The sequence below is a fragment of the Ascaphus truei genome, chromosome 9 (assembly GCF_040206685.1).
Source record: "Ascaphus truei isolate aAscTru1 chromosome 9, aAscTru1.hap1, whole genome shotgun sequence".
In the NCBI taxonomy this organism is placed as follows: Eukaryota; Metazoa; Chordata; class Amphibia; order Anura; family Ascaphidae; genus Ascaphus; species Ascaphus truei.
In genome coordinates, this window is record NC_134491.1 from 34,983,518 (window position 1) to 35,055,606 (window position 72,089).

At 42.2% G+C, this 72,089-nt stretch overlaps 1 long non-coding RNA gene across 3 annotated transcripts; it reads right to left on the bottom strand.

Annotated features, from left to right (window-relative positions):
- Window positions 1–2,783: 2,783 nt before the first annotated feature.
- LOC142502260 (uncharacterized) lies at window positions 2,784–18,953 on the bottom strand. Of its 3 annotated transcripts, none has more exons than XR_012803699.1 (4): window positions 18,833–18,953; window positions 7,748–7,950; window positions 6,925–7,032; window positions 2,784–5,811 (listed from the first exon to the last, which is right to left on the bottom strand). It is a non-coding gene; the product is annotated as an uncharacterized LOC142502260 (long non-coding RNA). The 3 variants fall into 3 exon arrangements; XR_012803700.1 differs by lacking the exon at window positions 18,833–18,953 and adding an exon at window positions 18,542–18,691; XR_012803698.1 differs by lacking the exon at window positions 18,833–18,953 and adding an exon at window positions 18,444–18,690.
- Between the last annotated feature and the right edge of the window lie 53,136 nt (window positions 18,954–72,089).

Below are 72,089 nucleotides of genomic sequence, written 5' to 3' on the forward strand. Positions count from 1 at the left end.
CCCACACTCAGCCCAAAGGAAAATAAATGAGTCCTTACTCAAAATACCTGAGATTAAAAAAATACTGGATGAAGAACTAGAGTTCTTTTTCAAAACCAATACAGGCTCTGTATCATCCCCCTTTGTTCTCTGGGAGGCCCATAAGGTCACCCTTAGAGGAAAGCTAATCAGTATTGCAGGAAATAGAAAGAAAGAAAGGGAAGCCAATATAAAGAGGGCCCAAACAAAAGTGGAAGAATTAACAAAATTACACCAAAGAGGGAATCAACATGTAGATCTAGAAAAAGTAAAGGAGGCCAAAACTGAACTGAATCTCCTTCTCATGGCTAAGGCAGAACAATCCCTCACCTTTAATAAGGCTAAATTTTTTGAGAAATCAAATAAACCTGATAAAATGCTGGCCGCTAGACTTAGATCAGTTCCAACAAACCGTAATATCCACGCAATCAGACAAAAATCAGGTATTCTCTCAACAAATCCGACACTTATAATTAAGGAATTCCAGGCCTTCTATTCCAAATTATATGATGGTAATAAGACTAAACAAAGCAAACAATTAACAACCAAAATGGAAAACTTCCTAGATTCAGCTAATCTCCCCATAATTACTCCAGACGAGAAAGACAAATTAGCCCAAATTTTCACACTCGAAGAAGTTCTCAGGGTTATTAAAGATCTCAAATCAGGTAAGGCTCCGGGGCCTGATGGCTTCTCGAACTTATACTATAAAAAATTCTCTAATATCCTCGCCCCAGTACTATTAAATATGTTCAACTCTATACTAATAGACTCCCAATTTCCCAACAGTATGCTCCAGGCAACCATAACACTAATCCATAAAGATGGAAAAGACCCTACAGACTGTAAGAACTACAGACCAATTTCTTTAATAAACTGAGACTTAAAAATATTCTCCAAAATATTAGCTAATAGATTAAATAAAGTTCTCCCATCTCTGATTCATCCAGACCAGGTGGGATTTAACCCTGGAAGACAAGCTGCGGACAACACCAGACGCATTATTGAGTTGGTGTCATTAGCTACCAAAAATAAAATACCATCGATGGTCCTGAGCCTTGACGCCGAAAAGGCGTTTGACCGAATCGATTGGAAATACATGTCAAAAACATTGCAGGCATTTGGAGTGGAAGGCCCTTTCCTTAGAGCCATCGAGTCTTTATACACTACACCATCGGCAAAAATATACTCCCAAGGTTTCTCCTCTGAGACCTTTCCTATAAAAAATGGAACCAGACAGGGATGTCCCTTATCTCCACTGCTATTCGCCCTCTGTATGGAGCCACTAGCTGCAAACATAAGAAGCAACCCAAATATAACAGGAGTTCAGGTGAAGAGTCAGATATACAAAATCGCACTTTATGCAGATGATGTGATCCTTACAATAACCAAACCTCAAACTTCACTTCCAAATTTATACTCCACTCTGTCGTCTTTTAAGGATATCTCAGGTTTCAAAATCAATAGTAACAAATCTGAGGCACTAAATATAAATCTGCCTAAAGATCAAATTAAATTGATTGCTTTAATGTTTATTTTTTAATGTAGCCACAGGTGTGGCGAATGAGAATTGAAATTTGCCATACCATGTAAAAATTCCGCCCCCTCAGCCCCATCGCTTCCATCGACTGCTGCCGCACTCGCGCTTGCTGCCACCGCCGTGTTTCCCGCCTCGACAAATTTTAATCGGGACACACTGGCAAACTCAAATTTGCCACACTTTCATGGCTAATTCGCCACTTGTGGCGATTGGCGACAGAGTTACTCACCTTGGCTCTATACCACATATGGCATCCGGATAAAGGATTCCAAGGATCCTATCCTTCCATTGCCTTCATCTTGATTATTTTGGGTGGCCAACCTTTAGTTCCAGCTACATGTCTCCTTGAATCAGCAGCTTTGTCCTTCACTCGCCTTTTCAGATCAGACAATCATATTTTACAGTTTTTCGCTGTTCCCAACCATCACACTCAGACTGCTTAAACTCCTACATATCTTCTCCCATATAGCCTTTTATTCAGACATCTTGGCCCTTGCAGACAGGTTGCCAAACCATTTGCTATCATTTTTAGCACCTTACCAATAAGGACCTAATTTTCTTGAGGTGTAAAGTGTACAACACCCGCACTACTCCTATATTGGTCTATCAGCTTTATAGTAGGTGGTGGCTCTAGATCTGAGGCTTCGGCATCAGGCTCTCTCTTGCCCCTCTCTTCCCTTACATTCTCCTCAAACTCCTCACAATCTAACCTTTCCTCTCCAGAGTCCCTCCTGGACTCCTCTACCTCGGGACTCCTTTCACCGGAGGAGACCCTCCTCCCCACCTTTTCTCCAAACCTACTTACCTCCAGAACTCCCACCATTCTACACAGCTTCAGCACTTGCACTCTTCACATGCTCACAAAAAGAAATAGTATGCGCAGTCCCAAGATTCCCTCTGTATCCGTATAAAGATGTCTTTATCACTCTGCTGCTCCCACTCTCCCGTGATCAGCGGGGTCAAACTGGAACATATACACAAAAAGGAAGCGCAAAAGAGAAAGGAACCATCTGTCAATATTCCAAAGCTTTATAAATTTACTCAAAATAACTATTTCACATAAAATACATGAATTAATCAAAAAAAGATCACATAGGATCTGTAGACCCACACAGTCTATGCACAATGATGAATTCTCAATTCAAAAACCAACAGAACTACAACTAAGTAAGTACAGGGTGCAAAGGATTGTATTACTGCTTACATATGAAGTAGAACACCCCTAGTGCTAGACCGCTGGGTATCCACAGCAGGCTGGGATCCGTCGTCTCGTTCGCTCCCCGCTGCGTGAGGACGTCACCTCTACACGTTTTGCATCACATGACGCTTCTTCAGGAGGTATCCTCGGGACTCCTTTCACCAAATGAGACCCTCCTCCCCACCTCTTCTCCAAACCTCCTCACCTCCAGAACTCCCACATTCTACACAGCGCCAGCACTTGCACTCTTCACATGCTCACTCACACTCCTTTCAAGCCCACTCTCAGTACTCCCCTCACTCACACTCCCATCCTAAATCAAACAAAAACAGTTTTTTACAGTAACAAACACATACAAATCTAAACACTACCAATCAAACTAACAGGCAGACAATAATGAACAAAGTATAAGAACAAAAGACAACTCACTCAGAAACCACAATAAAAATTTCACGAAAAGCTAAACTACATCCAAACTCCAAAGCCTAGTCTGCCTCTCCCTCTCATCCCAACAGTACTGACACGTTTACTTGAACTGCTGCTTAATATACTGCGGCTGATGTGTTATCTTGCGGGATTATGATATTCCACTTCTAATGAAAACATAATCAAACTCTCCTGGATTGGCTCTCTAAGCACCCATAAGGTCCCACTTTAATAGACACCATGTACTGTAATAGATGCGATATGTGTTATAGAATAAGAAACATTTCCCATTTTCATTCTGCTATTTATTGCCTTGTGAATTTGCGGCTACTAAAATAGACCCCATAGTGTTTTGTTAGAAATACATAATGTGGTCTGAGAACATTGAATGTCTTATAAATATTAGTGTTTTTAATCAATATGCATCATTTTCGACATGTATTTATCTTAAAAATAGAACACCCATGTAGTAATAAGTGTATCACAGTATTAGAAAACATGTGTATTAACCCTTTGAGGGTCCCATGATGCAGGTCCCTTCCATTCCATCATCAGTAGGACAGCGATCATATGAAGATTACAGGTGAAGAAAGAAGACAGCTTGGAAGAAGGAAAGAAAAGAAAAAAAAGAAGAAGAAGAAATACTTACAGATAACAATGTTTTAATAAACTGAGAAATCAGAGTTTCGGGTCAAGATCCCCTATTGCAGGTCAAGAATGGTTTGGGATTACAAATAGGCCATCGGGCCTTGGATTATTTGGTGTGACTTTATGCTTTGGCATTGGACCCTACTGCACCGACACACTTTATTCGAGCAAATACCTGGTATGTACCTGGCAGATACCTGGAATGCGCCGCTCCTCACCTCTGACAAGCCCCGTTGCATTTGCCTTCCCAGCCTGGGTTCATGCCTGGCTGATGGGCGGCTGATTTGTTAAATGATAATGATTAGGATTTAATAGGCTGCAATGCTTCGCGTGTCTACCAGATGGCATAAATTCATGAATTGTAATGCAGTATATATATATACTGTGCAGTATTGCAGCCAGGGGGAATAAAATGCTTCAATCCCTGCCTAGAAAATAACCCAATATACTCGGGCAGAAAACAGTCACAAACCTCAATACACCCGGGTATACCCGAATTCGTGGGACTAGCCGAGCTCGAATAAAGTGTGTCGCCAGTGTATTTGGATTATTTTCCAGGGGCTATAGACATGAAGATCAGAAGAACCTTCCACCCAGATGGGGTGAGTAACTAAATGTACTTAAATGTTTACATTGATTGCCAATTGGGCTATCTAATCTCCCATTGCGGGTTTAGGATGCCACAGTGACAATCAATAGCTTTACATTTAAAATTATTTTTTAAATAATATTTTCAAATTGTATTTTGCTTTAAGATGTTTATATTTTTAGCTACATTTAGCTAATAGCACTAGAGGTTTTGGCAATTACTCAAGAGAGGGGGTACTGTAGGTTTGTTGAGGAAGGTGGGGTAGGAGAGTGGGTGTCTGGGTGTAGCTGGCAATGGAAGGGTGGTTAGGCCCCCCAGGTGGGATGGTGTCAGCGGATAACCCCTTGTTTGCTTCAGTGGTTACTAAAACACTTAGGTAGCAAAGGCAGGTATGTCATGTAGTAATATCAACCCCTTTGATGTCTGTGGTGTACCCACCTTGGAAACCATAGGCATGAAATTGGTAATGTAATTTCCACTATACTGTTCTGTAATAACTGATATTACAGAACCCTATCGTATAAATATTAGCCATGTGACCACAATGCGATAATTAATTGGTAGAATATTGCACCCAGAATCTTTCCCCCGGGTACAATATTAACGCTCTTTTAACGGAGTTTGACTCTAAAACAGTAAAAATACACTTCATAAATATATTGCGTTTAAGACGGAAAAAATGCACATTTGTTTTTATGCAACACAAAAAAAGAGCGCATAGAAAAATTGAGTCAGTGCACACGTACCGCTGAATATTTGTAATTTGCTGATAAAGAATAGTTTATTTGTTGCATGACGGAGCAAATGCTCAAAGTCACAAAGTGAACAGCATACTTCCCACACGCCAACTCCATTTACTTGATTTCATTGCATGGTCACATTTGTCTCCAATCTCCATATCAAAATAGTAATATTCTACAGCTCCAGATTACATGGACAGATTTACGGTAGCAGCCATTATTTCTCCTGCTGGCGCCATGTAACGGGACACATGCAATGCACCAGCAGGAGCAGAAACTATTCTAAATGGATTAGACGTGTAAAAAGGAGCAGGGCTAACACCCTATTGGACATGCTGGCACGTGCCAGCCGGGGCCAGATTTCCCAATAAGCCCGGGACCTAGAGCGGTAACATTTGGGAGTGGCAAATTGCTGGTGTTGCGAGGGAGCCAGTGTTGCGGGGGGCTGGTGTTGCTGTTACCGAGATTCCACTGTTTTCCCCAAAACAATTAAACTGATTGCGGGGGGAGAGCGTGGGGCCTCTGTAAAAGGTCTGTTACTTTGTTCTGCAGCGTCGCCCTCCTCTTCACATGGCGTCATGTTGCCATGACAATGTAACATCACATGGCATCTCGTTGTCATGGAAATGTGTCACCACGTGACTTCGGGATGCTGCAAGAGAAGGAGGCCAGGGAGGCAAAAAGGTAAATGCCTATGGGCAGCAAAATTGTAAATCCGGCAATGGTGCCAGAAGGTTCAATAACTACTGCTACATCCATTACATTAAAGAAAAAATATATATCAAATGCACATTTTCCTTGTAATCCAAAAATTCAAACTTTTGAATTTTGGCAAAACAAACACGGAAAAGATTTTAGAACCAAAAACACACTGAAGGGAACATCTCTAGTATAATTAAATATATTATATCAAGTTATTTTTGCCGTTTATATACATCAAAAAATAACTGGTTTCCCCCAAATAGTTGTTTTGTTTTTGTTGAAAATGTTACATATATTTTGTGTTATAAAGTCTATGTTTATATATCGTATCAATTCACTGATTTACCACTGACATTTTATCAGAAACAAAGGATATACATTTTTATGGACAAACATGTGGCCAATTCATGCAAATTCGGGTGTTAAGCCGACTCAAGGGGACTCAAGTGTTCCCAAAACGTAGTATTTAGTAAAGCATACCGTAGATGAAAGCTATGAGATGATATCCAACAAAACTTCTAATTGCACTAAAGCAACATTAGTACTTATATATGTGTATTTGGCCATTATTCCAATAACTAAATAAAATGGAACAGATGTTTAATTATTTCTTAACAAATTAGCCAAAAATGTATACTTCCTATGTAAGCATTGTATTGGTCAATTGTTCTAGTGTTATTTCTTGACAGAGGCCAACATCTAAATTGTATCTGAGTTAATGATGCCTCACACTTTCCTCAGAGTACCCTCCAAATAAATAGAAATAAACATTCTACCACTGGCAGTGTAGAAGAGATAATACTCTTTAGTACCATTATAGTGCAAATCTCATTGATGGCTTAATTGTGTGGAAATGCTTGCAGTGAGAAATATGTAAACATGAACAATGTGATATTGGTTAACAGTCCTGAGTGGTAAGTGATATATAATGAAGGCACATTTAGAAAGTATTTTGCTATGGTAACAGTGGTTACATTGTTATGATAATGGTAATACATGAATATGTTCCAAACAATTTGGCTACGAATGCTATGAAGCAATATGCAAATATATTTCCACTTACTGAGTTTGAAGTTAAATATTTTAACGGCAACCTTGCCAACGTCAGCCATGGTTCCCTTCTGCTGCACTGTGGCTTCATCTGGGGGGGGGGGAGGGGGAAAGCGAGCTTCTGCAATGAGAAATGAACAGATTTGTATCCACCAATTAATAGCTCCAACTATATTGAGCAGAATTTGGAATTATGTACTTATAAAAAGGTGGGGGATTGCTGCAAACTATCTAAGGTAACAGTAGATGGCTGTTACAATCAATGATAAAATCGCCTTGCAATGACTAGCGTAGAGTGCAGATCCTTTTGGTTAAAAGATTAATTCAGTTAGATGTATTTGGTCAAGAAAGGAGCATTGAATTAAAACATTCTCAAATGGGAATTTAAACACTTACTGTAGCATTGGGTTTGGTAATGATGGGGTTTTTTTGTAGTTTGGAAGTGATCTTAATGTAATCCTCCATGGTAGTGGAAACATGATTTGCAATATTACCTGGAGGTCCTGGGTGAAATTTCACAAGTACCAAAAAGTAAAAAGAACCAGCGCAAGATCAAGAAAAACAAGGACAAAATAGAGGGAGAAAAAGAAATGTATATAGTGAAGTATGTGCACAAAACAGGATTGCAGGCCAAAAAATGGTAAGATACTGTATACACTCACATGGAGTGTCGCAACCCCAGGCACTGAATATATCAAATAGATGTCTTTGGTAGTACGTCTCTCCCGCTCACTCTCCATGAACGTTTTCACATGCAATGAAAACAAGGCACCCTCATAGCAAATTATACGTAAATATTTATAGAAGTTTTCAAGGAAAATTCCCTAACAACTCACAAAGTGATGATTCTTTAACGCTTTTGCACAAAACTTGATAGTGTGGAGCCAGCCAGTGCAGGAAAGATCTCTCTTTTTCGTGTGTCTCAATGCCGGCATGTGACGTCAGTTCTGGGTTTTTCTGTCAGTCTTCGAATCCAGTCCTCCATCACCCTACGCGTTTTACAGGCAGACTCGGAACAATCTTTTTCCAGCAGCGATGTCTTCCAAGTGAGAGGAGCGCAGATTCACAATAGTGATATGAAAATGGATAAAGGAGTATAAGTGTAACCAGTTTATAATCAGATGGCCTAATTGTAAGAGAACATGGTACTAGGAAGACAACAGATTCGGACAATAGAGAGAAATGCTGCACATCTCAAAATAGAACAAATTGATACAGTTACCGGTGCTCCAGTGTTAGAATGAAAGCCTGCAATCAGTCTTGGATATATAAACAAAGGAACATAGGGAACAATGGATTTAGCATATCCAAATTAATTTATTGAGCCAACACAACGTTTCGACCATGATGGTCTTTATCAAGTAACAATGGCATAAACACAATCCCTTCTAACAACATATAAATAGTGCCCCAAACCCCCACAATGCAACCTGTTCAATTAGTGGTGATGGTATCCATGTGCTGAATCAGTCCCTTTAACCAATGTCCAGTCTGTATCCTTGAGTAGGTGATCCCCAACAGATGTTAGTCCTCCTCTGAGCATCGTGGTGTTCAAATCCTCCCCACTTCCGTGTTGTTCGGCATCCATCTTGTTGACGTCATCAATCCGGGTCCTCAGCAGTTGGACCGCATCCGGGTCCTCGTGCGTTTCAAGTTCGCGCATGCGCGGTGAATATCCGTTCGATCTTCTTCATCCCTTCTCAATTTTGAACGCATAAAGCGCTGACTGCATGTCAGTCATTGCGCATGCGTTAGTCATTCAACCTGCGGTCCAGCAAGTGTAGGGGGGATTAGCTGATTTCCGGTTTGGACCTCTACAGATGTTGTTAGAAGGGATTGTGTTTATGCCATTGTCACTTGATAAAGACCATCATGGTCGAAACGTTGTGTTGGCTCAATAAATGAGTTTGGATATGCTAAATCCGTTGTGCCCTGTGTTCCTTTGTTCAGATTCCCCATGCCAAGGGGATTACTGTACAGTGATGATCAAACAGTTTGTTGGCTACCAAATACTTATTCAATTCCCTATTCAAACACACTAACAAACATTAGGAATATTAACAAAAAAAGCTATTAAATACCAAGTCTCCCTTTTTGGCAGGCACATTTAAAAAAGAAGCCCTTGGAGCATTCATTTTTTAACCCTAAAATGTCCGCGGCCTGCAAATCATTTGCCGGCCCCTCTGGCATAGAAGAAAACAGTACATTTAAAGGCTTTGCTGATGTGTTAATACATGTGTATGAGACTGGGAGCCATTTGGAGATTCCCAGGGCTAGCTGCCTAGTAATAGGAAGCAGTTAAGATGCAGAATTTAAGCAGTAGCAAAAGCATTTAGGAGGAGCCCTGCTGGGAAGCAAAAGAAATCTCGGTAATGTAATATTAAAGTGAAGCATGACATAAAATAGATGAAATGGTCTACTGCAGGGGTGGCCGACTCAGTCCTCAAGGGCTAGCAAAAGGTCAGGTTTTAGGGATTTCCCTGCTTCAGCAGAGGTGCTCAGTCGTTGACCGAGCCACTTATGCTGAAGCAGGGATAACCTTAAAACTTGACCTGTTGGTGGCTTGAGAATTGGAGTTAGCCACTCTTGGTCTACTGTGAGTTAACAGTATCAAATATGTTTAGTTCAGAGGAGAGTGAAATATGTGACAGTAAACTAAATTAAATTATTTTAACCTATCGACCAAAGGAGACGTCCTATGTGTGATGCTTTCTGAATGTGTTATATTGAATTTAAATCACTTCATAAATGTATTTACATTTTTGACCCAGGAAAACAAATGTCAAGGTGATAGTGCCCTGATTGTGTTGTGCCACAAGGAAAAAAATACATTAATTATTCAAGGTGTTATGAAAGGAATCTCAATCCTATTTGAATTCATTTAAGGCACACTTTATTACCTGAAATGTTATTTAGAAGCAAAAAGAAAAATACTAACCTCCTGTCTAACCTAGCGATAAAAAATGGTGAAGTCCAGCAAAAACATGCAGGAAAAGTTGTCACCTTTCTGTTCAAACTGTCAGAAATGCGGGAAAAGTGAACAAATGCCTTTTTTTTCACGTAAAAAAAAAAGATGAAAGTAATGAGGCTTTGAACGTTCTATAACACTTTTACATATATAAGCAACTCTGTTTTTGGTCCATTAAAAAATCTTATTCTTGAACAAGTTCCATCTCTCCCCATATTCAAGATCCACCAGAAAAAAAACCTTTTCAATGAAACATTGGAATAGCAATGTAACATGGCCATATTATCCCATGCACACGGTACATACTGTAATTACCCTTTTGATCTTGCTCTATAAAGGTTGCACTTCGATGTCCTCCTATATTTCCTACTTTCATGCACTTACTGTAGTGCCGACGAGTATTCTAAAACCAATCCGGGGCAATCACCAACAAGACCCAAGTACATACTGGGTACAGTACATGCTGAAAACATGCTGGGTACATGCTGCAACATTTCTGCAGACATACTAATGGCCCATCGGATTAACAGTGGGGGTCCCTGGCAGTCCCATTCAAACTGAATGGGACTGCCAGGGACGCCTGCTGTGTTAATCCGATGGGCCATTAGTCTCTGCAGAAATGTCACTGAAATGTTTGCAGCATGTATGCAGCATATACCTGGATCTTGTTGGTTATAGCCCCAAATTTTCCAAGGCAAGTTTAAGGCAAGTGTTAGAATACTCGTCGGCGCACCTGTATTTGTACAGTATTATTCCTTCCTGTATTACAGGTGCGCCGACGAGTATTCTAAAACTTGCCTTAAACTTGCCTTGGAAAATCTGGGGCTATCACCAACAAGATCCAGGTACATGGAGCGCATGCGCGAGGTTGGAGAGCATGGTTGCATAATCCTATGGCTCTGTGCCCCTCTCCAACAGAAATAAACAGATAGAACGCAATAGTGCACCAAAGTCGGAAAAAAATACCTCACAAGCTGCAAGGGGACCCCAGGATGTCGAAGAAGTCGACGAAAACCCCCGGAAAACGGGGGCTGCCAGAATATTTTAACGCAGGGAGAGCCCGCAGGGCAGCGACACCAATGGCCCCCGCATCAAGAACAGGCTCCGAGTCGGAGGGTGAGGGAAACCCGGACGACCAAGGGCTCCTGCCGGTCAGGCGATGCGACATTGAAAGGCTATATCAGGACTTAAAAGATGTATTACAAGCTGAAATAAGAGCCTTAGCTAAAGAAGTGGGAGGCCTGGGGACCCGCACACAAGAACTAGAAGTGCGGGTCGACAAGAACTCTAAGGCCATTCAAAAAAGCTCCAAAGTAACGGCAGATCTGCAGTCCCAGATAAATGAACTCCGCGACCGGCAAGAGGACGCGGAGAATAGGGATCGCCGTAACAATGTGCGTCTCCGCGGGATCCCAGAAGATATAGTGGACTGCGAGGAGTTCGTGGAGCGGTGGTTGGCGCACGTTTGCCCGGAGGCCCCTAAGGATAAATTACTAATGGACCGGTGTCATCGGGCGCTGCGTTCTAAACCCCAACCCAATGAGTTACCAAGGGACATCATAGTGCGTTTACACTATTACCGCACCCGAGAAGAGATCCTGCAGAAATCTAGAAATACGCCTGTCATGGAGTTTGAAGGGGCTAAAATCGCGGTGTTTCAAGACATTTCGCCCATCGCGCTGGCTCGCCGAAGAGACCTGTGGCCCATCACCAGGGTACTGCGGGACAAGGCGGTCAGATACCGCTGGACTTTTCCCTTCGGTCTCATGGTGATTCGCAATGGCCGCCCTATTCATCTAAAAGCCCCTGAGGAGGGAAATAAATTCCTTCAGAAGCTGGGGCTGGGGCCTGCTCCCGGTGCCACAACTGCAGAACCAGACCCCCCAGTGATGGGTCCCGCGTGGACCACAGTGGGAAGCCCACCCAGAGGAGAGACCGAGTGAGGCGGACACTACTACCCCACCAGGTTACATCAAAACCCTGAAGTTGCAAAGTTATAATAATAAAAAAAAAAAAAGGTTTTTTTCTTCTGTTACCCCGTTTAAGCTGCATCAGCCCCGGTGTTGGCACTGAAAAACTCTGTATGCCAGGACCCCCCCGCGCTAGAGAAACTCGTAAAGACCGTCACCGGGGTAAAAGCAAAGTTGCAAAGTACCCTGAAAAAGGAAAAATCAATAAGACTTATTGCTCACCTCGTGGTCCAGTCATGGCGCCTAAACCAGCGATGGAAGGTCCCCCAGCGTGAAACGCAGAAGGCGGTTGAGGAGAAGGCGGGAATCTCTCACCAGGCGGGAAATCGGATCGAGCTGGAGGAGCGGCTTCGGATGCGTCCGCCTCGAAGGTCAGCCCAATCCAAGATGGCGGAGGAGGAACACCGTCACCGGAAGAGGCGGGATTAGAGGCGGCCATCTTACGAGAGGCGGAATTTGCGCGGCCAATACAGAGGGACGGTGCATGGATGCCATCACAGCCCCTGAGGAGACAGCCACGCGAGAGCAGGAATCACAGGCGCACGGGCGCAATAGATGTCAGGAGAATGTAACACAGATGCTGAGAGACAGCCCGCTTACAGCCCCATGAATAGGGAGCGAGACTGGCATAGAGATACAGAGATAGCAAGGAGGGAAGGAGCAGCTGTAGGCTGCGCCGTCCAATATAGTGAATTGGGAGAGGGCTACGAGGGCCAGGCGTAAGTAGCAGAGGAAGGGCTGATAGAGGGGTAGGAGACAGGATAAGATGGGGCGGAGGGGGAAAAGAGTAGGAGCAGGATCGGTGGAAGTAAGACGTTGGAAGGGGGATGTGATCAGCAGCGGAGAATAAGGACAAGAAGGGAGAAAGCATGTAGCGTGAAAAGTAGGGGGACGTGTATACAGAGCAAGACAAGAGCGAGGTAGAAGGTGAGAGGAATGCAGAGGGAGTGAAGGAGCGGAGGTAGTAGTCGAGAAGGGCTAGCAAGAAAAGAGAGAAAGGACATTGCAGAAAGTGTAGTATGTAGAAAGAAGTGGTAAGTTAAGGAAGGAAGGGGGTCGCAAGGGAGCACAGAGGGGAGGAGCCCACAGAAGAAAAAGGATAAAAGTAAACGAAGCAACAAGAAGGGAGGTAGGTAGCGAAAGGGAGCAGATATGGGGGACCTTCCCCAGGCAAGGATGATGTCAAAAGGAGGGCGGTAGCGCAAACCTATAGCGAAGATCATGAAAGAAAGAGAGGAGGGAGCTGCGATGGCTGAGTAGTGGTTAGAACCCCTAAAAGATAGGGAAACAGGGGAGAAAAGCAGGGGCCAGTGCCCGAGACTAGGGGCAAGATGCAGCTAAGGGGTACTGTTAAAGTTAAAGTTCTAGTTGATGTTATACGTTCTGTCTATAGCTTCTGTCAGCTAACCGGAGAGGGGCAGGGGGTTATAAACCTGCCTTGACCTCCGCATGTACTCCAAGTCGGGACTAGCCAGGATTAGGCTAGTGGTTACCGACGAAGCCCCTTGGGAGGGGGAGGCGGCATGGGAAGGGGAGGGATGCCAAGAGGGAGGGCGGAAGAGCTCCCCCGCCGCTTACCCAAGGGCTAGGATCACAGGACTACGGTACTGGTACCTAAGTCATGTGACCATTGTTCTAATATCTGTCTTTTTGTGTGTGTATACGTTCCCCTCCCCATCCCCCTTGCGTGTCAGTCCCCCTCTCCCCTCAGCCACCGATACAGCTCCGTTGACACTGGAAGGGAAGATGCGAGCAGATGGCCGGAGACAGAACCAGCAGGCGCAAAGAACCCACCAGGGACATCGACCGTTACACAGCGCACCAACAACACACAGCTCAGATGAGTAATGATATCACAATGATTTCCCATAACGTGAAGGGGTTTAATAGTCCTACTAAACGGAAAATTGCTTTCAGAGACTATAATCGGCGGAAAGCCGACATTATCTTCCTACAAGAAACGCATTTTTCCCGTCTAAACCACCCAAAGTTCCTTGATAAAAGTTATAGAACATATTATCTTGCATCCGCAGATGTCAAAAAAAGAGGGGTGGCAATTATTATACATAATAGGCTCGCCTTCACCATAGAGAAACAACATGCTGACGTACAGGGTAGATTCCTGATCTTGACGGGCACTATACAAGGCCAGCAAATCACATTAACGTCCGTCTACGCCCCCTGTGAACAAGACCCTGCTTTCTTTGAGCAATTTTTTGCTAAACTACATAAATTGGCCAAAGGCAGTATCTTCCTCGCGGGAGATCAAATCGGACACTGGACCCTGACTTGGACAGATGCACCCAATCTAACGCGGCCCACAGACAGGACTTACTAACAATACGCGACGGCCTCCAGGTTTGCCAGTTGACAGATATGTGGAGGGAACAACACCCAACTGCCAGGGAATACACTTTTTACTCGCACCCCCACGACAGATATAGCCGCATAGACTACTTCCTAGTATCAAACAGAGTGGTTCCAGTGGTAGGCCATACAGAGATCCACGAGATCTCGTGGTCCGACCACGCACCTATTGAGCTGAGGTGCACACTGATAGGGCTCGACAGACCCGGAGCAAACTGGAAGCTCAATGAGCTTCTTCTCAAGGCCCCCGCTACCGAAAGGGCGATACGGGACCGGATAAAGGATTTCTTTAGAGAAAACATAGGAAGCGTACAATCGCAAGCCACACTCTGGGAAGCCCATAAGGCTACTCTCAGAGGATTTCTTATGAATATAGCTGGCAAGCGGAAGCGGGAGAAAACAATTAAAATAAAAGAGCTGCAGGCGAAACTAACACTCCTCACTGCACAGCATTCCGCGGATAAAAACCAGCACACGTGGCAGGAATTGATAGATACTAAGGCGGCCCTTAATCTAGTGTTATCATCCCAGGCCGAGAGGGAGTTGACCTGGTCCAAGCGCAGATTTTATGAAAAAGCCAACAAGCCAGATACCTTACTAGCCAATAAGCTCCGAAACAAGCTTCCAAATTTTAGGATAGCGGCAATTAAAACTCAGCAGGGTGACCTTACCTCCGATCCAAGACAAATAGTGGAAGCGTTTCGACAATACTATGCTACACTATACGATGGAGATAAGGTCACCCACAACCAAAAAACATCAGCTACGTTACAGAGGTTTCTCGCTGAGGCACAGCTTCCGACCCTGGGCAGGGTTGAAAGGGCGGCCCTACAGGGTGATTTCACCCTGGAAGAGATAACAGAGGTAATTAAGTCCCTCAAACCAGCTAAGGCTCCAGGCCCTGATGGCTACTCCAATTTGTACTATAAAAATTTTTGTAAAACGCTAGCCCCACACCTATTCAAATTATTTAATGGGATCCTGGAGGGAGAGCCCTTCCCGACCCAGATGCTCCAGGCGTCTATCTCAGTGATCCACAAACCCGGTAAGGACCCGGCAGACTGCAAGAGCTACCGGCCAATCTCCCTGATCAATTCGGACCTAAAAATCTTCTCCAAACTGCTAGCAAACAGGGTGGGTAGTGTCCTTCCGGGCTTGATCCACCCAGATCAAGTGGGCTTTATCGCAGGCAGACAGGCAGCAGATAACACCAGGCGGGTAATTGATCTGATAGATTTGGCAAAAAAGAAAAGCATACCGTCAATGGTGTTGAGCCTGGATGCCAAAAAGGCATTCGATCGTATTGATTGGTCCTACTTACGAGAGACGCTTGGAGTGTTTGGGTTCGGGGGCCGCCTACTAGAGGCAATAATGGCACTCTACGCAGGACCCACAGCTAGGGTAAGACATCAGGGTTTCCCTTCAGAAATATTCAATATTCGCAGTGGGACCCGTCAGGGTTGCCCGCTGTCCCCATTACTTTTTACTCTCTGTATTGAACCCCTCGCAGCCCATATCAGACTAAGCCCCAATATAACAGGAATCCAACTGGGAGAGCAACATCACAAGGCTGCGTTATATGCAGACGACCTGATCCTAACTATCTCTAAACCGTTGACGTCCCTGCCCAATGTCTTTGAGATCCTGAGCACCTTTGGCATGGTCTCAGGCTAAGTCAGAGGCGCTCAATATCAACTTGCCAAAACCAACTGAAAAACTATTGGAACTTAACTTTAATTTTCAATGACAAACCTCCGCAATCAAATACTTAGGGGTATATATCACCAGGGATTACAATACCTTGTATAAGGCAAATTTCCCCAAGATGATGAAGAAGTTAAAGGAGGATCTCAGGGTTTGGGCGGGTTACGGGATATCTTGGTTCGGCAGGATTAACAGCGTAAAGATGAATCTGTTGCCCAAGCTATTATATCTGTTTCAAACCCTACCAATCCCGGTAATTAAATCAGAGATCCAAGCCCTTCAAACTCACATCATACAATTTATTTGGAATAAAAAACGCCCACGAATTGCAAGAAGTCTACTGACAAAACCAGTGACAAAGGGAGGACTATCGGTACCTTGCTTGATGGCGTAATATAAAGCGGCACAATTGACCCAAATCATTCTGTGGCATGCGGACCCCACAAATAGAAGATGGACAGAATTGGAGGGAGAATGCTGTGCGCCAGTTGCACTCCATAACTTGATCTGGCTACCAAAACGATGCAAAAAAGGCATTGGAACGCCGCTCTGCGCAGTGGCGAACTCCTTAGCGGTCTGGGAGACATCTAAATTTAAAGCTAACTTAACCACCCCCCACACATTAATGACCCCCCTATGGGGCAACCCGGACTTTGCTCCGGGGCTGTTGAGCGATAAATTTGTAAAGTGGACGCAGGCAGGGTACAACCGATTAAAGGACCTGGGGGGTAAGGGATCTATCAAGACGTTCGATTGGTTCAAAGAGGCATCAAATTTCCCAAATTCAGAATTATTTAGATTACTCCAGGTCAGGGCATTTTATAACAAATTTCCTGTTCGTCCTGCACGAACTAATTTTGAACAGCTGTGTTCCAGACCAACGGACACACGGGGACTGACATCTCGGATGTACAGGGAGGTAGTCTGTCCGGCTCATATAGACCGCCCCCGACTGCGATACATGCGAAAATGGGAGACAGATCTAGGGGATAGTTTAGAGGACGAAGACTGGGACCACATATTGCAAGCTGCCGCAAAGAGCTCAATATGTGTCACGTTGAAGGAGAACGCATATAAGGTCCTAATGCGGTGGTACCATACCCCAGTGAAATTAGCTAAATTTGTCAGAGGTTATTCGCCGCTCTGCCCAAAACAGTGCGGGGAATTGGCTGACCTTAAACACATGCTGTGGTCTTGCCCAAGGGTGGCCCCGATTTGGGAAGCAATTCGAGACTGGCTGCAAGGGATTCTCGAATTAGAGATCCCCCTGGACCCGTGGCTGTTCCTAGTGGGCAGACGGCCTCAGGAAATGTCTAGAACGACACACAAACTGGTCACGCACTTCGCGACCGCCACCCGGTGTGAGATCGCAGCACTGTGGAAGCAGAATGAGATTCCATCTATCCCCAATATCAGGAACTGAATGTGGCAAGTTTGCCAGATGGAACAGTTGACGAGTTGGGTCAACGACTCTGGCACCAAATTTCTAAAAGTCTGGAGCCCGTGGCTAGACCAATCCAACATCCCAGGGGTGGACGCCGCTACAATTCTGCATTAATATTCACAAATGCGTTCTCCTTGGATGGGACAGACAGGACATTGACGTAGGGATACACTAGGTAGTGCCATCCAGCAGTTACAATAGGCAGTAAGGTCAGCAGTGCCATGAAGATGTCACATCGGATTGCAGGAACCCTTCTCCAGAATCCGGCAAGAGCACCCCCCCCCCTCCCCCTCCTACCCTCTGTGCCACCCCACCAGTCCAGTGAGTCCAGTATGTCTTGTCCTGCTTCCCTTTATGTCGTTCGTCTGATGCTGTCATTGTTGACGGTTGTTAAAAGTGGAATATCTGTAATGTACGCCTATGGGAGGTGTGTTTCTGTATACCTGATATCCACAAATAAAAAATGAAAGTTGGAAAAAAAAAAAAAAAAAAGATCCAGGTACATGCTGGGTACATGCTGCAACATTTGTCACTGTCACTGAAATGTTGCAGCATGTACCCAGCATGTACCCAGCATGTACCCAGGTCTTGTTGGTGATTGCCCCAGATTTGTTTTAGAATACTCGTCAGCACTACAGTAACATGCCCATATTATCCCATGCACACGGTACCTACTGTAATTACCATTTTGATCTTGCCCTATAAAAGGTTGCACTTCGATGTTCTCCTATTTCTCCTACTTTCATGCACTTATTTGTACAGTATTATTCCTTCCTGTATTATGTCTTGTATAATATCTACAGTATGTAAAGTGCTGCATACACAGTTGGTGTTATAGAAACAGAATTACAAAAAAAAATGCTATCACTGTCTACAACTAATCTACTTCTCTCCTAGATCAAGACATCTGCTAGAACTTTGCATTATTGCATCCCAGCAAAATATGGCAAATACTGTATAAATATTAAAATTAACAATAGATAATATTTTCTAGAGCTGTTTAGCTTCACCTTCAATTAAATATAGAAACACATTAAAAAATAACAGGTAATGCTTTTATAAATTTGCTTCTTACCTACCTTTATCTACTAAAGTGTGCCATTATACATTGTTAACGGGCATTCAAGTTAATAACCAATAACAATTGCTAATAGCTATCATACTAAGGTGAACAAACCTCTTGAGGTTTGCTGTGCCACGAAGGAAATAGAAATGACAAAGGAAAATCTCAGAAAACCCTTAACGTCTATAGCAGAGACAGTCTGGAAGAAGAGCTTCATGCAGTATTTTTAGAGCTAGTCTGACCTTCTGCTGTTCACATTTGCATCAGACGCATGAACAGCCAGAGGAGATCTGTTTGCTGAGAATGTTCAGCTAGTGCTGCTTTGTATCTTTATTTCAGCTGGGAAAGTCATTACATGAACTAATCGCAGCTTTCACATCTTAAAGTAGGTGTATTTTACTTTACCTTTTGAATGGACGCCAGCTTTTCTTCATTAAGGTGTATCACATCATTACACTGTGCGGAAAACAACATATGGCATTATCCGCTTAAATAGCAAAAAAAACAGACTCCCTGCTAAAATGCAAAAAAAAAAAAGCTGTTACGGCATCATTTAAATAGTAGCTCTCTCTAATACTCCGTTACATATCTGACTTTTCTAAACTTGGAGCTAATTAAAAAGTAAAAAGGGAAGGTGAAGAAAATGCCTACTGCAAATGTCATTGATTAACTCTGTTCTAAAGTCTATCTGCATTCTTCTCTGTAAATAATTTAAAGGGAACAATAACCCTACCGACAATAGTAGTTTAAAAAAAAAAAGAGGGATAAAACCCTTCACTCTACAGCAGAGGTGGGCAACTCCAGTCCTCAGGGGCCACCCACAGGCCAGGTGTTCATGATATCCCTGCTTCAGCACAGGTGGCTCAACAGACTGAGCCACCTGTACTGAAGCAGGGATATCCTGAAAACCTAGCCTGTTGGTGGCCCTTGAGGACTGGAGTTGCCCACCTCTGCGCTACAGGCTATAGTAAAAATAAACAATTTGCAACAGTAATATATATATATATATATATATATATATATATATATATATATATATATAATTACTGTATATATATATATATAAATATATATATATATATATATATCATTACTGTATATATATATATATATATATATATATATATATATATATATATATATATATACACACAAATATAACTGTATGCTCATCTGCATGTCTTAGGCAGGTCTGCAACCCCGCCTTAAGGCAGATGAGCATACAGTTATATTTGCTTTCCTGTGGAGGGTTTTTGTCACTTTTTTTACTCACCATAACTTAACTCAGTATTATGTTTATATATATATATATATATATATATATGTGTGTGTGTGTGTGTGTGTGTGTGTGTGTGTGTGTGTGTGTGTGTGTGTGTGTGTGTGTGTGTGTGTGTGTGTGTGTGTGTGTGTGTGTGTGTGTGTGTGTGTGTGTGTGTGTGTGTGTGTATATATATATATGTGTGTGTGTATTGTGTGAGAGAGAAGGGGGCCCCGCATCCACAAGATAAATGGATGTAACTAAATACCAACTTCTATGTCAATATACAATGATAAGTCAGCGGTGCTGTATGGGCCAATTAATACAGTAGGAGGAAGTGAAGTCCCAGACAAAAGCACTCTAGTATACCTTGAAAGTACAAAATAACAAAATCTTTATTAAATAACTGTCACAGAACAAAAAATAAAAGAAAGCACAGAAAGTTTAAAACAAGGCATGGATCCCCTGTACGTAAAAAAACCTGACATACATCCTCCAGCAGTTAATACCAAATGGGAACAGAACCCATATCAGGAGTGACAGAAATTACACTCTAATATACCTGACAAGGTTGACAAAATAATCCAGACAGAGAGCCAAAATGGAGGTGGCTAAGGCCAAATGGTCAAATCATAAAGTATTAACACATGCTTGTTCCCACATAATCTCAGGGAATGTCTAAAGTGACACAATACAGCAATATGTGATGAGAACACACAATATACAGCCTAAAGAAGCACACCTCAGAAAACTAGTATGCTAATGTAACGGGTTTCCCCCCCCCCAAACTCACATTGGCCCGGGTACTCTAGCAACCAACCCCCATTACGTGTTCGTGTTTGGTGGTGCACCTGTAGGCAACAGGACTCCTGAGTCTCCCGCTTGATGGTATTAGGGGATGTCATCAGGACAGGTAGCTGAGGTAGTGGGTGCGAGTTCAACTTACATCATGTGCAGCGCCTCCACCTCATCAGGATCTGTGCTTCCGCAGGGAGATGGTCCTGGTGAGGAACTCCTTCTCGGTGGTGACTGCCACTGCTGAGTAATCTCACACTCACACAGTGGGGGTTTCGTTAACAAGGTCATCTTTATTGTAGATTGGGATTTAGCAGACTGCCCCAGGCAGCTGCCGGCTCTAGCCGCACATCTCTCCGTGCTGTCCCTTTGCCAGGTACGCCCTCCCAAATTGGAGTGGGATTCCCTCTTCTCCTAGGGAGATCCTCTCTGTGCCAGGTTCCTGGACACAGAGTGGCTTAGACAGGCCGATTGGTCAACCTGGACCGCTAGTTACTGCACTAGGGTCACAAAGTGTTCCTACAATCCCTTATGCAGGAAAATACAACTTCCCAACAACTTCCCACAGCTGCTGGAACCACACACTAACTAACTGTGTTGTGCCTTATATACTTCAGGAGGCAGGCGCATCCCTGATGTCACTATCCAGGGACTCAGAGCATACAGCCACTCCCCTCCATACATAGGGCACCTCACCATGGTGTGAGGGAAAACCTCCATAACTACTGCTGGCATACCTGTACTTACCAGGACTTACTGCCAACAGAGAGGAAAGTAATATACCATTATTATGCATGGCTATACTAATGTCATACATCACCACATGTCAGGCAGACTGCAAAATCTTGGAGGAGACAAAAGTCATACGTTCAAAACATGATTACGTGTCCCTAGGGGGGGACAAACCATGGGGTCCTGCCTACTGCACCTGCTCCTATGCGTTTCGGCCAAGAACCTTCTACTGGGAGTGGTGGGGTAGGCAGAGTAACATGCAGCCTTAAAAAGGATCTATAATTTGGCCCTTGAGTGTTATCACCTGTGAAAATTAATTCAAACACATGATTTACAGATTGCAAACATAAGTGTGTGTTTAAAAGTATACTGACTGCGTGGGACTATTGATGCGTCATTGTTGATGGTCCTATTGCATTGCTGCATTCATAAGACGCCCTCTCCCCCGTGTAGAGGGCAGTGCTGAAAAATTGTCTCCATTCTAGAGTCTGCGCATGCGCATTACGTCATAGGTAGGCTCCCTGTAGCTGGCTCCATCGCATAATGCTGTGCACACCAAAATGAATTGAGTTAAGTGTACCTGACACGCCTCCCTAGTCTGACAGGGCACTGCTGGCAAAATGCGCCCTTATCGGGCCACCACGCATGCGCATGACGTCATCAGGTGTTGCCCCGTTTGACTCTGAGGCTCGCTGCACTGACTCAATGGCAGTCAGATAAAATAGTTTCCACATACAAATCGCTATACATGTGTGTCCTAATAAGACTGAACTCTGCATTCCTAGACGGCCTCCTCATAAGGGGTTACATCCTGCGCATGCGCAGTTGCCAATTATAGGTTCTGTCCTCTAGATTTAAAGAGGAACATACAAAGAATCACATACATAGTGGTAGAGTATCCGTGGTAGCTGCTAATAGCACAGCTAATGACTTATACCTATAATGGGAACCATAAAATTACCAACAGGAGCATGAACATCATTGTTATGAGCTTTGAAAAATACTGGTAATCATGGGATATATATAGAAACCGGATTAGGCCATAAGGTGTGCAATACTGACATCTAAATAGTAGGTACAGAATTGTATATACAGTGGCACTTGTATACAAGGTGACATCGCCCAACAATGCATTAGGGGTGTCAAAAACATTTACATAGTGCATAAATGGTTAGGTACTACATCTCTAGTAGCAAAAAGTTTATGCGTCATGAAAAAATTTCTGGGTTATCTAAATTTCCCGTCTCCAAATTCCAAACAGTATGAAAAGCAGATGTCACAGACATGTAGAAAACATGATATTCAATCCATAATTGTGTCCCGACTATATCGCTAAATATCTTGTTCAATTACGAAGAAATTTCATGTATGTCTTTGTTATATCAAATGAAAAATAGAGGTACTGTTCCGGTGATGTATAAACCCAGAATCAAAAATGGATATATTCCAGTCATTCTGACGATCTGATGGTATGCAAACTCAGGACCCTAAGTCCTAAGGAGTCAGATAGAGTAACCCCAACTGTTGATAGAATTCATAATGTGAGTCCGTAGTTGTTCTTAATAGAATAAAACAAATTGTTGTCCTTGAATTTATTTGTGTCCAAACGGAGGTGTATGACGGTAAGTCTCTCTTAAGTGACACCGCACATAAGCGGAAAGTCAATCCTATGGTGTGGGATCCCAGGATGGAGTGTAGATATGTCTCAATCTTCTGGCCGGCAGATACTGTACAAACCCAGGACCCTGTAAGTGAACAAAGAGCGAGAGGGGGGGAGGAGAGAGAAGGAGGTGTATGAGATTCTCATCGTGATGCGTAGAGGGTCTACACACCCCAGAATAGCCACAAAAATAAAGGCAGCTAGGCAGATGTAGTTAATAATGGTGGAACTACAAAAACATAGAGAAGCCCAGGTAATTATTTAGACCTCTTGGGATCATTGAGTCCATCTGGACAATCCACCTGGACTCCCTACGCAAAAGTGCCCTCTCTAGATCGCCACCCCTCATTCCTAAACTTACCCTCTTTATTGCAAACGCCTGGAGGAGATTAAAATCAGATGCATGTACCAGAAGGAAATGCCGGGCCACCGAAGTGATTTTCTTAAAGTTTTGGAGATCTCTTGAGGCATTTTTGATGTTCCTCACATGTTCGAGGACTCTGAACCTGAGTTCACGTGTGGTCATCCCTATGTAGGGAAGGCCACAGGGACAGTTAATGCAATAAATTACACCCTTTGATTTGCACCCAAGGTTGTCTTTAATTTGAAAAGTGTTTTTCTTCAAGAAATCGGTGAACACATCTGTCTGGTACATGTATCTGCAGGCAGAGCAATTCCTGCATTTAAAGAACCCCTTCTTTCAAGCAATTGAGAGGAAAGTTTCATTAATAGTAGGGACAAAGTGACTACTCACTAGCTTGTCCCTAAGATTGGGGGAGTTGCGACTAGTTATGTTGATCTTATCTCCCAGTACTCTTTTGAGATCTGTATCTGTCATGAGAATGTTCCAGTGGCTTTGAAGTGTTTGACGTAGTAAAGGCCACTGTTTATTGTATGTTCCTATGAATCTGATTTTTTGGGCTGATGTAGTTTTAGTTTTGGGACATAAAAGAGTCTCTCTAGGGGTGTTTAATGCTTTTTTATAACCCCTCTCCACACATCGGTGGCTATATCTCCGCCGATTAAATCTCTCTCTCATCTCTTCTGCCCTTTCAATAAAGCCTCTCTCTGTGGACTCATTGCGCTTGAGGCGCAAGAATTCGCTCTTAGGAATGCCCTTAATTTGGTGTTCCGGGTGAAAACTTGATGCATGAAGTATAGCATTTGTGGCTGTTTTTTTACGGAAAATATCAGTATGGAGCAGTCTGTCCGGCCCCACATTGATATAAAGGTCTAAGAATTCCATTTGTGTGTTGCTGCAATTGAATGTCAGTTTGATATTCATGTCGTTGTGATTGAGGACATCGACGAAGCCCTTAAACCCTGCGGCAGTACCCTGCCAGAGGATCAGCACATCGTCGATGTATCTCAACCACAACGACACATGTTGGGTAAAACCCACATTAGCCTCAGAAAACACAACCTCCCTTACCCACCAACCCAGGAAGAGGTTGGCATAGGAGGGTGCGCAGGTGGCACCCATCGCAGTACCTCTCTTCTGCAGGTAATACCTATTCCTGAAGATGAAATAGTTATGTCTGAGGATAAACCTCAAAACGCCAGGATCAATTGCATTAGTCCAGCGGAGACGTTCTGCATCGACAGATAGAATTGTGTGGCGCGCAAGCCATCGTTATGATTGATGCATGTGTAAAGAGATTCCACATCACAGGTCGCGAGAAGAGTATTCTCATCGACCGTGATGTGGTCTAGGCGCGCCAACACATCCATCGTGTCTCTGATGTAAGAAGGTAACGTCTCCACTGAAAACTGCAGAAAGGAGTCTATAAACCGGCATATGGGCTCGCACAACCCCCCTATGCCAGAAACAATGGGTCTCCCTGGGGGGTGGGTGGGATTTTTATGCACCTTGGGCAGCAAGTAGAATTTAGGAACTCTAGGGAATTTTAAGGTGAGTGCCTGGCACTTACGCTATGTAATAATCTCATCCAGCACTGCTGACCTCAAAATTAGATCAATTTCAGCTATAAAGCGGATAGTGGGGTCTGAGGCGATCACCGTATAGCATTCACTATTTTTAAGCTGTTTAAATGCTTCTCTTTTATACATCATCTCATGCCAGATTACTATGTTGCCACCTTTGTCACTGGGTTTGATGATCACATCCCGCAGGGCCTTGAGTTCCTTGATCGCCATCATCTCTGTTCTAGTAAGGTTAGTGTCACCCATCTTGGTTTTAATCTTCTTGAAATCCTCCATAACCATTTTCAGATAGACTTCCACTGGTGGGCAGGTCTGCCAAGGTGGACAGAACGTTGACTGAGGTTTCAGTTGTGAGAGAACATCCTTTTCCTCTATCTGTATGATGCCTTGGTCCTCCAGTAGGGAATCAAGGTCTTGTAGATGCATATCTTCCTGTGTAGTTAGTTGTATATATTCCGCATTTTCTTCACTGTTGCTACAGTCTTTGGAAAAATGTTTAAATAAGAGGAGTTTTCTGCAAAATAAATTCAGGTCTTTTGTCCACTCAAAGTGGTCCATACAGGAGGTCGGGGAAAAGGAGAGGCCTCGTCGCAGGACATTGCTTTGCTCTTCTGTAAGAATAATATTAGACAGGTTAATTATCGTCATTTCACTGTCTGTGCCCTTCATCTTTGAACTCACTTGGCTTTCTGTGTGACAATTGTCCTCCCCCTTAGTTCTCTTTGATCCCCTCCTTGTCCTCCTTCTGGTATTTAGTCTTTGTTCCTATGTCTAAAAAATGCAGTTTGTTAATTTGCTGTGATGAGGATGGTATACTCTCAGCGTCTGAGAGCTCTAAGTCAGACGCGGATACCCCAGACGAGATGGACACTGAATTGGTATATTTTTGGGATTTTTTGTTAACTCTTTTAGTGGATCGCCTTCCTTATGCCACTTGTATACAGTATTGGTTTTGTAATCTTCTTGATCTCGGTCAAATTTACTTATGTGTGTATATATGTGTATGTGTATATATGTGTATGTGTATATGTGTATATATATATATATGTATATATATATACATATATATATATATATATACATATACATATATATATACACATATATATATATATATATATACACACACATATATATATATATTCACACATACATATATATATATATATCAGTACAGCGGCCATTCGGAGTGGAGAGCTGAATTTAAACAGCATATAGACGGTACAACGGCGTCCTTATCCGGTTGGCGGTGATCTGGACCAGCTATCGTGAAGTGACCTTGCCCAGCAGTACCGGATGGTGGTGAATTTATTCACAAACTGCATTTTAATACTTTTTTTATCCTGTGAGTGCGATTCCCCCCCCCCCCCCCTTCCATCCCTTCCCTATTTTTATAATAAATTACGCAGTATTATGCTATGGGGCGTGCGCTCTCTCTCTTTTTCTGTTCATAGATTTCCGTGGAGGTGGTTTACCCCTTGTGAGAGCAGCAGAAGATCCTGTGCACATATTCTATACCTCCCATTATGGACTGATTATTGAAGGACTGGTTGGATTTTTTATATTTCATATTATAACTTTATACAAAAATTTTCATCACATTTTTTTTTTCTTTCATTTTTTCACTTTTTTAGCACTTTTTGCACATTTTTTATCTTTTATTTTTTTATTTTTTCACATTGATGTATTATTCCATGGTGTTGTTTTAAGTATATCTGTGTATTTAGTTTAGTATTTAACAGTTGTATCACACATGTACATTTTGATTTTGAAACACATTTAGGAATCTTATACACTTTTTTGTTCATACGATATTAGCACTACAGTTCATTACACATAGCAATAGAATATCATTTTGGCGCCACAATTTTTGTTTTTCTATACCTGTGTTTTGAACACAAACCGCTTAGTGGCAGCCTCAATAGTATTCTTTATTATATAATAGAGAGTTATATTAGTCCTATTCCAGGAAGTATATTTGTAACTGTAGTTAGAACCATGATGCAAAATGCAAAAGAGAGGAATATGAGACCCAGTGGCTTAGTCTCATTACCAGAGGTAATTGATGATAAAATTGTAGATAGAGACATTGATATAAAGGAGAATTTTTATAAATTAGAGAAACTCATGAAGGATGAGATGCGCCACTGGTGGGACGCATACTCCCTTCAGGATTACATAGATAGGAAAATCATTCCTAGAGGACTTAGAATAACTAAAGCTCCCACTTTTGAGACCAATGTAGAATTCACTAAAGAATGGAATGATACCATGGATAAATGCTCCTTCTCTTTAATGAGACTCTTAATACAATATAGAGATACTAAAGTAAAAGAACTTGAAATAGAAATAGAGAGCATACAGGAGGTTTTGAAACCATTTTCTGAGACAAGAGATTTCAAAGAGTTTAATGAAGTTACTGAAAAAAGAGTTCTCACTTTTGAGAAGGAGGTCACTGAGAGGAAGGATCTTAAACTCAGCAGGGATAAAGAAGATTATGCGACAGATAAAATTAGAATTTGGAAACGCACATATAGTCAAAATAGGAGAGGAGGGCGGTTTCACTCTGGGTCTAGACGAGGTGGTGGAGGGAGCCATCACCCCTACACCCCTAGAGGGAGGGAGGGGCAACATCATACACCCCACAACCATAGGAGGAACTCTCCCTACGCCTCAGAAGGATCCAGAATGGCCTCAGCTCCCGGCAGTCGTTTCTCGGCCCTTGAGGTTGAGCCACTGCCGGTAGAGGAGGGCATTAGTGAACAGTCCCGTATCCTTCCAAATACTGATATAGTCAAAGCCACCAGACCCAAAGAAGTTATAGTGACTAATACATCTCCTCATTCTTCTTTTTTAGACAAAACCCAGAAACAGGAAAAGAAGTCCAGGGAGAAGGAGAGAGAAAGAGACAAGGAGAAACAATATCCCCTATGGGACCGAGAGGTTCCCAACAAATCACAGAGTCTGGGAAAAAGAGGAGGAGAGGAGTTAGAGCGGGGAGAGTCCAGCAGGCCAAGAAGGAGAACAGAAGAAGACTGATATCCCCCAATGAGGGTAATGGTTCCATATTTAATCTATCATCCAAACTATTAACTATCTATGATATATCTCTTTTGGAGAGGGGACTGTCATTCGCTCCCAACACAGGCCCTAATGCCTTTCAGTTGTTTGTGGATCTCAATAGTTTCATTAGGAAAATAACGTTAAAAAGACATTTTAATATTCAAGAAACTAATATTAAAAATAATAAAGAGGCGGATCTATTTAATACACAGGATCATGTTTATCTAGAAGCCCTCTCTTCACTGCTGGGGGAATCAGAAGGCATTTTAAATGCTTCGCAGGAAGGCATCGACGCTTTGAATTTGTCCATGCATCCTGCTGAGAGCAATTTTGATTTGGAGAATGATTTAAAAATCATACATTCACCTTTCAGACCCAAATCGATTTTTTTCCCCTACCAGTCGAAGGGAGGATTCATTGAAGCCTTCTATAGTTTAGTACTGCAGGACTTTGAGGCATTATGCAGTAAGAAACCTAAGATAAATAAAAATCTGAGTCAAGGTGAACAGGATGCATTGAAACAATTTAAAGAAGATCCCCTTATTGTCATCAGACAGGCTGACAAGGGAGGAGGGGTGGTCATCCAGGACATTTCTGCGTATCTCTTAGAAGCACGCAGACTCCTGGGTGACCAAGCCTCCTATGTTACACTTGAGTCTGATCCGGTACAGGTTTATCAAATTGAACTAAAAGAGCTTCTTTCTACAGCACTCATTCAGGATATTATTTCTAAAACAGAGTTTAAATTTTTATTTAATCCTCATCCTCGCACCCCCATATTTTATCATTTGCCTAAGGTGCACAAATCCCTGGTCAATCCCCCTGGCAGGCCCATTGTGTCTGGGGTGGAGTCGATGACGTCGAGTTTGTCCCAGTATGTGGATTATCACCTTCAACCTTATGTAGCTCAGCTCAGGTCACATATTAGGGACACGCTCCATGTCATCGAGGCCACCTCAGGCATTAAGTGGAAATCCACCTACTTGTGGGCCACATGCGATGTGGCCTCATTATATACCTGCATTGACCATACCATGGGAATTGAAGCATTACAATACTGGCTTGACAGGGATTTGTGCATCCCAAGGAAACACAAGTTATTTATTTTGGATTGTGTTAGATTTATTTTAAATCACAATTATTTTCTGTTTGAGGAGGTTTATCATTTACAGATCTGTGGAACGGCTATGGGCACGAGGTTCGCTCCCAGCTACGCAAGTCTCTTCATGGGATATTGGGAGGAGAGATTTGTGTGGCAAAATGAAGATCTTGGAGCGGGCCTCGTGTACTATGGCCGTTTCATAGATGATATGATTTTCATCTGGGATGGAGAGGAGGCGCAATTATTAGATATTCTTAAATCATTGGATGACAATCCTTTGGGATTGAAATTCACATTCAATATAGACGCCACCTCCATAGTATTTTTGGATCTGCTACTCACCACAGATGAAAATCTTAATATCATTACATCCACACATTTTAAAGAAGTCTCTGTAAATAATTATGTTCATGCATCCAGCAACCATCGAAAGCAGTGGCTACACAATATTCCTCTGGGGCAGTTTCATAGAATTAGGAGAAACTGCTCCAGAGATATTGATTTTGTCCAGCAGTCTGAACAACTTAGCCTCAAATTTATACAAAAAGGTTATGATAACAGATTGGTTTCTGAGTCTTTTAGGAAAGTTAATTCCCTTGATAGATCCAAAATGCTGCTTACATCAAAGAACAAGCAGGTCACATCTCGATTGAGATATAATTCACCAGTGATCTCGGAGAAAAATGTGAAATCCAGTTTGAGATTCATCACAACTTACAACCAGTCACATAAAGCCATCCAGAAGATAGTGAGCAATCACTGGGGAATTCTTAGATGTGATCCTCATTTAAAAGGCATTCTTCCTGATCGGGCATCGATAGTTTACAGAAAGGCTAGAAATATGAAGAGTATTATAGCACCCACCAAATTAAAATCAGATAAAGTTTCCAATAAGTTGGTTGAGAATAGCCTTAAAGGTAACCATAAATGTGGACGAGGGAGGTGCATCACCTGTAAACACCTTAGAACAGGAATTGAGTTCAGTTCCACCCATAGAGATAGTACTTATCAGGTTAGGAGCTTCATCAACTGCCGCAGTAATTTTGTGGTGTACTGCATCCAGTGTGGATGCGGGTTACGTTATATTGGACGCACCACAAGGCCTCTCTGCACCCGTTTCCTGGAGCACAGGAGGAGTGTCATAAAGGGATTAATTATGAATGGTATTTCCCGACATTACAAAATTCACCATAACCAGGACCCTAAATGTATGACAATAATGGGCCTGGAATACATCTCCCCCTGTGCTCTAGGAGGCGATCGGTTCAAGATCTTGTGCAGACAGGAGACTTATTGGATCCACCAGTTAGGGACACTTACCCCTGGTGGACTCAACGAGTGTCTGGATGCTAGTACTCTAGTCTGATCTCCTGCCGGCTTGGACTCTCGTCGATCTAACCGTGGAGGTAAGTCAACAGCTCTCTCCTCGGTACTCCTTTTTCCCCCCACTCCCACATCCCAAACAGCTTCCCCTGTATATTCCCTTCCTATCCACATATGTATGTCACATTCCCCCACCACTCACTTCCCCATTATCCGGTGCCTTTTCCCTTCCCCTCACAGTATCCTATTCCATCATCACATCATTCCCTATCCCTGGCCCTTAGAAGAATCACAGAGTGCACATTTAATCATATAATATTTATTTTTAATTTATAATAAATTTAGATAACATTATTAACATAGTATTCACATAAAATAATACACATATATATATATTAGCATATTTGGAATTTCCTAGAATAATAAAACATAATATAATTTCAAAATATACTCTCACACAGTATTGGTGTATTTCATACACCCATCCCTATAACTCTTTCTCTCTCCCATTTACTCCCTTTGGACTTCCTGCTCCTTGATGGAATAACATATTGTCAACTATTAACACTCTTGTTATGTGTTCATCAATATAATTCAATGTTTGATGTTTAACTTTTATTCATATGTTTGATAATAGGAATATAATGTTATTTCATTTTTCTTATATGTAGTAAGTGTTTAATCAATATGGGTATTTTTATTTGAGTTAATTGTATTAAGTCTGTCAGTTAATTTTTCTCAACATATGAATTACATTCGTTTTTATTTTTAGAGTGTAATGTAGTTTTAATTATGTAATTTATTGTTTATTTTGTTTTGTATATGTATTAAGTGATTAGATCCTCCCATAGTAAGTGATTATCTCCATAGAAAATGGTTCCAAATTTGCCCCTTTTGCTGTCAGTCATCTGCAGTATCCATTTAACTGAGCAGCAACCTAAAAGCGAATTAAGGGTTAAACATCCCCCTGCGAGTAATTATGAATCATTGAACTGGCTGTATAAAAGGGTAGGACGTTTACCCATGATCCATCAGCCCTTTGAGAAAGTCGCCGATTGGTGATGAAACGCGTCAGGGACACTGAGAAGCGCGATTACGTCACGAAGACGCTGCGCACGCGCATGAGGCCACACCAAGCGCGGGAAGACTACAGCGGCCATTCGGAGTGGAGAGCTGAATTTAAACAGCATATAGACGGTACAACGGCGTCCTTATCCGGTTGGCGGTGATCTGGACCAGCTATCGTGAAGTGACCTTGCCCAGCAGTACCGGATGGTGGTGAATTTATTCACAAACTGCATTTTAATACTTTTTTATCCTGTGAGTGCGATTCCCCCCCCCCCCCCCCTTCCATCCCTTCCCTATTTTTATAATAAATTACGCAGTATTATGCTATGGGGCGTGCGCTCTCTCTCTTTTTCTGTTCATATATATATATATATATATATATATATATATATATATATATATATATATATAGAGGTATACACCCCCTGAGGAAGATCCCCCAGAGGGATCGAAACGTTGCAGTTTTGTGCTATGTTTAATACATAAGTTTTGACTTTAACCCTCTGAGTGCTGTCGCCTCCTTGCCACTTCTGGTAATGTATACCTCTATTTGATTTTACGGGACGTGCACCCGGTAACCATTTGCATCTATATAGGAGTGCCAGTGATTTTCTACAATATATATATAATATATATAATATATATTGTAGAAAATCACTGGCACTCCTATATAGATGCAAATGGTTACCGGGTGCACGTCCCGTAAAATCAAATAGAGGTATACATTACCAGAAGTGGCAAGGAGGCGACAGCACTCAGAGGGTTAAAGTCAAAACTTACGTTAGACATATTTGGCTAATATGGTTATTGGCCATTATTGTAGTGTGGGAGGGGGGGTAGAACTGTTGGGGTTAGGATGGTGGATGGTGGGTGATGTGGCCAGTTGCCCTGGGCAGGGTGGTTAGGCCACCTGGGGGAGAGGTCACTAGGGTTAACCCCTTGGTTATGATAGCAGTTTACTAGCCACTAAGAAGGTCAAGGGGGGTAGGCAGTGTAGTTTAATGTTTATATTAACACCTTTTTCCCCTTGGGGTTAGCGAGTCATGGGAAACTATCATTAGTTGACCACTTGGGCTCCTAAGGGGTTAATATTTACTGTAATTTATTTTAAAGTATATGTTATCATCTATTGCATGTTGGTTTAGCTTATCTTGCATATGTATATAATGGGCAATATATTGGTATTATATACATAGACCAGACAGGGCAAACGCCAGCCTGGAGTAGGTGACAAAAACATGTGCTATTTCTGCCATTAGTACCGTTTCGATAATTATTGGAATGTGAAATATGGATGATACCAAAAAATGCAGTATTAGGCCTATTTTTACCGGAGAATAGAGAGTCAAGGGGTGCTCCAATCTTGTGACAACTAGTTCATAGAGTATTAATCTTCAAGGACCCCAATATAGCAGAGTGGGTTTAAATGAAATGGCCTGTGAGTCACTCATAACCATGTGTAAAATTATTGCCTCATGGTAGTTTATACAGTCCAAGTTAGAGTACTCAACTATGATAGTCAAACATAAATATATATAATCCTTACCCACTTCTGCTATCTCTAGGGGTCCACTGTGGCGTGCCTGTCCGAAACACGTAGGAGGCTGTTTGTCACCCCCCCTGGGGTGATGTTTTTTATCAGATATGTTCTGAAATAAATGGATTTTATTTTCTCACCACCTGACTCCCTGGCAGTGCGCTGGTTGCTTTCTTGTTCTACTATTTTTACCGGATCCTATATTTTTACCAGATCCTATAAATTATGAATTTTTTGGGCGGTGCGATGTTGATGTATTGCACTAAAATAACGCATTTTTGCGGCAGTAGGACTGCATTTTTGGCTTACCGCAGATTGATGTATCCAGGGCTTAATGAACACAGGGGAATCTCCCAGTACTCAATAAGAATTATAGATGCAAACGACCCTAGGTAATATGCCAAAAAAGGAAATCTATTTACTGTACTGATGATTGTATCGTATACAGAAAAGATAATACCAATATAACAAACAATTGCAACTGACAATGATAAGGTATAATAAAATAACCCACATATGGCATCAAATCAACACACTAAGTGTAATGGGAGAAAAAAAGATACATGGGGAGGGAGATAAAGTAAGGGAAAAAGAGGAGGGGATGGGGAAAAAACAGGGGAATAAGGAGGGTAAAATTTCGGGGCTCCTAGCCCCTTCTTCTGACCTTTTCCCAAAGACCACAATGATCCCGTTACTTCCCTTACCATTGTAAGGACAGGGACTCCCTAAATAAAAGCAATAACCACGCTGAAATAGTGATGAAAGTATCAACAAACACTAAAAATACTACTCTCCCAATTGGGTGTAATAAGACAAACCGTAGCAAAAGTGACTAACAAAGTTAGTAGCAACACTAACAGCCCAGAGATGGACAGTCCTGAGTAGCACAGCCGAGTACTATAACCAATGTCCACACAGAGTAAAGTAATCTCTATTAGAGTATCCGAACATATAAATCAAACCAGCAGAGGTTGAAGTTCTCCAGGACGTGTGTTTTATTTTAATAGCATATTATTGAAGTAGGTGTCTCCGGAGCTAAACCGCATTAATTTCAGCCCAAGGGGACCCCTGGTTCCCGAGATGCAGGCTCTGGTATGGGGTGCTGGTATCTCCTGCATGTTTAATTCTCCCACGTCACGTGACCGGGACATTTAAACATACCAGAGATACTAGCACCCCATACCTGGGCCTTAAATTCAGCTAGCAGGGGGGTCTCGGGGCTGAAATTAATGTGGTTCAGATCCGGAGACCCCCTGCTTTAATCCTATGTTATTCAAATAAAATAAAAGTCGCATGATCACCTCTTAGAGGTGCGCAGAGAGAGTGACTGTGTCTGTCTACTCTCACTGCGCATCTCTTCCAGACTGATGCAGCTCAGTAGGATTCACACAGCGGGATTCCCATTCAGAAGCAGGAATCCCCGCTGTGTTAGTCCTGATGGGAAATTCCACCCTGCTCTGCACTTTGCTGTGAACGATCCACGTTTGTTCCGCGGTTCACCAGCACATGTGCTGTGGCAGGTTAGAGGTACAACTGGCTGCATCTGTAGTTGGAACTGTATTTGAATAGATTGTCAAGAGCTTTCCCCTTCTGCTTTGCTGCTCAATGGAAAGTTAAAGATGCCATTGTAAAATTATTCAAATGCCTGTTTTATCACAGCCTCTCCTGTGATGAATTTTAAGACTTTGCAGATTATCTTTTAACAATATGTACCATATTAAAATTTATGTCATATGGGTTATCTACATTTGTGGTTTCAGTCAAACTAAAAGTTATAACTATTGCTATACTTAAAACATGTACATCATGTAAAATTAAGGAAAAGGTCTGAAATACAGAATTTAAAATAATTGTAAATGTGCTTTCTGGTATTACAGTTTCCCTGTTACATAAGCTCATTTGCTTTGCAATTTTGCTTTTTTCTTTAATTACAAGAAGGACTACAGATGAAATAAAGATTATTATAGAGTCCAGAAAACTTGGCAGCTTTAAGATCATGTAACTATTTAACTACCTTTAAAATCATTTAAGCAAAAAAAAGAAAGCATTTATTGCAGCAAGAACATGTGAATGATGAAAGAAATCCCTACATAATAAAGAGAGTGAAGTATCTCTTAATAAATTCTACTGCCAATGTGATAATGATAAAATGTGCACTAACTTCTTAATTCACATTTGCAAGACAAGTTGTTGCATTTTACTGTACAAATATACTGCAGAAATGTATTTAAAGTTCATTATAATCTCAATCAGTAATACTTTATTCTTAATGTAAAATGTACATTTTTTTTTAGGTTCATAGGGGTTATATTTAGACATTAAAAGTCATATTCTATATTCTCCAAAGAGCTGGCTTCAGCAGATTGTTTGCAAAACTATTTTGGTGAATGGATGACAAAAGATGTCCCTAAATAAAAAAGTCCCATAATATTTGCCAGAGATAATTCCCACAGCACTTAACTGTCATTGAATAAATGAATCTTTAGCCTGTATTCAGTATATTTGGATAGCTCTTTTATGTCAAAATATCAGCGGATTGATTGGGTTTATTTTTTTACTTGGTTACCTAAGGAAAATAGTCAAAAGTGGCACAAAATATGAATCAAGAGCCAAAGAGAAGCAGCTAAAATACTTGGAAATAATTAAACACAACTGAGAATAAGTTAAATCCCATGTAACCATGGAGAATCATGTGTAACCACTGAGAATCACCTGTCACCACGGAGAATAACCTGTAACCACGGAGAATCCCCTGTAACACCGGAGAATCCCCTGTAATCCCAGGAATCCCCTGTAACCTCGGGAATCCCCTGTAACCATAGAGAATCCCCTGTAACCATGGAGAATCCCCTGTAACCCCGGGAATCCCCTGTAACCTCGGGAATCCCCTGTAACCATGGAGAAGCACGTGTAACCACAGAGAATCAAATGTAACCACAGAGAATCATCTGTAACCACAGAGAATCAATCCCCTGTAACCACAGAGAATCAATCCCCTGTAACCACAGAGGATCAATCACCCGTAACCACAGAGAATCAATCTCCTGTAACCACAGAGAATCAATCCCCTGTAACCACAGAGAATCAATCCCCTGTAACCACAGAGAATCAATCCCCTGTAACCACAGAGAATCAATCCCCTGTAACCACAGAGAATCAATCCCCTGTAAGCACAGAGAATCAATCCCCTGTAACCACAGAGAATCCCTTGTAATGATGAAGAATCCCCTGTAACCACGGAGAATCCCCTGTAACCATGAAGAATCCTTTGTAACCACGGAGAATCCCCTGTAACCACGGAGAATTACCTGTGATAACTTAACCATTCAGTTGCCTATGGGCTTATAAAATACAAACAAACAGAACTTGCACTGAGGAAAGGTCAAGGTAGCATTGTTTTGGAGTTCCATGTGGTGACTATATACCTCTTATATAAGGTCTGTACAGTACATCTCATTTTACCTCAAGAAGCCAACGAGACAACATCTTGTTGTGGATTTACCATTGGGTTTTGGATTGACAGATGAAGAAAGAAGAAGATTTTATTGTTTGGATTAAATTGTTTGGATTTTGGATGATTTGTTTTTAGTACATTTTAGGATTGGTTAGCATTTTAAATTAATTATTTGTTTTGTTGGCTACTGGCTTAAATTCATTAATTGGGGTGGGTGGTTAGGCCTCGCGGGTGGGTAGCGGGGGAGGTGGGGTTAACCCCTTAATTACTATAGCTGTTATTAACCGCTAAGGTGATTAAGGGGTTAGGGGCCATTAGGTTGTATTTTTTCTTGTTTTCTTTCTGGCCACGGAGGACATGGACCTGGAATATGCTGATGAGGACACCCTTCATGATTACAGGGGGAAGTAGAAAGGTTTATTTACTTTATTTATGCTGCCTAGCTAATGTTTTATTTTATAATGGGCAAATTAGCTATTATCCATATTTGGATAATAGTTATTTTGCCCACTACTGTACTGTATGTGTTGGGGGGGGGTGTATTTATTTCAATGTATTGCGCATTTATTTTTTTGGCCACAGGCATGGTACCGCAGACCAGCGGGGACACGCAGGAACCATCTGAGAACCCCCGAGCACCCCCAGGGACCACCGAGGGCCCCCAGACACCCGCAGGGACCACCCGGGGGCCCCAGACACCCGCAGGGACCACCCGAGGGCCCCCAGACACCAGCGGTGGCCACGCGCCTCGATAGGCCTTGATAACCTAATCGCGGCTACTAGAATTGCACGAGTTTCAGAGCCTGCCGATAAGTGGCTTATCGCTGCTCACCAGGCAATTTTTTTATGACGGCTGAAATTTTTGCCCGTTCATGCCTTTATCGCCCACTTATCGAGGCTAACTTAATAGCAGTAGGCATTTTTACCGATAAGTGATCGATAAGTGGCTATTGAACGCTTATAGCATAGGCCTCATAGTGTTGAAGGGACCCTGCAATATTATTGACTGTAATATCATTGAAAATAACTAGGTTGGTTCTATATATCAATTTTTTATGTTTTTATTTTGTGATTTTTTATGTGGTTATTACCCTATCTTTTTTATTGAATCAAATAACATATTACTGTACATGCTTGGAAATGGTGGCGCTGGTGTTTTTTTTTAAAGAAATGTTTAAAAGAAGGTGGAATGACCGTAATAACACTAGCTGCACATGCACCATAATGGATTGATGTGTTTACACTACATTTCCAGGTGAGCATAAACACTTGGATAGACTATCAGGATGATATCCCAGTATTGGGAATAACTTGTAATACAACATCCTAGGACTTGGCATGTGTGTATATGTGCACAGAGGGGCAGGTGCGGGCATTGAATGCATCATGGATAGTATGTTTGATGATGTCCAGAGACAAGGAAAGCCCCCATGTCTCTGTCCTGTATGCTCCATGACCCCCAGGCCCATTACTCCCTTATACGCACTCAATGCCCATTACCAGCTTACATCCCCCAGGCTCATTACCCCCTTATACCGCCTCCAGGATCTCCTAATACCACCTCAACAGGCCCATTAACTGTGTATACCCCCTGTGGGCCATTAGCTCATACCCTCTCACACCCATTAGCCTCTTCTAGCTCTACCCCCAGACCCATTACTCCCTTTTTCCTACTTCAGGATCTCCTAATATACCATCCCTGACCCATTACTCCCATATACCCCCTCTGGGACCTAGTAGTACCGCCCCAGACCAATGAACTCTTTATACCCCCAAGGCTAATGAACTCCTTACGCCCTCTCCAGGACCTCCTAATACCCCCCAATAACTCCCTATACCCCCCATTCCCATTACCTCCTTATGCCTCCCCTCATGCTGCTCATACCTGCTTTCTCCGTTGCTCCAATGCACCCCCACCCCCATGCACTGAGGGTGAGGGGGGGGGGGTTGCCTATTATATTTGTCCTGGGCCCAACGATTTCTGTCTGTGGCGCTGTGGAGAAACATGCAACTTCTTCATGATTCACTGTAACTTAGCCTTTTCAAACCTCACAAGTCTCCACTTCAGTAGGTACAGTACATCTGATAAAGACTCTTGTGAGGTCTTAAAAGCTCATGTGTACAAAGAACTCTTATTAGATTAGATTTCACAAGCTTCTTTCGTGTTGGTCATGAACCTACATGTCCCATAGCTTTTCAGAGAGAGCGCATGAACTTGCATCTCATAAAACATCTTCAAACATGTATCCCAGTTAAACTTTTCACCCAGCATGATTTAAAGTCTTATCTTAATTGTGTAAATTGTTGTTTGTGTACTGCTTGTGTCTCATTAATTTGTGATGACCATCAACTAACTCAGGCACACTTGGAGACAAATGTCAAATGGAACATAAACCAGAACAACTGAACATTTTATACAAATACCTTATGTGCTTATATTTATGCAGCATCTGTTTGTTTAGAACCCTTTGTTCATTCACTGATCTTCCATAGCAAGTTTGTGGTGCAGGAATAGATCTACAGAAGATTTATGTAGTGAGAGGAACAGAGAGCACAAAGAATATGTTGAAACAGATTGGGACGTTGTGTTTACATAAATGTTTCCATTACTTATCACAATAAAAATGGTAATTAATTCAGATACCCTGTTTAAGTATTTTCTTCTTTTAACAAAAAGTCCCCTTATTATATTTGGCAAATGTGACATTTTAGTACATTGCATCTGATCATTTTTCATTTATTTGTTTGTTAGCTAAATGGCAAAAGTAGCCCTTTTTCACTGTGCCTTTATTTCTATTTAATTAACTCTTCGGGTATCATATTCCTATGGAGTTAATGTTTGTGACAAACTTTGTATGCATATCTCAAAATATACTGTAGGATCCAAACATGTATTTCAACAGCATATCTTTTACCAGAAAAGTTATAGGCATGTACTTTACATCCATAAAGCTGCATGAATTATTCTTTATCAGACATGCTAAATCTGGGAAAATTCTATGTTTTAAATGTTAGGGGACAGACAGCCTAATTTCCTAAAGATTTCTGCATATGACATATTTGCATTTAGTTTATAACATTACATTTCATCAGATCATTACAACGCTTATATTTGCCGACTAGAGTTACAGATGCAGCCTTTTGGTTCTATCAGGCGCCACGGATGCTTTGTTGGAAGTCCATTAGCACTCTATGAAGCAGGTAATTTGGGTCTGCGGCGTGTCGTACCTGCTCCGTCTGAATGTATTTAGTGGTCAGGCGGAATGATTATTTGTGTTGTTGCAGTTCAGTGCGTGACCAGCAGATGGCGAACTGAATATATTTGCCGATGGAACTCTGAATGTGACTGTGCAGTTCAAAGTCTGAAGCATGTCAGCCCAGTACTCAGAGATAAAATGTTGTATGTGTCTTTGTCAAATGACCTTGTACTGTCATTACTGTATCTAATGTTGGTGTTTCACATTTTATTATGTATTTAAATGAATCTGTGTCAGACATTAGCTTTATTTCTCAGTGTTGCATGGGATATGATGGTAACTCCTTGCAGCAAAAGACCAGCTTGTAGCTATGCATATATGTGTAAGATTTTGGGCTATATAACTTTCTCCTACTGGTGTAAGTCCTGCTAAGGGCAGGCCACCAGTAGTTATCATGGGTTTCCCCCGCTTCAAGCCCTGCCTTGATTGGTGGAGGTAGGCCCTCTGACTGTGTGGAAGGCATGAGACACAGGGGAGGGGCCTGCTGACATCATGAGGGGTGGGGCTGACTACATTTAGTTGCCTGCTCCTGCCAGTGGGAAGGAGTTGATGTTGTAATGCCTGACTGGACAGTCAGAGCAAATGTTAGTGAGCTAGGTTCCTGAGCAGTAGGGCCTAGTTAGGTGGACCAATGCCCCTCACCCTGCTTAGGGGGTGAGGGAAGAGCTAGCCCCACCCTGAGTGCCTGTGACTTGGGGTGGTGGCAGGGAACACTGACCACCCACAGACCATCCTGAAGGGGTACAGTCTGGAGGAGAAGGAGGAGAAGTTCACTGTACATGTTTTGCTGATGCTGCTGTTGTATAATAAAGAGACTTGCTGCTTTTACAAGAGACTGAGACTGAAATCTCTCGCCCTATTGCGGGGGCTTCTCTGGGAGGATTTCACCCTACCCCTATAGGGCTCGCCAGAGATGGAGGCGCTGCACCGTTGCTAAAGAAGAAGATGAAGGCATTAACCCCAGAAGCCTGTCCCTGTTGTCCCCTATACCATCGCGGGAGACTCAGGCCCTCCTGTTCCTCACAGGTACGCACCACCAAAAGACACATAGCCAGCCCGCACTACACCCTAGGGGTCCAGTCTGCGACCGGGGAAGGGGGGACATGGGTTACATTTGGATGCGAGCTGCTGAGATCCAGAACAGGACAGGCTTTCAGCGAAGCAGAGCTGGAAGAGTAAAGTGCACCTTCCATGCAAGTGCTGTAGAGAGTAGGGCATATATGCATACCAGGGGTAGTCAGGGGAGCATGGGCTCTCGCACAGAATGCCCTGGGTGCCCTAAGAGGGTGTTGTAAGATGGGTGTGGAGCTATAGCTGTCCTAGTCCCTTGAGGCAGATAGTGTGAGGCAACTGGGGGGGTTAGCCTGTTAACTTGTCTAGGGACCATGGCCCAGGGACCATGGCCCAGGGACCGCACTATGAGTGGCCAAAAGTAGGAGACGCCCGTACTTAGGGAGATGCCCGGTACACTAGCCAGCACCCACATAAAACACACCACAGAGTACTTGCAGGAACCGTCAGCGAGTGCGGTGCACAGAGAAAGAGTTCTGCCTAGCCTGGGGTATGCCACATCATATCAGTGGGCAAAGCAATCACAGAGAGCATGCAGAGGTCAGTGAGGACAGTCAGTGTCTAGGAACGAGTTATGCACTAGACACTGAGAATAGTGAGATCATACATTTGGAGGGCTCATTAAAGATTACGGCCGTCACTACATGTGCTCCGCGGAGCAAGAAAGAGTTAAAAATGGCGACAGCAGCGCCATCCATGGCCCAGCAGCTAGCAGCCGTCCCAAAATGTCGACTCCCGCCAATCCTGGATTGCGCACGTGAAGCGTGCAAAGAGACTGTGAGGGAAATGTGGCGGGAGATGTGCAGGGGTTTGGCGCCAAACCCAGATCCCCTGCAAAAGGAGCGGAGCGGCGCGAAAGCTGATAGTCCACCCACCTGTGCTGTGACTGGCCGACAGACAAGGCCACGTCACACTGAGAGAAAGAGTGCCCCTCCTCTTGTTTCCACCAGAGGGAGGGGGCACTGCAAGAACCAATCGGAGTTGTCCTCCCCAGAGAAGGGAGGGACAGGAAGTGAGAGCGAGGAACTTCACTTTTGTCTGGCATTCAGAGAGAGAGGAGCTGACAAACTGAACTGTTCCACCCCTGAGCAAACCATGTCAGAACTAAATATGACCATGTTCCAGTTCCCAGGAGGCTTCCTGGTAGTGGAGCTTGACGGCCGAAAGTATCTCCGGTGCCTGTGCATCCACTGCAGGACACCCGGACTGGCCCCAAGCACGAAAGCGCGATGCCTTCATTGCGGCACGTTCTACCTGTGGCCTACCGAGCCATGGCCAATGATCAAGACCCCTCGGGGTGCCTCTCCGGGAACTCTAACGGAGGTGGCGGAGACGGTGGAGAAGGCTGCCCTAGTTCCCTGCACCACCGCTGAGGTGGGAACCAGGCCCAGCCAACTACAGAGCAGAGTGATGTTCCGGCGGAGAACAGCGCGACCGCAGTGGAGGTACCGGAGCAGGCCCGTTTCGTACCACTACCCACTGGCGGTGCCGCAAAAGACCCAGGTGACTCCCTAGCGGAGGACCCGAGCAAGTCATCTTCAGAGGCAGAAGATGGCATTTCATCGGTGGCAATGCGCCTACCGGCCAACCACCCCAGCTGTAAGAAAGATGGCGGTCCACTTACCGGAGAGAGGGAGCAGACGAGTCCGGACACCTCCCGACGGTGAGCGCTGGTGCGGCCTGAGCCCCGTAGCAGTCCCACGGCCGTGGTGACTCCCAGTGCGGCGGAGACGGGATCTGAGACTGCAAAGGAGAAACCAGAGATCATCAGCCGGCAGCGAAGCGGTAAGGAGACACCCCCACTACTTTAATCCAGCCAGGCGAAGACAGAACCTGCAGAGGAAGAGAGAGAGAGGCTTGCGGCCTACCTGCCCATCCACGGACTGGATGATCCACCACCACCCTTTCCGGTCCTCGGCGCACTTCCGGTGCGAGACCACAGAGCGGATGGAGATTCCGCGGGCGCCGACGATGACGTCACTTCCAGTTCCAGCTGGCACGGAGGCCCGGCGGCCATATTTGCGGCCAGAGTAGCAGCCATGGCAGCTGCACTTGCCACACTCTTTGAGGAAGCCCATTTCTGGGTGAAACGCGTTAGAGGCGCAGGGGTCTGCTTTCCCTCCTCTTATTTTTAATCCATGTTTGAATAAAGTATTTTTTAGCCCAGTCCAGCCTCTGCAAACTTTTTCTGCATTGTAGTGCCCGCTGATTCACCCTCCCTCTTGGCTATGGTGATTTTTGTTTTGTCTGCATACAGCAAGGAGCACACAGATTCGGAAGAATATGGATCCATGTGAGTACTTAATGATGATTACCACTTGAATGGGAGCTCCCCCAGGTTCACTGGCTCATATAGTTGCTAGATGCTTTTAAGGGGTCTGTGAGGGTCTCAGGACTTCTCCCAGACAACCCTGTTTATCCTAGCCAGACCGTGTTCCATCTAGGGGTTAATCCACAAGCTCCACGCACTCATTGAAGACATTATGTGATCCAAAATGCAGTTTTTTACTTTTATTATTTTTTCAAGTGGGTTAAATGCTCTGTAGCACTAGTTAATTGAGGGACCCCACCTCAGTATTGCTGATATATTCCACAATTGAAGTCTGGACAGAGCAACGCTGTCTGAGATCTATGAGTATTTCATTGATAAGTACGAATACTTCAACAATTCACAAAACCAGGAAGGGTGGAAGAATTCTACGACACAACTTAAGTTTGAATGATTGTTTTATTAGAACACCTCCGCGTCCCAGCAAGAAAGGAGGTTGCTGGTCACTGCACCCATCTTGGGCAGGTATGTTCGATCATGGCAACTTCCGAAGGATAAAGATATCGATCGTGGCCAAGAGATTAAATAATAGTCATTCCCTAGCCGGTTCCTGCAAAGTGCCAACACCTGTTTATCAGCTCCTGAATGCCTGCCTCAATACCAATTCCATTACCAGTATGGGCCAACCAACACTGAAAACCAGATGAGCCTACATCCCAGCTACCTTCCCCAACCTGAGTACCTGCTTCATATGGATGAGATGGGCTGAAATTAGTCCAAGAATACAGTGCTCAAAAAACCCTAATAGCTATAGTATAACATGTGTAGAGTATTTTTTCCAATAGTCCAAAGTTATATAATAGTGAGCGTAACAGTGATGTTTAAATTTAAATGCAATAAAAACCCTAACCACAGAGGAGTAAGCAATGGTAGACGTCCCACATGAACGGAACTGCCAGCGCCGAACTTAATTACCAAACCTGGAGGGAGTCGGCACATGCACATGATATACAACTGGCTTAGAAGAAGCACTAATGTGTTGTTTGAGAAGAAGAAAAAAAACTCACGATCACGGTCACAGCAACTAATGCAGGGCGCGCTCCCAGCAACTAATGCAGGGCACGCTCCAACCAACTAATGCAGGGCGCGCTCCTAGCAACTAATGCAGGACGCGCTCCCAGCAGCTAATGCAGGACGCGCTCCCAGCAACTAATGCATGGCGTGCTCCCAGCAACTAATGCAGGGCATGCTCCCAGCAACTAATACAGGGCGTTCTTCCAGCAACTAATGCAGGGCACGCTCCCAGCAACTAATGCAGGACGCGCTCCCAGAAACTAATGCATGGCGCGCTCCAAGCAACTAATGCATGGCACGCTCCAAGCAACTAATGCATGGCGCACTCCCAGCAACTAATGCAGGGCTTTCTCCCAGCAACTAATGCAGGGCGCGCTCCCTGCAACTAGTGCATGGCACGCTCCAAGCAACTAATGCAGGGCGTGCTCCCAAAAACTAATGCATGGCGCGCTCCCAGCAGCTAATGCATGGCACGCTCCCAGCAGCTAATGCATGGCGCGCTCCCAGCAACTAATGCAGGGCGTGCTCCCAAAAACAAATGCATGGCATGCTCCAAGCAACTAATGCATGGTGTGCTCCCAGCAACTAATGCAGGGCGTGCTCCCAGGAACTAATGCAGGGCGTGCTCCCAGGAACTAATACAGGGTGTGCTCCCAGCAACTAATGCAGGGCGCACTCCCAGCAACTAATGCAGGGCGCGCTCCCAGCAGCTAATGCATGGAGCGCTCCCAGCAGCTAATGCAGGGCGCGCTCCCAGCAGCTAATGCATGGAGCGCTCCCAGCAGCTAATGCAGGGCGCGCTCCCAGCAGCTAATGCATGGAGCGCTCCCAGCAGCTAATGCAGGGTGTGCTCCCAGCAGCTAATGCAGGGCGCGCTCCCAGCAGCTAATGCATGGAGCGCTCCCAGCAGCTAATGCAGGGCGTGCTCCCAGCAGCTAATGCATGGAGCGCTCCCAGCAGCTAATGCAGGGCGTGCTCCCAGCAGCTAATGCAGGGCGCGCTCCCAGCAGCTAATGCAGGGCGTGCTCCCAGCAGCTAATGCAGGGCACGCTCCCAGCAACGAATCCAGGGCGCACTCCCAGCAGCTAATGCAGGGCGTGCTCCCAGCAACTAATGCATGATGCGCTCCCAGCAGCTAATGCAGGGCGCACTCCCAGGCAGAGAATGAACAGCAGAAAGTAAATCCAATGAGGAAAACCAGTGCACAGCCAAAATGACCAACGCTGGACGTAGTGACCAATTTAGAACATTTTAATGAATAAAAAACATCAAATAAAGGTAAAATCCTGACAAATACTCTAACGCATTTCACGCACAATGTGGTTTGTCTCAGAGTGATTTGTTGTGGTAAGTTGTGTCCTGATATTGAGTGTCCTGACTGATGTAATAAGGTGAAAAGTGACTAAACTCAATCTAAACTAATATGTCACCCCACAGTGAGAGTATGTTACTGACCCAAGTAATCGTGCACCAGGAATCACTTACCACATAAAAAACTTCATGTAAAAAGTCAAATGTATAAAAAAAAATGTGCAAAAAAACAGGTGTCCCAAGAAACCAGGAAAATTGCAAAAACTGTACTGAAATAAATGCATATACACATAAAAGACAATACATATTGCCAAAAATAATTTGATATAACATAGAATTAATCAACATTGCATGCATATACATAGTATATACCAACAGTATCTACCTATACATAATTGAGAGAAAATGTAGTGGAGAACTATTTTCTAATCATAGTAATAATAAAGCTATGTTAATATATAAACCCTCTATTTTATTTCTACATTAAAGGATGGGAAATAAGTATGTATGCCCTCTATTTTTGTATCTAACAGCTGTTGCCAAAAGGCAACATTTAACTAAATAATTTGTTTGAAAGATATACAAAGTAGAGTAATATATAGAAGAATAAACAAACCACAATTGTATCTAAAATTCACTATATGATACTGTACATGAAATATTAATCATGGAGAAAATGTTTTAACTCCCATTCCAAATTGATACCTAATGTAAAGATCCAATGCATTTATTTTTGATTACGAAGATTTAATCTATTACCTCCTCTGATATGTGGTGCTGTGTGTTCAATCCCAGTGAACTGAAAGTTATCTATGCCCCCTTGTGAACAGTCCGAGAAATGTCTGGACACTGGATGTGACAGATCTTTTGTTTTAATCAATCGAGCGTGTTCAGTAATCCTTGCCTTCAACTGTTTAATGGTCCGTCCCACGTATCTTTTACCACAACCACACCAGAGCATGTAAATCACAAAGCTCGTGTGACAGTTGATGAAAGTGGAGATTTTATGATTAAATTTAGGCGTACACTGTTTAGTTTTTTCATAGGTTTGGCATAACGGTAAAACCCACTGTGACCACAGTTGTGGAACCCTTACTGTGTGATATCGGATCATGCGAAAATGAACGGGAAAAAGGGACAGGTTTCATTGCATTTAGATTTAAGACCCTACCAGCATTTCTGCCCAGTATTGCAAACACTGAAATTCCATGTTCGGTCCGCTGTCACATTGTGTGCAAACACACGCAAACATTTAATGCACGTGTTTTGGGGGATGCTCCCGCACAGCGACCGAACAAAGGACTACATTGGTATCTCCCATCTTCTCTCCAGATACAGAGAGGTATGAACTAAAATGCAAAACAATTAATAATCATTGTCATTCAGTTGTTGTTTAGTGAATAGCCCCTTTGAGTAAAGGGAAAGTAACTGCAGCACAAATGTTTCCTCTTTAGATCCATGCTGTAGAGAAGATAACATTACTTTAATGTTAAGGTAAATAAGTGGATAAAGTAACATTGTTTAAGACCACGCACAGAACTCACTCAAAGGAAAGAAAAAGATCCAACAAGAGCAAAAGAATCACAAACATTGATTAGTTGTCATTTATTTTTTGAAACCTTGCATGTTGGACAATCCGTAGGTTCTGCTCGATATATATATATATACTTACTCTACAGATGTAACCAGACCAGCCCAGATCCACACAGCTCCATTATTACCTTAAATCCGTCCCGCACACCAAAATCCGCATGCGGATTTTCATACCCGGTTGGATTCATTCAAATTCGCCCTTGACTGCAATTCGATCAGGTTTGTTTAAGAATCCGTTTGCCTGATTGCAAAAAAGGAACACACACCCCTAGTGCCAACCCTGAATAGTTTTCTAAAACAAGTAAAATTATATGATTGTATTTTTAAGAATATGTTGTTTTTATGCAGTGTTTAGATTAAGCATGTTGTAATGCAGAAACACAAGACAGAAGAAACGTATAATCTTCCTGTATGCTGCATGGAGATACTGGTAAACACTAAAAGAAAGCAGGGCTTTACAATATATGTGTGAATCGTCTATTAATCTTTATGGGTCATGTTTCACACAAGTTTACAAAAGACACATGTTTTTTTCTTATGTTGTCAGTATTCACTTATGGCCCATCAATAGGTATACAGGACAATTAGAATTGTGAAATACTTTTTCGAATACATGCCTATATATGGAATAAGTTAGTTACAAGATCTACAGTACTTCCTTAGGAACTTTTCCATCAGCACCTAAAGGATAATAGACATACTGTAGCAAGCTTAATAGTTTTCAATCTACATCATCCGAGAAACAGACATAAAGGTATATTTACTAAGCGGAAATAAGCCTTACGGCATCTAACAACCCATTCACTTAAATGGCCAATAAGTTGCCTATCAGCACCATTTAATAAATCTGGCAATAATCTATAAATATGTAACTACCTCAGTACAATGTGTGGCTCGTCCCTTTCTTCTCAGTGGACTATCCGTTAGGACAGGGGGGCGCAAACTTTTTTCCCTGCGCCCCCCTGACGGCTGTCCCCTCACTCCCGCGCCCCACCCAACCCCAATTTACCCGCGCTCCGGCGTAATGACGTCACGTTGCCATAGCAACGTGACATCACATGACCTCGCAGCATCATTTTGACACCGCGTTGCCATGGCGCCGCAGGGAGGAAGCCGCCGGAGCCACGGTAAGTTAGGTTTACAGAGGCCCTGCAGCTCCCCCGGCACTTAATTTAAGTGCCTTCGGGAAGCGCGCGGGGCCTCTGTAAACCCCGCGCCCCCCGTCGGCAGTGTCGTGCCCCCCCTGGGGGTCACGCCCCACAGTTTGCGCACCGCTGCGTTAGGATATGATTTGGGAAATCCGGAGGAATTTGTGATGTTGCTTTGAAAATTCACTCTTCAGTTTTTAACAAACCATGCAGCATGAGAAACAGATTTATTTTTCCTTAAATAGACTCAATAAAATATAAAATATCACATTTTGAATTGTATTCTGTATAATAATGACCCATAAAGCAGAGACCAGCAGTGCAGGCTGGCAAGAAATCAAAGTACCTCTATCCCATTAAAGAATGGCTTTGCAAACATAAGGATAATAGTCCCTTCTATAGATTAGCTTGCAAGCAGCTGCTCCTTGGAGAAATGAAGCATGAAAAGACATATGTTTCCATTGCTTTAGGGGAATACTCTTCTGTGAAATACAGGAATGTATGGAATATTGTGGCTAACAAGCACTTATGGTAAATGGAATGACAGTCAAAGGAAAAGGAAGGGTAAATATACAGGTATATGGCATGGCTTTTAGTGTATGTCCTAATTTTGTGCACACAAGTAACAAACTTAATAATAAAAGGTTCAATGTATGATTTTTTTTTTCATTCTTCATGCAAGGAATACCTAAACTCAGTATACACTATACATCAGGTGGAGTAGTGTAGGGGGTTTCCCTGAAGAAAGCCACCCAACTAGGGACCACTGATCACTGAACAAGGCGAGGTAGGGGGCAAGGAGTGGAATAATAATAATAATAATAATAATAATAGAGGGATCCTCCTTTTACTGTCCCTCTTCCCTGGGGACAGTATTGTGCCCATATTGAGCCCACCAGCACATCACCCACCCTGCTCAGCTGATATTCCCTTCTGACACACCACACACAGTTAACCCTTCTTCTTAACCCTGAACTCCCCCACACCGATCAACGACAGTCCCCCGCCTGCTAAACACTTTGCCCCAGAAAATGACTGTAACCTGGGGCTCTGGTGGCTATCCTGTCAGTCGGCCTATTCAGTTATTCAGGTCTATTCTCTGCTTCCTTCATAATACTGTAGTTTTTACATGATTACAGTACATTAACTTGATTTAAGAAATTTGATGCCAAGGCTTGTGCCAATTCAGCACTACCACACAAAAATTCCTATTCACTTGAATTGGACTTTCTGTGCAGTACTGTGGAATTAGGGCAATTGCATTTTATTGAATAACCCCTGCCTAAGTCTGAAGTTGCGGGTCTTTTCCTCATACATTTATACTTTTTTCAATAAAAATTCCTGGCGCCAAATGTTTGTGGGAAAGACATATTACTCGAGGTTAATTTCCGTAGGGCATGTGGTCTCAGAAAATATATTTGTGAGGGTATTTTTATACAAGAGAGTGTCTTTATACAAGACGGTGTCTTTATACAAGAGGGTGTTTTTGCGTTGCCTGTAGATGTGTGTACCTTTTGCATTCCGCCCTAAATTATTCAGATGTGAAGAGCCTTATACAATGTTACTACTTTGAGGCCAGTATAGTCCAAAACAGTTTGTAAACATATACATCCTGTATCTGGTATCAATGTACTCAGGAGTCCCAGGCCAATAACATTTAGTATTTATTTATATGATTTCAATGGGTTGGTATGAAACATTTTAATGTAAAATCTGAAGTTAGTAAAATTAGACTATTTTTTAGTTTGAGTGCCCAAGTGCAATATACTTTGCAAAAGGTTTGTGAACCCCAATGAGAATTATGTAAATTCCATAGCTTCTTCATAATCTTCTTGAATTAAACCAGTCTCTTAAATATCCCAAAGGGTGTATATTAACTAATTCCATGTTTTTTTAAACAAAATGATGCATGAATTAGACAAACAATGAGTAATTAAGAGTCAGGGTATGTGCAAAAGTAAGTGAAACCCTAGTTTTATCAGGTTAATTACAGGGAATAGTTAGAATCGAGTGCATAATTAGGTAGATCTTCAGGTGTGAGTGTGGGAGGTTTCTAAAGATCAGAAACTTTGTGAGTTTGGTCTTCACCATAGAGGTGTGTGGGGGCATATAATGCCATGATTAAAATAAATCTGAGGACCTCAGAAAAGCAGTTATTGATGTTCATCAGTCTAGAAAGGGTTACAAAACCATTTCTAAGGATTTGGGGCTCCACCAATCCACTGTCAGACAGTCTACAAATGGAGAAAGTTCAAGACCACAGTTATTCTACCCAGGAGCGGTTGCCCTACCAAAATCTCTCTAAGAACAAACCGGTAAAACATTCAGGAAGTGACAAAGAACCCCAGAGTAACATCCAAAGATCTGCAGGCCACTCTCGCCTTGGCTAATGTGAGTGTTGATAACTCAACTATCAGAAAAAGACTGAACAAGAATGGTGTTCATGGAAGGATAGCCAGGAGGAAACCACTCCTCTCTAACAATAACAGTGCTGCCCGTCTGAAGTTCGACAAAGAGCACATAAATGATCCACAAGACTTCTGGAACAATGTTCTTTGGACAGACGAGTCAAAAGTAGAACTTTTTGGCCTCAATGAGAAATAGTATCTTTGGTGAAAAACGAATACTGCATTCGAACAGAAGAACCCTGTCCCAACTGTCAAACATGGTGGTAGGAGTATGATGGTTTGGGGCTGCTTTGCTGCTTCAGGATCTTGGTGGCTTTTCATCATTGACATACTGCACCGACACACTTTATTCGAGCAAATACCCGGTATGTACCTGGCAGATACCTGGAATGCGCCTCTCCTCACCTCTGGCAAGCCCCGTTGCATTTGCCTTCCCAGCCTGGGTTCATGCCTGGCTGATGGGCGGCTGATCTGTTAAATGATAATGATTAGGATTTAATAGGCTGCAATGCTTCGCGTGTCTACCAGATGGCATAAATTCATGAATTGTAATGCAGTATATATATATGTACTGTGCAGTATTGCAGCCAGCGGGAATAAAATGCTTCAATCCCTGCCGGAAAATAACTCAATGCACTCGGGCAGAAAACAGTCACAAACCTCAATACACCCGGGTATACCAGAATTCGTGGGACTAGCCGAGCTCGAATAAAGTGTGTCGCCAGTGTAACCAAAAATTCTGCATCATATCCGAAGATTTTAGAGGAGAATGATAGACCATCCGTCCATGAGCTGAAGCTGAAGCGATAGTGGGTCATGCAGCAAGACAACGATCCTAAACATAAGCAGATCTACAAAAGAATGGCTGCAGTAGAAAATATTCTGCGTTTTAAAATTGCCTAGTCAAATTCCGGACCTAAACCCCATTGAAATGTTGTGGCAGGACCTGAAGGAAGCCCTTCAATGCAAGGAAGCCCTCAAATGTCCCTGAGTTTAAGCAGTTTTGTAAGGAGGAATGGGCCAAAATTCCTCAAAACCAATGTGAGAGACTGATCAGCAGTTACAGGAAACACTTAGTTGAAGTAATTGCTGCTCAAGGGGGAGTCATCAGGTACTGAATCTAAAGGTTCACATACTTTTTAACGCATGGATATTAAATGTTGAGTCAGTTGTGGATAAATAAATGTTGAACAAGTATCATGGTTTTGTGACATAAGTTTGATCGGGTCATCTTTTGATCTAATAACATTTTAGGTTTGAACTATGTGAAATATGAGAAAATCCCAAGGGGTTCACAAACAATGGACACGTCTGAGATATCTGGCAAATAAAACACACTATTCTCAGCTGTTTAAGCTGTTGGAGGTTAGTGGCTCCTCATCCCAGGTTTTAAGCCCACCCCTCCCCACTTCCCAAGTTAGTAGGTCCTTTCATTCTACTTAATATAGATCCAAAGTGGTCTTTCTCCCTCCTAAGAGAGGTAAATGTAATCCTAATAGAGGTATATTAGTATTTTATCTGGTAGTGTTAGGACTTGCGAACAGGGTCTGCCTTGTCGTGGCTCACAAGCTTACAATGCTTTGGCCAAAGGGTTAAACTAAATGACCATTTTTCAAGAGAATATATAAGTATTTTACTGTGTATTTTTGTCATGTTGGATGTAGCATTGGGCTTCTCTGTCGTCTGTTGTATACCTGGCAAATATTCTAAATTTATATGCCGAGAATATCTCCTCAAACCCCATATTTCAGGGTCTGGAACTTCTGGGTAAATCCAATGTGTCAAAAATACAGCATAGAATTTTCGGACCGAATTTTGACACATTTGCACATTTTTAGTTACAAGATATGCAATCCATTCATAAAAGATACTTGTGCTGAAAAATCATATATACTGTCGTTTTCATAGGTTTATAAAAGATCTAAAATGTCCTTGGCCATGTAGATGGAAACTACTATTGACAGTAAAAAGGTTTCATGTATTTTTTAGTAGTATTTGCCTATGCTTTTGTATATTCTTGAAATGCAGAGTTTATAACTAGCTTACAGAGATCTTAAACTCCCAGGAAAGGAAATCAGTCAGATTTGGGGGTTGTAGACCATAAAATGGCATTTCGAAAAGAATTGACTTTTATCAATCAAATTCAAATGAAGTCTATGAGATTGCTTGTGCTAAAAATCAGTGACTGACGTCAAATCAGTGAGACCCATTGTTAGTATATACTTGTGTGTTCCTACATGTCAGAACCAGGTATTTGTTACAGCATGTGTCTCTTAATATACAGTCACACTTTCTTCTATATGGTGCTGAAGTGGAGTTATGCACTTTTTTTTGTATTGGCACTGTGTTTCTTCCGGAGTATCTAATTAAAAATTCATATCATAACCAAAAATACATTTGTTTGCTCCTCTCGGCACAGAGTTTGTGAGGACTGTGTTACCATCTGCTTAGCTTCAGGAAGACTGTACAGCAATGATGAAAAACTATTTAAAACTCTTTATTGCTTCATTATGTAGTACACAGTTATGCTTAAGGAGGTAGCTGTTTCTAATGTCTGCAGTCATTTTGAAGATGCCTTCATGAGAAAGTGGTGCAACTTGTCAACAAAAGACAGATTGCAGTTAACCACAGAAGGGATGGCAACACATCGCTAGAAACAAAATGACATATTCACAAGGTGCCAATATTATTTAAGCAGATGTCAATGTTGTTGTCAATGTTATGAGGTACATTTCCATGAATCCATATAGTTAATTAACACATACTGTGGCTTTAAATAGATATTAGGTGTCTTTTAGAGATGGTTGAATAAGTTCAAATCCTTTTCCAGGATTTTCCCGGATTTTTCATTAAAACTCTGATCCGCACGTTAATATCCGCAGGCGGATCGTTCAAACTCGAATCCGCGCGGATTGATTAAAATCCCTCCATGAGGTTCGGTTTTTGCAGATTTTTAACTATACACTGCTGGATTAAACGTAAATCAATCCTGTGGACCTTGTTTATTTCTAACCCGCCGTCGTATTGTAAGAAAAAATTACGAGGATTAATTTGTCAAAGTAAATAATTTTTCAAAACCCACGTACGGATTAGTCATTGATTAATAATTATGGTAATAGCCAAAGAATAAGAAAAGAAAACACAGTCAACCATTGTTAAATTGTAAAATTCCACAGGAGTCCGATCCCAGGAGAAAGTGTACCCCCCTCTGGACCCTAAAGGAGTATGGAGTAAATGAGCCATTTGTCCTGTTGGCGCTGTGCACTGGGCAGCACTCTAGGTGCACTGCAGAGAGAGAATGATATAGAAACTCAATGGGGACCAATTTATCCCTTTAATTATCAAATAATTGACAGCAGGAAACGTTCTTGAATATTAATCATTATTTTGGGGGTTATTTCAATGTAATATCAATAACCTACTAGATACAAGTTGATATACTAGAAACAGATATATGGGACTAGAAGGGCCAGAGCCCACTTAAAAACTCCAGTCAGTCACAGGAGACCTTTAAGATTTCTCAATTTATTTATAAACTATAAAAGTGATCATGTTATATATTTGCTTACTTGCCCATGCGGATTACAATAAATCTTTGTACTAGTTGCCTGTTATGTGTTCGAATTGTAGAATATCTCTGCAATATTATAATGGGCTCTGAAGCACATAGTATATTATTACATTTCACAACACTAATCCCAAAGGGTTAATCTAAGCCTAGATCTAGTTCTACACAAATATTAAAACTGTGCTCAACTAGACTAAAACTAGGGGTATTGGGTTAATATAGGCATGCTCAGTCTGTAGAGACCTGGGTAAGTCAGTCCAAAGTCCAGCAACCCCCAGCAGGGGGGAACCTTAGAGATTGGAACAGACAAGCACAGCCTGTATACTTAAGTGTAATGGATACAAAAAATAAAAACAATAACTGCTCACCTACATGTGAGTAAAGCTCGACGGGTGAGTTGGGTGCGTGGGTACTGGCACCTCCGTGGTAAATGCTGATCACTGCGTGAGTAGGATTCTCCCCCTTCTCAGGCTCTCCCTGACCGACATCCTGCACCGGATCTCAGGAGTCATGAAGTCTCGCGGGATTTGTCCTACGTCACTTCCGGGTTGCGTGAGTTCAATGCTGCATGGCAGATCTGGTCTCCTCCTCTCCTGTGCGTCCACCGCTGGAGTGAGAGATCAGGCTTCCTTTGGAACCAACCCCCGAAAGAGCGAAATGCGTAGGGTTAATTGGTTACTGGAGTGAGAGCAATCAGACTACCTAGACGCGTGAGGACCCGTGACCTATTGGGCCTGGAGGTTTTTTGGTGCCAGAGCAGAAACCAGGTAGATGCCAGAGTGAGACGGGCACTTCCCTGAGGCTGCTAGCCAGGAAGTCCAGCGACTGCACGGGGTGGCTGCGAGCTTGGAGAGAGACAACATATGCCAGAGTTAAATCCTGCAAGACTGCTAATTGGATAGCGGTGGTCGTTCTACAGGAGAACGGGAGCTGTGCTGTTCCAACGACCAGAGCAGGTAGCGGCGGCTCTCTACAGCAGTGCGGGAGCTGTGTCGCTCTAACGATCAGACCAGGCAGCTGTGGAGGTAAGATAATAACCTACACTACAACAGCTTAACAAACAGGAGGGTCACAACAAGTACTTCAAGGGTCAGGCACTGTGAGCACATACAGACGACAGCCAAGCACCTAGTAGATGTGGAAATCGTGGATGTGTGAGATCCTGAAAACCACAACAAAAGGGTAAGACTGTCGCAAAAACTCTGTTGACATATAGTATACACTCACAAAGACACTATTTGAAGGAACTTCAAACTAACAACATCCAAACAACTATACCATCAAAAACCCCATATTGGATTTACCAATCAACCACCAAAAACTGGAACAATATACTTGCTCTAAAAAGGATTAATCCATTCCAAAGGAACGGTGGATAATATTCTTTCCCTCTGAACAGGAAAGAGTGGGCAATACATTTAAGAGAGCAATATTTGCCTTTTGGGGTTCTAAGTATAATTGAAGTACAATTACTAGCAATATGTTTGCAATGTATTTTATGTTTAGTGTGTCATTATAATCAATATACTGTATATCCCTTCTCAGGCATTTCAGCATATGCTGGAAATTGTATTCTTTTTTTCACAATACCAGCAATAACGGTATGGTCTGAGAATTGAGATATATTTTTGGGGCATTTTATTATTGTTGTTGTTTAGTTTTGAGTTCAAGCTTGAACATTTTCACAAAAAAACAAATGATTTGATAAATAGAAACTTTACAAAATGTTTAAGCGGCGATTCATATATTATGGGTTTTTTTTCCAACACATTGAATGTAGATCAGGATGTGCCGATATAACAGGACGCCACTGTGCTGTTAAAGGTGACGTGCGTATGAAGTGCAATTGGTGCTTACAAGTGACTTACTTTGGTGGTTACTTAAAATTTATTTTGTATTTACTTTGTTTTTGAAGTATATTGCATTTGTGTTTTATGCATACAAGTGTTGTGTCCTTGGGAACCTTGACACTATTTGCTACTTATTAATTTACATACTAAGTTCATGCGCTAGGGTTTATGCTATTTTGTTTTCATTATCTGTCTTTGGGGAACTGAGAATCGCCCACTATTCACCTAAGCAGCAGAAATTAATTGTAATTCAATGTAATTAGGCCTCACCTTTACCATTGTTTACCATTGTAGATCAATATCTAGTGCCCTTATAAATCCTTTTTTAACTGCGCATGACTATTTATCTAATGGTAAGTGCATTACAGGCATACCCCGCATTAACGTACGCAATGAGACCGGAGCATTTATGTAAAGCGAAAATGTACTTAAAGTGAAGCACTACCTTTTCCTCACTTATCGATGCATGTACTGTATGGCAATCATCCTATACGTACATAACTGATGTAAATAAGGCATTTGTAACAGGCTCTATAGTCTCCCCGCTTGCGCACAGCTTCGGTACAGGTAGGGAGCTGGTATTGATGTTCAGGACGTGCTGACAGGCGCATGCGTGAGCTGCAGTTTGCCTATTGGGCAATATGTCCTCACTCGCGAGTGTACTTAGTGAGTGTCCTTAAACCGGGGTATGCCTATGCTTGATTTCTTCACATGAAATACATGCGTTTTGTCCTCCTTTCTTTTCCATGTACCATACGTTTAGTTCATCGTGCTACATCCCTTGTGCCACAGATCAACCGTTTCATCTACAGATGTATCTCTTAAAGCCAGTGATTGAATTTAGGCATGTGGGTGGGACACCTCCCATTTTTGCATACTTGTTCCCTTTTTTGGATTCTCTGCACTAGATGGGGGTTTTCTTTTGTCGACCCCTGGTAGCTTTGCACTTTCTTCATTCTATTACCTGTCCTGTTTGATGCCGGAAAACATAATTGCATCATTGCAGCTGCATCTCTACCAGAAGTCATATAAATGTGTTATTTTATTATTGAGCACTTTCACTATATTCATTTGTATTCACATTTTTCCATTGCATTTTATTTAGGTATTTACTGGTACATATTTGCACCTCCTCCTTCAACTATTACAATAAAATTTTACAGACTCCAGATTGTTGATCGTGGATTACGTTTTCCAGTTTGAGTTATTCATTTTCCGTGCGGATTGTCAATGATTGCAAAGAAAAAAAAATGCACTTTTCGGGGCAGATCCGTGTTGGTTTTAAATCCACCCTTAACAATTTCCTATCTCTAGGGTCTATCTTTTTACATTATTTAAAAAAAATACTATGAATACTATGAAGTAGCTTCCCTGTGCAAGAGAAGCTGACAATTTGTTAGAAAATAGCTATTTTTTTTTCTCCAGCACTGGGGAGCAGCTTCACAGAATATTGAGCCTATGGGGGAAATTCACTGTCGATGTGTGATACAGTAGTCTCTCTCGATTCAGCATCAACTTGAAATCAGTGGTAGTTACCACCGGATCAGTGTGCGTTAAAGCTTAGGGAATCCCAGTCTAAGGGTCTATTTGCTATTAACTAGTGTTGCAAATGAAGTTGGTCATTCATCTATTCTTGCTACTGACTGTTGCTAGGAATAAGAATGGCATATTACTTAAAGCAGAGTCTTTCAATGTATATTGTTCAGTTCAGCATTTCTATGTGATAATGGATTTGATGGAGCTCCAATCTCATTATATTGCCCTATTCTAGACACCTTCTTCCATTTCTTTGGTCTCAGATTTTTGTTGCTTAGCTGCAAAAGTTAGCTAAATGTACAACAATACAAAACTGTTATTTTGTGGTTTCAAATCAATAAGATTCTGTACATTAGTATTTAGTGGGTTTTTCTTATTCCCTTTTCCCATACTGTATACTGTACATACATTATATAACTGCTTACTACTAGCACATATTTCATGAAATCTATTAATCTATTTACCTAAATAAAATGAACCAACATGTTTCCCGGTGAGCACTGTTCTTCTATTGCACAAATATGCCTAACTTTGTATGATTTTTGCATGCAAAGATGACCAATCAGTAACATCACATGTACTGTATAGTATTAAATTGTCAGGCACGGTACAGTTACAATCTAAGTACTGTATATCCTATTTTATTATATAGCTGGCACTACAACACACATTTTAATTAATTGCTAAATGACACCAACTTTATCCTAAAGTATAACCAAAACAACGACTATATAAGAAGAGGCTGACAAACTCTTCTTAAATCACAAGAGATTAATAGTACAGTACCTTATATTTTAAAATCCAAAGCGTATTTCAGAAAATCCTCTGTACTGTATTAGCGGGTGTTTTTGCCCAGCAGAAAATATAAAGGCAGTAGATTATTCTGCTTATTTCTGAGGAAGAGAAATGCTGACACAATTTCATAAAAGTGAAATATGAAAATAAACTGAAAATCTATATATGTCGTGTGTGATGTCTAAAAAAAAAGGAATCTGAAAGATTACTGCATAAAAAATCTGGGATAGAATAAAAATATTAGGTGAACTAAAATATTGTTAGGGAAGAATATATTATTTCATATTTGGCACTATAAATCAACAGGCTGACACTGTATTACTTGAACTGTAACCATACAGTAGGTTGTATACTTTCTGAATTCATCCTATTATTACTGGTGCAGGGAGTGCATTGCTAAGCAAAGTATTGCAGTTGTGTTCTGCTTTGTTCGGAAGTAGAGGCTTCTCAACATTTAAAATAGATGGTGTTTTAGGGGGGAAATCATATCAACTTTTTTATTAAATGTTACTTTTTGGCCCTAATTGAATGGGTCAATGCGTTTACTTACCCATCAAGGTTTTTCATTCAAACATACTATAATCTTCATTCTTCAGATGTATGCATTATAAATATCCTTGCAGCTAATGATTGTGCAGCAAGTTTGAAATTAAGGCCATTTCAATCCTATATGAAAAAATATCACCTGGCAATCTGGTTTATACTATTTTCTTTGCTGTGACTCCATCTTTAGTTGGCTAACATCTAGTTTTACTTCAGTCATAAAATACATGTAAGTACAATGTCCTCTTGCACTAAGAGAATGGCGATACTCACATCAACTAAGAAAGTCATTTCTCTGGGACAATGCTTCTTCAAGAGATACAATAAATGGAATATAGTATGCTCATCTACTGTAGAATACAAGAAGCATCAGGACAATAAAAAGGCCCTGACAGCCCCCATGCTAGAAGAGTTTTGCCCCATTCAACTAAATGGGACTAAAAAAATTCCAGGGCAGAGAAGACATTGTCACTCCACTTTAGTTCCTGATTTATTCATCTCCGGACGCACACGTTTCTGCTCCCTGTGGACTTTATCTGTGAGTACTCTCTCTCCTTGCCTCATCCTACATGTCCTTTGGCTGCACACTCGGCTGACTCTGCATTTGCCCATTATCTGAGGATGGGGTTGGGACTTACCTGATCTCGGGGACGTCCTACTCTGGCGCCCCCTTTTGGGGGTCAATGTCCCTATTCCCTCAGTAGGCTGTGCTATCGAGAATCATGCGGTGCTCATAATGTGGCTATTTCTGACATATGATTTATAGGCATATGTAGATTTTATATTACTCGCCACTTCAATTAATGGAAGCATAGGATTTATATACCCTCTATTCAGATTTTGACTGATCAATTATCTTTTTCGAAGACTTATTGGACTTTACTTCATGTTTTGCTCTGATGCACCGATGTGTGGAATGTTATCCCTGTTTTAAGTTTATACCCAGAGTTACAGGCAGAAATTTGATATTTCTAAAAATGGATTTGCAAACTTTTTCATATTTGTTTGACAAACTTTGAAAGGCTAAAAGTTTCTCATAAATCAAATACTTCCATCATCAATTCACTGGGTCACCAATTAATCCTAGCAAAGTCACAATGTGCAAGGGCTTCGCCAAGTATTTTACATTTGTTTACTGCTGCTAACTCCCATCCAAAGCCCGGCTCTGCTACTCTCCTCTCCAGCAAAAAGCCTTATTTCAGACCCGGGATGGGAGACAGTATAGTTAATTAAAATGCTTGGTGAATTTTTACCATGCTGTGACTCAGTTCTGATTGCTTCTCAACTTTTTTTTCGTGGAAAAAAAGCGCCTATTTTGCGTGGGCGAAAGCTGCGTACATCTCAAGTTACAGATCTCTGGCATTGCCACAAGCAAGAAATAGCATGAATACTACAGCTTATTATCTAACTAAACAGGAATACCTAATGCACAAATTTACTGATAAAGAATTTTCACACTAACTACTTGATGTTTTAAGGTCTCTTGCTATAAACAAAACAGAAGCAGAGTCAGAGGTCCCGATCATTTTCTCTGCAGATAATAATTGGACAGCAAGCTTCAGGGTATTAACCTATCTGAAAAAGTCTCACCTTGCATTCTGGCTTATACTATGGGTTTTAATATGTATTGACGTCAAATTCACCATGATTGAGGAGAAGAGAGCAGCTCCATTCAAATGAATGAATAAACTAAAATCTTCCCTGGCACAGGGAAGCGGCCCCACAGGATATTAAATAAGGACAAGAGAGGTGTGTGTGTTTGTGGTTGTGTGTGGCTGTGGTTGTGTGTGGTTGTGGTTGTGTGTGTGTGGTGAAAGGATGGACAGAGGGATAAAGATAGAAGGCTTCAAGGAATGCAGAAAAGGTGTTAATATTATAAAAAGTAATCCCTTTTTTCTAAAGTAGGATAGTTCATATCTGCAATTTAATTAAATTTAATTAAATGGTTGATAAATAATTTTAGAATGTAGACATATCAGCAAAAAAATGAAAAAGGAAGAAAGCAAAGGCTCCCAAAGTTATGGGAGACTAAATGAAGGATAGGTACTGTAAATAGATTAGAAAAATGAGAGATGAAACAAAACAGGGATATATGCTTTTTCATACAAATCGAGGAAGTATAAAAAATTATTGTAGAACGAAAATAGATAATATATCAAAAACTGAACTTCAGAAGAAAAGAATGAAAGTTACACATGGAAATTAAGAAGTAAAATAGTTATGCATACCAGTGGAAGACAGAGGGAGGAGACTGTTAGATCCACTTCCCCATGTCAATTCGCAACCTTATCTGGGGCTTCTTCTAGTGCAGGAGTGGCCAACTCCAGTCCACAAGGGCCACTAATAGGTCAGATTTTAAGGATATCCCTGTCGTTGACTGAGCCACTGATTGGGCCACCTGTGCTGAAGCAGGGATATCCTTAAGGACTGGACTTGGCCACATCTGTTCCAGGACATACTTGAAAACGAGAGGTAACTCTCAATGTATTACTTCCTGGTAAAAAAAAACATTTTATAAATAAAAAAATAAATAAATATGGTTTTAAGTCAATGAGAAGCAGAGACTGTTACCAATGTAGCTGCTGAACAGGTCAGTAAAATACAGTATGATAGTAGAAAGTAGATTAAAAAGTCAGATCAACATCATTTTATAAAAAGAGAATACGATAAATATATATTACCTCCTATATCAGAATCCTCCTCAAAATAGTTTTTCTACACAAACATCCAACAGAAATACCCTTCTTGTATGTGGTGCCATTTTACAGCATTTCTAGAATTCCCCACATTTTTGACAGTGGATTATAATATAAATGTAATTTGTTTAACAATTTTAAAACTAAAATGTGATATCTACAGCTCTCATTCCATGATAAAGGGCACACTATGATATTTTGAGAACATTAAATCTAAAATTAAAGAATGCAGTGAGGCATGGGAACACAAAACCACATTTCCTTTCCGATGACACTTCCAAGCACAGATATAATGGAGTATTCTGATTGACATACGGTGCCATATGCTAAAACGTAAATATTGGAACTAAATGCTAACTAAATCATGAAGATGTTAGGAAGCTCTCCTGCTCTGACCTTTTGATGTACCAACTGTCCTATTCTCTCTTGTTTACAGCTTTAGTAATTGAAAATAAGGTGTGACAAATAAACAAACAAATACAGATTACTGAAAAGGTCAAAATGAAGATGCATTTCTCCTCGAATGTCTCATTATAATGACATGATTGACAGAAAGTTGAATAGGAAGGTATTTATCCAATCAGGGATAAAATGAAAAACATGATTTCTATTTTCTTGAGGACAAAAAAAAAACAGATTACTTCCACAGGAGGAGGTAGCAAGTTATATTAAGGGATGACTGGTAAAAAATTAAAATCACAGTGGGGAGATTGACAAGACTCTGATACCTTTTATCCCAGTTAGTGATTGTGAATCATGGCCAGTGAAAGTTACACAATTACATGTTAGGATATACAGATGTAACAAGACTAAGGCCACGCTTATAGTGCCGGCGACGCGACGTCGCGGCAAAACAAATGTATTGCCACCGTCGCGTGCGCTTATGGTAAGCGTGACGCGACGGGAGCGACGTGAATTTCTGAAGCCGGTCAAATTTGATTTTTCAGAATCAAAGACCTGGTCACCTGCGACGTCGCCGGAAAGCGAAATACAACTTTCGATAGCGGCGACTGCAACGTCATCCGTCGCTGTTGCTCGCACTATAAGCGCGGCCTTACTGTCTTCGGAATTGTAGCTAAAAAACTTAGATTGTGGGGAGTCAATACGTCCATATTGGACCCCTTGCAGCAATAATCCTCCGGCACCGGAGTAGTCGCAGTTCCGCTCTGGTGCCGAAAACTTTAAGGTTTGCTACATATGTAGTTGTTTGACTTTATTGATGCGTGCAATCAATGCATTTTGAAACATAAATACGTTTCTACTTTCTGCGCAAGAAGCATGGTTGGGTGTCATGATCAGGATTGATCGGACTACCGAGGATCTTTGAATCACCAGACAGAACACCGAGATTTCTCAAACCGGAGATTATTTAGCCAGTGCCAACAGTGAAATCACATAACATACATGCGCAATGATACAGTAACGGCACTTGGGGACATCAGCGAACACCTCATTTCACTAGCTGCAAGGTGCTGTCATAGCTAGATTACCTCCATCTGTCCTCAGTACCAGAACAAAAAGGGTTTATTTTGCCCAAGTAGAAATATTTGAAGATAATATACTCCAGACTTGTTTATAAAAATATAAAGTCGTTTTATTCAAGTCAACTTTTCGGTGCTTTAACCAAACTTTCACCAGGACATAACAAAGTGATACATTTTGTGCATTTTATAGAGGCCAACAAACTGCCCAAAGAAGCGCCAAAGAGCGAGCTCCTCCCCCATCTGAGATCAGAGGTCATGACTGACGCCATGACAACAGAAACGTGTGAAAAATCAAAAATACAAACATTTGTTATGTCCTGGCGAAAGTGTGGCTAAAGCACTGAAATGTTGACTTGAATAAAATAACTTTGTATTTTTAGAAACAAGTCTGGAGTACATTATCTTCAAACAATTGTATGAGTATGCAAGCAGCGCACAGCAGCTGCTGATCAACAGCACCCAGCATTTTTTTCCAAAATTGAGCCTGTTGCAGGGTACATGCAACCACACGTGGGTTTCTTGCAGGGGCTTATTTATTGAGCCTTAAAAATATGGCACACAAAAACAAAACAGCTTCTTTTCAGCATATAAAACAGAAAATAAGTCCTAAGCGGGGCTTGGCCCTTTTCCCAACAAGGGATGATTAGATTCCAGCGTAACAGTACAGCAAACCGTTCATCAAAAATGTATATTGAAGACAGACCTTATTGCAGTAATCCTCATTCAGCATTTCAGTACTCTCACTTGTTCAGACAGGCTGCATGTATGTGCACGAACATACAGAGGAGGCATAGAGTCCTCCCCAAAAGATCCTCAATAGCTGCACACAAGGCTAGGGTAAATGCGTAGGTTTAAATACCAAATATATACAAGTGGTTCAGTCAACCATTCAGTACAGGTAAGTAATTGCTCTCATCACTGTGAGTGGACAATTACCACTAAAACACCTAATGGCAAAATAACAAATACTTTATTAATAAATCCAAGACTAACAACATGAAGCGCTCGCTCTATACTAAATAAAACCAATTAAAATGTGAACGTAACGGGCGCAGTCACACTGGTGGCAGTCAGGGTAGGTTACCAATAAAGCTGGATGTGAGTATATACAGCACACAAATGGTTAATGCATAGATGGGTGCTGTGGATAAATCTCCACTCACATAGGTAACTCTAGTGTGCATATATGGGTATTGGGTATGTGCCTGTGTGTAGTGCACATGTGTTCCTAATAGTGACCAGACAGTCTGATGTTCCTCTGATACAATAACAGAGTATACACAATATCTATGACATCTAACTGTTAGCACAATACCACATAGAGGTTAATGCTGCACACTAGTAATGGCTCAAGTCGTGGGGTAAGCAGTACATGTGGTGGCTGGTATGTAGTATACACAATCAATGTTGGCAATATTAACCCGCCTCCACATGAAAGCTGATGCAAATCAAAGCATATAGCCGGTAGAAATAACAATATATGCCCCACAGCTGCAAAATAACACGGACTGATCTCACCCAGTTACTTCCTCCTCCACGACGTCAACGCGATGACGTCATGCCTACGGTTGGTCATGGTTGACTGAACCACTTGTATATATTTGGTATTTAAACCTACGCATTTACCCTAGCCTTGTGTGCAGCTATTGAGGATCTTTTGGGGAGGACTCTATGCCTCCTCTGTATGTTCGTGTCTGTTAACCCTATCCTCTTTGCACCGGCTGGTACAAAAGTATAATCATACTTTATACATCATCATATATATTATATCAGGGTGAGCGGTAGACCACAAGTTATGTATACATAACTGCATGTATGTGCAACCTGGGGTTTTTAAAACTGCTTGATGAGGCAGCTGGGATCAGACTGATTAACAAGACCTCCCAGCTGAATGTTAACCCGTCACAGTTGCACTGCAGACCTAAACATAGGTCTGCCCGGCATAGGGCTGGTGACGTTTATTCACCCTGTCACAGAGCCATGGGGTGTTCTTGTGAGTAAGGTGTTCAAAACCAACAACAAAGTACTTTCTATTTTGCCCAAGTAAGCACAGCTATGAAATAGACTTGCAGGCTCACGTCCAGGCAGGGAATCACCCAGCCTTTACCCAGGCTGCATGAACTCAGATAACCTGATCATACGGGACAGAGCACTGAGTTACAGGGAGCAGAGAGAGAGAGGCCCTGGGACAAAGGGCACTTATACCCTGTCCTAATTAGCAGGATGCCGGGAAGTCTGGACAACACAAAGGCTTTCACACCCGCCCAGGTTACCAAGTGTGAAAAGGGTTGCCCATGTCCCGTAAAGGCCAAAGCGACATGCCCATACATGGCCATTATATTTCTTGCATGGGGATACACACTGGGGACACATAGGAACTGCAGGACACAGAGGAATGTATTGTACACATAGGAAATTCATTACTGGAATAGGGAATACAGCAAAGGTAGGGGAAATGCATAGGAATCACATTACAGGCATAGAGGCATGTAGTACAGATATGGAGGACACATTAAGCGCATCCGGAACATAAGTAAGGCCTGGTACACTGGGCCTTCAGGGGGGCACTTTGGGAGAGTGGGGACAGCAAAGGGCAAGTCTGTGGGAACAACAGGGCCAGTGATACACGTGGTTTAAAATTGTGTTTTTCTCATGTGGCTGAGCACACTTTTGTACAAAGAGAAGAAACCTTAGTGTCTGGCTGTCCCAAGGCACCGTGAACATAACTACTGGCACAGGGTTATATTACCAGGCAGGAAGGGGGAGTACAGTGCAGTACCAAAAACAGTTTGCAACATCACCTTCTATGGTGGCTGGGCAACATATCACAGTATCACAGAAAAAAAGATTGAGAAACACTGCTACTTCCTTGGACTCAGACACAGTAACTTGCAATATTAATGTTAAGATCTGTATTTTCAGAGATTACGGTAAATATTTGCTTTTCGTGTGATCCATGGGAAATAACCAATGCAAATTCCCTTATTTAATCTTCCACAAAGCCTGACGTAGCAGATGTTAATGCTCCTGCTGGTGAGTTGCTTGGGGGAGGGGGGGGAGAAGAGGGGGGAAGAGAGGGGGAGGGGGAAAACAATACTTCAGCGTTGTGTCTGAATTAGCTGCGTGTGAAAAAGGAGAGTTGCTAACACATTATTGCACCCGCTGGCACGCAATAACTCCTGCTACATCTGTACATTTCCGTTTACATTTCTTACTTCCCTTCTCATAATGATCATGTTCCAGTCTCACTGGCCAAGCATGTAACCAATCAGTCCCGTGGTAAACTGACAAATGGTCTACGCTGCATTCACCTGTTCTACAAATCCTGCATGGAGAATATCACATTCACAAAGTAGGAATTTCTTAAAGACAATTTACACATCTGCTTTGGACCAAAATGTACATTAATGCATGGATACTTTTAAAGCTGCAGACCAAGCAATATCCTACAAGTGTGTGTGTGTGTGTGTGTTTTTTTTTAAAGAAATCTGTTCTGCACTATAAGAAAATACTTGTAGCATTTTTTTTAAAAACAACTCTGAATGATATTTTTAATGTATTATAATGTAACAAGCCTTTTTTTTGTTTCTATAGCAACCATTTACAAAGTCACAGATACTGAGTCAATACTCCTCTGCAGCCATTTAGTGAACACGCCAGCCGAATCTTCACCGATCGATCACAGGAGAACGGATCTATCTGCAACTTGGCTAATCACTTATCAGTGTGGGGATTGATGCACATATTAAAGTGAAAAAAAAAAAAAAAATACAAAACCGGCAGCTTGTACTGCTGCTTTAAGATTGTGAGATTACATCATTGTTAGGCATCTAAGTTGCTGTGTCTATAATAAGTATACTGTAAATAGGAGTGATTAACAGCAGTTTAACACAAAGATTTATCAAGGGCTGATAGCATTGGCTATAGCCAGTGGAAAATCAAGGAATATATTCTCTTTTATAGCAGTATTTCTGTTCTGAAATGCACATGAGAGCAGCTAAAGTACAGGGGTTATGTCTCTTTATATTCCTTTATCTTGTCTCTATCATAAATAGTAGAGAAGCTTGAAACATTTAATTTGGATTAAAAGGCACTGATGAGGGGCAGGGCTGCTCAGTGATACCTCCAAGGGGCTAACTTGAATGGTTTAACAAAATTAACTTTAAGGAAATCTAGTTCATGTGGAAAAGCATTAACATCCCTATCAGAAGGTAATCAGGCCTAATGCGTGATTGATACAGTATTTGCCAAACACATAAGCTACATTAGAAGAGATGTTGGCATTGAAATCCAAGGCACAGATGAAAGCGCAAAAGCAAACATGTAGAATCGTATGACTTCATTAAAGCGTAATCAGTATAATTTGTTAACAATTACACCATTAACTCTAGGGTATGACATCTAATGGCTAGTTCTATAAATTAGAATATTCTTATGTAGAAGGACTTGATATCCTGCAAGGAGGCTACTAGCCATAATGACCACTCAGGGGAAGTGTCCAGAACACATACAGGGAGTTTGGGTCAGATAGTTTTGGCGGGTGACAGTCCCCACCACACAAGGCTGAGTAGCCAGGAGGCTATTAGCCACAGTGACCACTGTCCCGCTTGAAGTCTGGAGAAGTGACCAGAAGATTCCCTATGATTCAGGACTGTGATTTGGGGCTCACTGGGGCCAATTACATGGATCAACATGCCCAGGATTGTCAAGCTTCTGCAGCATCTTGGAGGGAAGTGACCAGCTCTCTTGCATAAGTAGTTGCTCATTTATGTTAGGCTGTGGTCCCAGTAACTGCCTGTGTGCACGGCGCGGCGTGCGCTGTGCGTCTAAGCACCGCCCCTCAATGGGGCTGGGCCCAGTAGACACCGTCACGCTGAAGGTGCAGCCGCGCCGTGCTGCAAGGTTTTTTACAACTCAATCAAATTGAGTTCAAACCTTGCGACGGAGGCGTGGCCACGCCCCCACGGTGGTTCACCCAATTAGGGCGAACGAGCCGCGTGACGTAATGGCCACGTCCCCGCAAATCCCCGACCACGCCCCCTCCCGTCGCAAGCTTCCCTCTCTCCTGGAGACCGCAGATCGCGGTTAGCGCTGTGCACGCGCCGCCCCCCCCCCGCCGGGCGCGCGTGTCACAGAACGCATTGGGGACTCAGCCTTTTACCTGTACTGGGGTATTGGTCATGGACCCCTCTTTCTCACCTCCTCGCTCTTTCACTCCCTCTATTCTTCCCCTCACAAACCCAACATGTATTTCTCTCCCCTCTCTCACTCACTCTCCCTATCATTCTCCTTTCCTCTCTATCCACCCCAAGTTCTCCCTCTTGCTCCCCACTTGTCTTGATCTCACACTCTCTCCCCGTCCTCTCACACTCTCCCTCCCCTCTATCACTCAATGCCTCCCATCCTCTCACTCAATCCCCCTCTGGTAACACACACACACACACACAAACACACACACACACACACAAACACACACACACACACACACACACACACACACAACTCCCTCTCCCCTGCCCTTACACCCACATATGATTCAACCCCCCACAATACCCACACACAATATAACTAACTTCCCACAATACCCCACACACACAATACACCTCCTCCACACACAATACACCTCTCCCAATTCCCACCACAATATTCACCACCCCAATCCCCACCACAATAGACACATACAAAAATTGACCTTGTGGGTGTAAGGCCTCCAGTGCCACACCAGTCCTGCATGCGGAATTTGGGCCTGACTTCTAGACAGGCCCAACTTCCCTCACAGACCAGCGGGGGAGGAAGACCCACTGTAGAAGCAGCAACTGGGGCCTGGCGGCAATCAGAGACCCAGCAGCCGGGCGCAGAAGTTGGGCCAGACTTATGGCTGGGCCCAACTTAAAGAGCCAGCCAACCGGTCCTACCTTACAGTGCAGGCCAGCCGGGCCCACCAAAACTGCTGTGCCCTGGACAGTTGTCCCAGCTCTCCCCTTGTCAGCGGCCCTGGTGATGGGGTACCTTGTTTATGTACCATGTTAATAATAAATCCTAAACTTATTAGCTACTGGCCTTGAGCAGCCTCCCCTAGGTGAAAGACTGGGGATAGTGAATGGTTGAGGCTACCCTACAGGCTCTGGTGGCAGTAGGTTAACCTATTTGGGCACAGATTGGGAACTGCAGGTAACCAGGCCTACCCAGTTACGTGACAAACATCACATTGATTTTAGATTGATTATTTCTGATTGAATATGTTTCTCCTGGATGCACACCGTAACTGAACATAAGCATTTTAAAAGCATGTTTTCAAGTATCTAAATCTTGTTTAGATTTACAGTGGTAAAATTACTGTATCCAGTATGAAAAGTTTATTAAATACAATTCTGTTGTGTAAATAATAAATACAGTATAATGAAGTATATTAACATGTCTGAATATATGTATTTGAAAGCAAACTGGAACCTGGATAATAGCTCAGTTAATAAAGAAAAGGGTCGTTTGGAATATTGTATAAGCTAAAGGAGAAAGATTAAAGGATGAATAATTTGATTAAATACAGAAGAGGCGGACATGTAACGGGAGACAAAGGTATAGCAGACACTGAATTTTTTGTATCATTCTTCATAGTGGAGAGTGAAGATGAGGGACCACATTTAGGGAACAAGAATATGAATAGGAAGCAGGTGGACACAAGTTAATTTACAGAGGAGAAAGTCCTTATGGAACTTTAAAAGTGAAAGTGGACAAGTCAATGGGGTGAAGATGGGTCACAGGGTACATCTAAGAATATTAGAATACAATAGTGAGGTGCTTGCAGCACCATTAACAGACCTATTTAACCAGTCACTATTAACAGGTGTTGTTCAATATGAATGGAGGAGGGCAAACATAGACCAACTTACACAAAAGTGTTAGTAGGGAAGATGCTGGTAACTACAGACCAGTGAGCCTAACATCCATACTGGGAAAATTCAGTAGTAGAAACAATGTTGAATAAAGAATTGTTCAATATCTAAAATCCAGTAATTTACAACATCCCATGTAGCATTAATTTAAAGTAGGAAATCATATCAAACAAAGCTGATTTTTTTTTTGACTGGGTGAAAGCGGTAATAGATCATCATAGAGGGAACAATAGATATAGCTAGATTTAGTAAAGATGTATAAGGAAGCATGATCCCACACAGCATGACCGCAACAGATACTGTCTGGATTTTTCCTTGGAGCCTTGGTTCCATAGACAATAAGGCCGTGCTTATAGAGCCGGCAATGGCAACGCGACCGATGATGTCACCCGTCGCCGTCGCAATTTGCCAAAGTTGTGTTTAGGTTTTGGGCGACGTCGCTGGCTGCAAAGTCAGCGACGTCATAAAAGGGGAGGGTAGAGGGATGGAAAAGCTCCCGTTTGGCCGCAAGGGGAGACCGTCACTGGAAAAATCAAATAACATTGACTACCAGATTTCTGGTAGCACTGTCACACTATAAGCGCACGCGACGGCGACAATGCATTTGTTTTGCCGTCGCATCGCCGGCACCATAAGTGCAGCCTAAGTGTGGCTACATCTGTAGACATTGAGAGATGAGTCTCACCTGGGGTATCCAGAATCTGCCAGGTACAGTATATAAGATTACAAACACACAGATACCCAGCAAGCTTTCAGAAACCAAAATGACCAAAAAAAAACCCCAAATAAACATATATAAATAAACACGTGTGTGTGTGTGTGTGTGTGTGTGTGTGTGTGTGTGTGTGTGTGTGTGTGTGTGTGTGTGTGTGTGTGTGTGTGTGTGTGTGTGTGTGTGTGTGTGTGTGTGTGTGTCAAAAGGAGTTCTACTGTGTGTGGCTAAATGTATACAACAAGAAACAAAGAAGTCCAGAGCAACATCCAATGTGACAAAAATACACAGTGAAATACCTACTGTATATATCTCTTGAAAAAGGGTCATTTAGTTAACCCTTTGGTCAAAGCGTATAAGTCTATGAGACACTTCAGGACCTGCGAATTGGTCATGCCTTGAAGTGGCTCGCAGGCTTATACGCTTTGGCCAAAGGGTTAACTAAATTACCTTTTTCAAGAGATAATAGGTATTTCACTGTGTATTTTTGTCACATTGGATGCTGCTCTGGACTTCTTTGTTTCTTGTTGTATACATTTAGCCATGCCCAATAGCACTAATTTTCTGACTTTTATATATATATATATATATATATATATATATATATATATATATATATAGTGGTAAATTTGGTTGTATACAGTATATAAAAGCATAGCTTACCCTTCATTGTCTGAATCAACTGTAAGGAAGGGCGCCAACTAGAATTCAGGTCAAGAGGTATTTCCACTCTGCTTTGCCCTTGTACCACACAGTTTCCTTCCCGTACCAGGAGTCATGTAAATTATACTGCTTCTCTAAACCGGAACAAGAAGGTAGGCTAAATATCAATTATTAAAGCCACAATAAAACATATTCAATCGCAAATATAGTAGACCCCTAATTAACAAATGATACCTAACATATACTTCCCACCCCTGGTGTACCATTTGCCAGAATCTGTCAGCATAACACAGAATGATGAAATGTTGCACATAATGCCTAAGCTACTTGGCTGGTAGATTCTGAAGACAGGGACATAGACTTTTCCTTGTTGTTCTTTGCTACAGTTTGTGTGAGGAAATACTGTGTCCATGACTTCTTTATATCCAAAGTTTGCTGGTAATCCTTACTCCAAGTCTAGTTGTGGTCATTAATCCTATTTGCAGTACTGGAACTAAGTAACTTCCCCAACGTCTTAGGTGTGGGCCACTGTTTAGGTACAAGTACAACAGCTCAATTGACTTACAGTTTCTAGATTGCATGTTTATTAATCTATTTGTAATTTACAGAGGTTCTTATTTTATTGCTATAGAATAAGATTTGATACCTGTAGAATGAGGCCACATGCCCCTAAATGATGTCAGAACTGGAAGTAGCTAAGACGTTTTATGTTTTGCAAATTATATATGGCTTTCACTTCATCAGAGAAAGCATTGAACCGTGTCATTTTAAATAATACAGATTCATAATCCTAATATTGTATAAGGCAATAATTTAGTATAATGCTGGGGCACATTTTAGCCTGGGTCTCTTAGT